We start from the raw sequence: 72,089 nt of genomic DNA, 5'->3' as shown, positions 1-72,089 counted from the left end.
ATCTATCCTATCTGCACACCTGATTACTCTGTGTGTGTGTGTGTGTGTGTGTGTGTGTGTGTGTGTGTGTGTGTGTGTGCGTGTGTGTGTGTGTGTGTGTATGTGTGCGGGTGTGTGTCTGTATGTGTGTGTGTGTGTGTGTGTGTGTGTGTGTGTGTGTGTGTCTGTGTGTGTGTGTGCGCGTGTGTGTGTGTGTGTGTGTGTGTGTGTGTGTGTGTGTGTGTGTGTGTGTAAGATCACCCTTCAAGCTCCTGAGCTCCAGGGCAAGCTGTCCCAGCCCAACCATATAACACAAAAAACAACACCCTAGCCCAGTACCGTAGTGTTCATTCTTCACTTCACACTTTCCAGCTTCATCCCCTCCATCCTATAGATTAGCAACTGCAACTACACACAAAGCTCTATAACCAAGACTTTGCCAGTGACATGCATAGTTGTTACATGATGATCAGCAGGTGGGGGATAAGATGGCAACCAGGGGAGAGGACAGCATAGATCTCAAGGGAATGGTCAGCCTGCGACCCAGGGGACCGGAGGACGTGCGTCTCAAGGGAATGGTCAGTCGGTGACCAAGGGGACTGGAGAAAGCAACTCCAGTTCCCTTGTCCAGTCTCCAGCCCCTCGTGTGACAAAGCAAGTGGAGAATGTGTGATCCAGCAGACTGGACCATGTGTAATCCCGTTGCTGGTCTTTGTGTGACACAGACTACTGGACAGTTAGTGACCGAGGGAGATTTTAGCTTGTGGAAGATAATCACAGTGATATTTCCCAGTATCACCGGACACCGGTGCATTATGATCCCGTGGTCATCCGTGCATTCAGCTGCTGTGATTGGTATTACTGTCCCGATCGTGCTATTTTACTGGGAGTAAATGTGTCCAGTCACCGGCTTATCGGGATGGGCACCTGACAGGATATACGAGTCACATTAACCAGCTCAGTTCCACTCCCAATCTGGTCAGCCAGAGTCTCTGCTCCATTGCAGTCTGAATCAGTTTTGCTCAGATCTAAATCACACTTGTATGACCTGAAATTCATCACTTATTTCATGTGGAAAATTGAAACTAGTATGGAACGTATTGAAGAGGATTTTACCAGGCGGATCATCAAGGGAAGATGATCGGGACAAGGGAAGCAAGGTACCAGCGCAGGGTCAGATTGAGAGCGGTGTCCCAATGGAATCCGGTCCGGCCGCAGAGAAGGAGGAGAAAATTCAGCCCAGAGACAGTGACGTCAGGGACACTGATCCGGACCCTGGAACCGGCGCAAGTGAGGCGACTATCTGTCAGCCCAGAGACAGTGACGTCAGAGACACTGATCCGGACCCTGGAACCGGCACAAGTGAGGCGACTGCCTGTCAGCTCGGAAGCTCATTGAACACAGGACTGCCAAGTCCCAAAGAAGGATCGGGTGAGTGAAATATGAGGGTGACGTGCTCACAGAGTGCGGCAGGGTGGAGGGTAAACAGGGTGGAGCCCTGTTGGAGGGTTGGTCAGAGGAGAGGGAAAATGTGTGGGTGTGGTACATGTGGTGCACTGGGTAGCTGTTACCCCACTACAGGAAATGTACTACCTGCTCTGAGGATTTCCAGGATGTGAATTGGAGGAAATGCAGCTGTCCAGATGAGGAGAGTGTTTCCGGGATGTGTATCAGGGGAAATGTATTCGCTAGGATGGAGAGAGTATCTCTGGGAAGCAAATATTACCAACCATCCCAACATTTATGCCCATCCAAATTTAAACAGGTGAATGGGTCGGATGGGGGATGGACTGGTTTATATTAAATGTGGTCCTTCTATTACGTAATGCCTAGAACATTGTTGGGTAGGCTTTAAGGCAAGTATTAGATTCAAGTCAAGTCAAGTCACTTTTATATTGCCATTTCGACCATTACTGTTGATACAGTACATAGTAAAAATGAGTCGTTTTTCAGGACCACGGTGTTACATGACACGTTACAAAAACTAGACTGAACTACGTAAAAAAAACAACAGAGGAAAAGAAGAAAAACACACAACAACTACACTAAACTACACACCTATCTGGGACTGCATAAAGTTCACAAAACAGTGCAGACATTACAATAAATAATATACGTGACAATAGGGCAGTAAGGTGTCATGCCAGGCTCTGGGTATTGAGGAGTCTGACAGCTTGGGGGAAGAAACTGTTACATAGTCTGGCCGTGAGATCCCGAATGCTTCGGTGCATTTTCCCAGTTGGAAGGAGGGAGAAGAGATTGTATGAGGGGTGCAAGGATCCTTTGTAATGCTGCTGGCTTTACGGATGCAGTGTGTAGTGTAAATATCCATGATGGCGGGAAGAGAGACCCCGATGGTCTTCTCAGCTGACCTCACTATACGCTGCAGGGTGTTGCGATCTAAAATAGTGCAATTTCTGAACCAGGCAGTGGTGCAGCTGCTCAGGATGCTCTCAATACAACCACCTTAGAATGTGATGAGGATGGGGGGTGTTGGAGATGGACTTTTCTCAGCCTTCGCAGAAAGTGGAGACACTGCTGGGCTTTCTTTGCTATGGAGCTGGTGTTGAGGGACCAGGTGAGATTCTCCGTGAGATGAACAAGAAATTTGTTTTGTTCACATTCAGAGCCAGACTGCTGGCTCTGCACCAGTCCGTTTGCTGCTCCTCCTCTCTGTAAGCTGACTCGTCGTTCTTGCTGTGTCTTGCAGCACAGTCGTGGGTCAGCAGAGTGAACAGCAGTGGTCTGTGCACACAGCCGTAGGGGGACTCCGTGCTCAGTGTGATGGTGTTGGAGATGGAGAATTAATCCAATTTTGTATCTGGAGGCAGGTTCGAGACACGGTTTTTTTTTTGTTGAGTTGGGTGAGAGCGGTGGAGACGAGGGATATCTGAGTTCAAGCCCACATTTTCCTTTTTATATTCACAGAGCCAGAGTTTACAATCTCCGACCTCCTGGCACAGGGGGAGGAATATCGACTGTACCAGCTGACAAAGTTCTACAGGGACAGACTCAAACAAGCAATTGAAGAAAAGGTTGAGAGACTGGGTTGGATGTTGACAAAGGAGGGACATTTCAGTAGAGAAGAAAATGAGGTGAGTGTAGTTCGTGTATTGTCACTGATCTGCTGGTATCAGAGGGAATAGTGATCAACATTAATCTCCTGCACGTTTTAGGAGATCGACTTGGGAATGGAGACTTTGATCTCTGACTTGTCTCTCGCAGATCTGGTTTCAGTTTTTAAGGTGGGGAGCACTGGGAACTGCAGGTTTAGCATCACCTTTTCTTGTATCACCTGCTGTATTTATCAGTGTGAAGTAAGAACAGTGGCTGCATATCTGGACTTCCAAAAGGCATTCGGTCTGAAACATTTCAAATCTTGGCTGAACCGTCGGGGAGCTTCACCTCATCTCATTAATCCAGGATGAGCATTAAACTGTCAACTGGGCCAACCGGCTTCACTGCGGTACCTGAGGGAGGGAAACCAGCTAACCATAGCTTGTCTTGGCTCCGTGAGTTCCCAAACAATGTGTGGCTGACTTGTCATAGTCACAGCAAAGTACAGTACAGAAACAGGCCTTTTGGCCCATCTATTCCATGCCAGACTACAGAATCTACTTATTCCCATTGACCTGCACCGGGCCATGGCGCTCTATACGCTCTTTACGCAAGCATCTATTCAGAATTCTCTTAACCACTTGCACTACTTGCCCTGCTAGCTAGTTTTGCACTCTCACCACCCTCTGAGTAAACCGGTTTCACCTTTGTACCCTTTGAACTTCTCACCTTTCACCCTTTAGTGATAACCTCTTGTTGTAGTACCTCTTTACCTCAGTACAAAATGCCTGCTTGCATTTATCCGATCTATATCCCAATGTAATTGTGTACACTTCTATCAAATCTCTGCTCAATCTTTCATGTTCCAACGAATAAAGTCCTAATCAGTTCACTCTTTTCTTATAATTTAGGTCTTCCAGTCCAGGTAACATCCTTGTAATGTTTTTTTTTCTGTACTCTTTCAAACTTATTTCCATCTGTCCTGCAGTTAGGTGTGCAGAACTGCACATAATATCCAAATGAGGCCTCTCGAGCGTCTTATATAACATCATATCGTACACGATATTTTCATTTACCAAGGTTAATGCACTAACAAACTTTCTTTCAGAGCCTAGCAACATTTGCTGCCACTTTCAATGGCTTATGCACCTTTCCCGATCACTTTGTTCTACCGGTCTCTCTGTAAGATCTACCTTGATCGGTCCATCCAAAGTGCAACATCTTGCACCTGTCTGCATTAAATTGCATCGGCCCCTTTTAAGTCCATTCTGCAGTTGGTCCAGACCTCACTGCAATCTCGTGTAATCTTCCTCTTTGTCCACTGCTCCTTCCCAATGTTGGAGTTATCAGCAAATGTGCTGATGCTCTTAACCATAATTTCATCCAGATCATTGATATAGATGACAAACAACAACAGGCACAGCACCGATCCCCGTGACACTGCACGAGATACAGGCGCCAAACAGAAATGCAACAGTCTATAGTGACACTCCGGATTCTTTCCAAAAAGTTAGTGTCTAATCCAGTTTACTACTTTATCTTGAATGCTAAGCAACTGAATCTTCTAGACCGACCTCCTATACGGGACCTTGTAAAAAACCGTGCTGAAGTCCATGTAGACAACATCCACAACCTTCCCTTCATCAACTTTCCTGGTAACTTCCACGAAATACTCCGAGATTGATTGGATGTGAAAGATCACGCACAAAGCTGATATCTCATGACCACAAACATCAATAGTTTGATCTGAAAGGGCGGAAGAAAGCACAAAACATAGAATAAATCTGGTGACTTGCTGATATCCCATGATCCCAAAAAATCAACAGGTTGTCCTGAAAGGGAAGAAGATCAATAGGATTTCCTGAAAGGGAAAGGGCAAACAAAAAGAACTGCTAACTTGCTGAATATCTGACTAAAGAGAGACAGGGACACACCATTTCAGGTCACTCTCTTTGGAGCTCAAAAACAATGATTGTCTTGTCCTAGATCTGACCTATTCAGCCATGAGTGGTATTAGAAAATCAAATGTGTTACACCCGTGAGTAGCTCTGTTCTCGTTGGGATTCATTGGCTCTGTCTGTAATGAATCACACAGGCATTATCCAAAGGCAAGAGATAATCTGTAAATCTGATGCTGATCTATAAATTCATCATATAACCATATAACAATCACAGCACGGAAACAGGCCATCTCGGCCCTCCTAGTCCGTGCCGAACTCTTAATCTCACCTCGTCCCACCTACCCGCACTCAGCCCATAACCCTCCACTCCTTTCCTGTCCATATACCTATCCAACTTTACCTTAAATGACACAACTGAACTGGCCTCTACTACTTCTACAGGAAGCTCATTCCACACAGCTATCACTCTGAGTAAAGAAATACCCCCTTGTTTCCCTTAAATTTCTGCCCCCTAACTCTCAAATCATGTCCTCTCGTTTGAATCTCCCCTACTCTCAATGGAAACAGCCTATTCACGTCAACTCTATCTATCCCTCTCAAAATTTTAAATACCTCGATCAAATCCCCCCCCCAACCTTCTACGCTCCAATGAATAGAGACCTAACTTGTTCAACCTTTCTCTGTAACTTAAGTGCTGAAACCCAGGTAACATCCTAGTAAATCGTCTCTGCACTCTCTCTAATTTATTGATATCTTTCCTATAATTCGGTGACCAGAACTGCAGACAATATTCTAAAATTAGCCTTACCAATGCCTTGTACAATTTTAAAATTACATCCCAACTTCTGTACTCAATGCTTTGATTTATAAAGGCTAGCGTTCCAAAAGCCTTCTTGACCACCATATCTACATGAGACTCCACCTTCAGGGAACTATGCACTGTTATTCCTAGATCTCTCTGTTCCTCTGCATTCCTCAATGCCCTACCATTTACCCTGTATGTTCTATTTGGATTATTCCTGCCAAAATGTAGAACCTCACACTTCTCAGCATTAAACTCCATCTGCCAACGTTCAGCCCATTCTTCTAACCGGCATAAATCTCCCTGCAAGCTTTGAAAACCTACCTCATTATCCACAACACCTCCTACCATAGTATCATCGGCATACTTACTAATCCAATTTACCACCCCATCATCCAGATCATTTATGTATATTACAAACCACATTGGGCCCAAAACAGATCCCTGCTAGTCACCGGCCTCCATCCCGATAAACAATTATCCACCACTACTCTCTGGCATCTCCCAACTAGCCACTGTTGAATCCATTTTATTACTCAGCATTAGTACCTAACGACTGAACCTTCTTAACCAACCTTCCATGTGGAACTTTGTCAAAGGCTTTGCTGAAGTCCATATAGACTACATCCACTGCCATACCCTCGTCAACATTCCTCGTAACGTCTTCAAAAATAAGGCTTGTCAAACATGACCTTCCACGCACAAATCCATGCTGGCTACTCCTAATCAGATCCTGTCTATCCAGATAATTATTAATACTATCTCTAAGAATACTTTCCATTAATTTACCCACCACTGATGTCAAACTGACAGGTCTATAATTGCTAGGCTTACTTCTAGAACCCTTTTTAAACAATGGAACCACATGAGCAATACGCCAATCCTCCGGCACAATCCACGTTTCTAATGACATCTTAAAGATCTCAGTCAGAGCTCCTGCTATCTCTACACTTCCCTCAAGGTCCTGGGGAATATCCTGTCAGGACCCAGAGATTTATCCACTTTTAAATTTCTTAAAAGCGCCAGTACTTCCACCTCTTTAATTGTCATAGGTTCCATAACTTCCTTACTTGTTTCCCACACCTTACACAATTCAATATCCTTCTCCTTAGTGAATACCGAAGAGAAGAAATCGTTCAAAATCTCTCCCATCTCTCTCGGCTCCACACATAACTGACCACTCTGATTCTCTAAGGGGCCAATTTCATTCCTCACTATCCTCTTGCTTTTAGTATAACTGTAGAAACCTTTCGGATTTACTGTCACCTTATTTGCCAAACCAACCTTGTATCTTCTTTTAGCTTTTCTAATCTCTTTCTTAAGATTCCTTTTACATTCTTTATATTCCTCGAGCAATTCCTTTACTCCATGCTGCCTATATCTATTGTAGACATCCCTCTTTTTCCGAACCAAATTTCTAATATCGCTTGAAAACCATGGTGCTTTCAAACCTTTAACCTTTCCTTTCAACCTAACAGGAACATAAAGATTCTGTACCCTCATAATTACACACTTAAATGACATCCATTTCTCTATTACATCCTTCCCATAAAACAACTTGACCCAATCCACTCTCTCTAAATCCCTTCGCATCTCCTCAAAGTTAGCCTTTCTCCAATCAAAAATCTCAACTCTAGGTCCTGTCCTGTCCTTCTCCATAATTATATTGAAGCTAATGCTATTGTGATCACTGGACCTGAAGTGCTCCCCAACACATACATCTGTCAGCTGACCTATCGCATTCCCTAACAGGAGATCCAACACTGCCCCATCTCTAGTCGGTAATTCTATGTATTGTTGCAAACAACTATCCTGCACACATTTCACAAACTCTAAACCATCCAGCCCTTTAACAGAATGAGCTTCCCAATCTACGTGTGGAAATTTAAAATCTCCCACAATCACCACCTTGTGTTTACTACAAATATCTGCAATCTCCTTACACATTTGCTCTTCCAATTCACGCTCCCCCTTAGGTCCTATAATACACTCCTATCAGTGTTACTACACCTTTCCCATTCCTCAATTCCACCCAAATAGTCTCCCTAGAAGAGCTCTCTAATCTATCCATCCAAAGCACCGCCATAAGATTTTCTCGGACAAGCAATGCAACACCTCCTCCTCTGGCCCCTCCTACTCTATCACACCTGAAGCAACTAAATCCAGGAATATCATCTGGAGACGTCTGCTTTACTGGTTAAATCTCTTTCACAACGGTAACTCATCAGACCTGGTAGCAGTGAAACTGAAGGATTATTTTACAGTGCAGTGGACCATCAGGGAATTATGATGATTTATTTCAGTACAGCACAGTACGGGCACTTTGGCCCTCAATGTTGTGCTTCCCCTTAAACCCTGCCTCTCTTATTTCTCAGAACAATGTCCTAAGCCCATCCATATTCTGTTACCTTAATTCCATCATCGGTGTATGTTGCTTGAAGACTAGTCAACGTTTTGTTCATAATTCCTGAGTTAATCAGGAAACCCATGCCTGCATTCAGGAAGTCATTACCATTTTACGGTATGAGCGCCAGGCAGTAACCACCTCCATTATAAGATAGCCGCACTGATACTGAATCTTCTTTTGTCTTTACACATCATGAGACCATAAGGCATCAGAGCACAATTGGCCATTAGGCCCATCGATTCTGCTCCGCCATGACATCATGGGTGATGTACTATCCCTCTCAACCCCATTCTCCTGCCTTCTCCCAGTGAACTTTGCTGACCAGACTAGTCAAGAAGATACCAGCCTCTGTTTTAAATATACTCAATGACCTGGTCTCCGCAGCTGTCAGTTCCAATGGATTCTGCAGTTTCAGTACTCCTCGGCTAAATATGATCATCATTTCTGTTCCAAATGGACGTCCCTCTAATCTGAGGCTGTTTCGTCTGGTTCTAGACACCCCCACGTAAAACAACATCTCCACATCCTCTCAATGTCTTTCGATATTCCACAGGTTACAATTAGATTCCCCCTCATCCTCCCACCCTCCATCTATTACAGGTGCATCCAGGATCCATTCCCATCAAAATCTGGTTTAATATCACTGGTTCTGTTCATTTAGATTCCTCTCTGGACTTTTCACAATGCCATCACAAACTTTCTCTGATCAGGGGATCAAAATATGCGAGTGTGGTCTGGCCAGTGCTTGTTCTTATATTCTGATCCTCTCGAAATGAATGCTAGCATTGTATTTGCCTTTCCTAACACCAACTCAAACTGCACGGAATCCTGCACCGGGTCTCCAGAGACTCTTTACAAATCCAATTTCTGAATTTTCTCCCAGATTCAGAAAAAGTCTACGTCTTCATTATTTCTGCTTAAGTATATGGCCACGTACCTCACTACTACATTCCAATTGCCACTGATGTGTCCATTTCTTCATAGGTCCATGCCTCCCGCGAAATCCCTGCTTCCTCAACACTTCCCCTCCCTCCCCATATCTTCGTAATGCCTACAATAACGGCCATAAAGCCTACAAATCATTGACATAACGGAAAAAGAAACTGTCCCAAAACCAACCACTGCAGAACACCACTGGTCACCAACATTCGACCAGAGAAAGCCCTATTTGTTCCCATTCTGTGCTTCCTGGCAGTCAGACAAATCTGACTGGAGAAAATCTTGGATCCTCTATCCATGCCAGTGTCTTTCTTGTCCTACTGTGGGCCTGGTATTGTTAACCGGCGTCATGTGGGACACCTGGTCAAAGGTCCTCGGGAAGTCCAAGTAAACAACTTGCACTGACTCTCTGTTGTCGACCCAGCAGGCTGTTCTCTCAAAAAATCCAACAGTTCTGTCAGGCAGGATTCCCTTCCATGGATGTTGGCCTTTTTCTTATCATGTGCATCCAAATACCCCGAAACCTTATCCTCGATTATCGACTGCTGACATCTTCCCAAACGCTGATCAGACTAACTGGCCTATAGTTTGAAATGATCAGTCCTCCGGAACCATTCCAAAATCTAGTGATTATTGAGTGATCATTACTAATGTCTCCACAATCTCTTCGGCCTCCTCTTTCAGAAGCAATCCGGTGAGTTGATCTGGACTCATCTATCTTCACAACTTTCAGCTTACCAAACGCCTTCTCCGCAATAATTGCAAATACACTCATTTCTGCCACCTGACATTCTCAAATACCTGGCACGTTCCAGTGTTTTTACAGTGAGGACTGACGCAAAATGCCGACCAATATCTTCCGGCATTTCCTTGTCCCCTGACAGTACCTCTCCACTGTCATTTTCCGGTGGTCCAATAGCCACTCTCCTCTCTTTCAATCTTCATATATTAGACGGACGTTTTGGTAAGCTATTTTACATCATTCTCTAGCCTGCCTTCCTATTTCATATTTTCTCTATTTACGGCTTTTGAACTGTCTTCTGTTGATTTGTAAAAACATCCCAGTCCTCCAGCTTTCTGCTATATTTTGTAATATTCTGTACCCTCTCCTTTGCTTTTGTGCTGCTTTGACTACCTCGTCAGCCACGGTTGATCATCCTCCGTTTAGAATAATTCTTCATCTTTGTGAGCATTTGTCCTCCGAGAAACTTCAGCCATTCCTGCTCTGCCGTTGTCCCTGTTAGTGTCATTTTCGAATGAATTATTGCTCAGCTCCTCTCTCATGCCGAGGTAATTCCTTTATTCTACTGTAGCACTGATACCTCTAACTTTACCTTCTCCCTTTAAAACTGCTGGCAGAATTCTGCTATTTTATGATCAGTGCCTCTGAAGGGTTTATTTAGCTGAAGCTCCCTGATCAAATCTGGTTCAATACACAACACAGAATCCAGATCCGCCTTTCCTATAGTGGGCTCAACCACAGGCTTCTCTCAAAAGCCATCTCATAGGCATACTATAAATTCCCTCACTTGGGATTCAGCACCGACCTGATTTTCCAAAGCTACCTGGATATTGAAACTCCCCGTGACAATTTTAGCATTGACTATTTTCCATGCCTCTCCTCTCCCCCGTTGTAATTTGTAGCCCACATCCTGGCTACTGTTAACATGCCTGTATATAATTTCCATCAGGGTCATTGTACCTACGCAGTTTCTTAACATCCTCATCGTCTAATCCGACATCACCTCTTTCTCAGGACTTTTCATTTTTATTGACAGCAGCTTCGACCCAACACTTTCACGTACCTGCGTATCCTTTTGATTCAATATTTATCCTTGGATTTAAGCACCCAACTATAAACATTTGTCAGCCACGATTCAGTGATGCCCGCCATCCACTTGTTTTTGCTCTCTCTCTCTCCCCTCTCTTCCGTTCTTGTTGTCACATCTTGTTGATGTAATGCTGCACATTGACAGATCAAGGAAATTAATCACATTGCATCTCCTGCAGGGTGTCAGTAAATCCTTATTCTTACACACTATTGATTTAGAATTTCCTTCAGTTACTGTTTCTCTGTTAATGACTGAACCCAGAGAGGATGAGGCAGCAGCCCAGTGACTGCATCTGTTCTGGAGCTACTGGTGCCATGAACAGATACTTTCCTGCACATTCTCCATGTCTGTCTCTCTGCTCCACAATAAGTCCATTGTTTCCTTTTCTAGAACGTCACTGAGCTGTCAGAGAAGGGAAACCGGGCAGAGAGTTCCAGACTCTTCCTCAGTCTGGTGAATGGCAAAGGCTCCCGGGCCCGGAGGGCGATGTGGGAATCCTTTCTGATGTGGAGGACTGAGTTACCGAAGTTGGACAGAATACTGAGGGAAATACAGGAACTCGGTATGTTAAAACCACGCTCTGAACACAAAGGCACATTGAGATAAACATTTTAGTTATTTTAATTATTTTAGCTCTGTTTCCATGGATTTTTTTTCATATTTAAACAGGTCCTGATCCACAAGAATACATGAACATCGGCCAAGGTTTATCTGAATTACCCACACAGCTGATAGGTGAGTGATCAAATGCACAGTTCAAACCACAGCTCAAGTGTTAGTCTGTGACTTGGCAAAGCCTGGGAATCAAAATTCGCCGTTAATCGTTCTCTGATCTCTGGATTTAAGTAACAATTCATAGAATCTCTCTTTGCAACCTGAATATTCTACAATATATTTTTCTATTAATCCAGCTGTTGGTTCTGCTGAAGCCTTCACTCCAGGTCCTAACGCTCTGGGAATCCCAACACACCCCAGGCAGGCTCCTGATGCACTGTATGACCCAGTCCAGGTGACTTTTCTATCTTCAGAACTTTCATCTTTCAAGCCCCTTTTCCTCTGTAATAGCACTACACGCAATTCTGTTCACTGACGTTCTTTACCTTTTGGAATTCTGCCAATGACTTGCACAGAGTTTGTCTGGCATTTCCTTTTCACCCGTTACTGCAACTACAACAGCAGTTTCTACTGGTCCGATATCCACCCTCTCCCTTTTTTCACTCTTTATATATCCGGGAAAGAAAAAAAATATATATACTTTGGTATCCTTTCTTATATTATTGACCATTTCCTTGTATTTCCTGCACATTCATGTATAACTAGGAGCATCTATCACACAGTTACCTCTGACATGACCCTAGTCACTAGACTCTAGACACTAGAATACTACAGCACAGTACAGGCTCTTCCGCCCTGGATGATGTGCTGACCCATGTATTCCTTTAAAAAGAGTACTAAACCCACACTAGCCCTTGACCCTCTATTTTAATTTCATCCATGTGCCTGTCCAAGAGGCTATTAAATACCCGTAATGTTTTAGCCTCCACCACCATCCCTGGCAAGTTGTTCCAGGCACCCACAACCCTCTGTAAAAAACTTACCCATGATGTCTCCCCTAAACATCCCTCCCTTAACTTTGTACATATGCCCTCTAGAGTTTGCTATTGGTGCCCTGGGAAACAGGTTCCAGCAATCCACCCCATCTATGCCTCTCATAATTTTTTAGACCTCTATCAAGTGCCCTCTCATCCTTCTACGCTCCAAAGAGAAAAGTCCCAGCTCTGCTAACCTTGCTTCACACGACTTGTCCTCCAAACCAGGCAACATCCTGATAAATCTCCTCTGCACCCTCTCCATAGCTTCCACATCCTTCCTATAATGAGGTGACCAGAACTGAACACAATACTCTAAGTGCGGTCTCACCAGAGTTTTGTAGATTTGCAACTTGTCCTCTCTACTCTTGAACTCAATCCCTCTATTAATTAAGCCTAGCATCCCAAAGGAGTTTTTAACTATCCTATCAACCTGTGCAGTGACCTTAAGGGATGTATGGATTTGAAACCCAAGGTCCCTCTGTTCATCCACACTCTTAAGTAACCAATGATTAAACTTGTACTCAGCATTCTGATTTGTCCTTCCAAAATGCATCACCTCACACTTATCCGGATTGAACCCCATCTGCCACTTTTCTGCCCAAATCTGCACCCTGTCTATATCCTCTTGTAGCCTTCGACAACCTACAGCTCCATCCACAACTCCTCCAATCTTCATGTCATCCACAAATTTACTCACCCATTCTTCCACCTCTACATCCAGGTCATTTATAAAAATCACAAATAGCAGGGGTCCCAGGACAGATCCCTACGGCACTCCACTAGTCACTGACCTCCAGGCAGAATACATTCATTCCACTACTAACCTCTGCTTTCTTCCTGTAAGCCAATTATTTATCCAAACAGCCAAGGTTCCACTTATCCCGTGCCTCATGATTTTCTGGATGAGTCTCTCGTGAGGGACCTTGTCAAATGCCTTGCTAAAATCCATGGAGAACACATCTACTACCGTACCTTCATCAATTGCTTTTTGTTACCTCTTCAAAAAACTCAATTAGCCTCGTGAGGCACGACCTTCCCTTCACAAAGCCATGTTGACCTGGACAGTAAATTCCAGGCACCCAGAACTCTGTTAAAAAACTCCCCACAATTGCTGTAAATTTACACCACCTCACCTTAACCAAATGCCCTCTGGTATTAGACACCAGTCATATGTACAAAAATGAACAAAATACAGGCTGTCGACCCAAACCCTTATCTCTCAAACTTGTACACCTCAGTCAGATCTCTATTGTAACTCCAGAATAAACAAACCAGGTTTATCAAACCTCTACTTGTAGCACATGTCACCGAATCCAGGCAACATCCTGGTGAACCTGTTCTGCACCCTCTGCAATCCTTCCAAGAGCTGAACAATCAGAAGTGAACACAATACTCCAGATGCTCCCTAAAACCATAAGACCTAGTAGCAGAATTAAGCCATTCGGCTCAGTGAATTTGCTCTTCAATTCCTCTCTACCCCATTATCCCAGTAAACGTTGACGCTCTTCCTAATCAGGAACATATCAACCTGCATTTTAAATATATCCAATGAAGTGTCTTCCTCAGCCGTCTATGACAATAATTTCAGAGATTCACCACCCGCCAGCCAAGACATTTCTCCCAGTTTGTCCCCGGCAGCCAGGACAATTCTCCACAGTTCTCAAGCATGTTAATATTCTGTATGAGCCTCCCTTGTGGGACTTTGTCAAACACTCTCACAATATACAAGTAGACAATATCCATGTGTAACTGCATCCATCACCTTTGTCACTGCCTGGAGGAACTCAATCAAGCTGGCAAGACACAAACCCGAACCAAAGCCTTGCTGCTGAACCCCAAACCACCTCATACATCCTCTCTGTCATACTCCCATGGGGGAGAACATATAAAAGGCTGAAGGTATGTACCACCAGCCTCAACGACAGCTTTATTCTGCATTTATAAGACTACTAAATGGTCACCTACTATAATATTATTGGCTCTTAATAATAATAAGACAATTTTATATCTAAAATTATAGCATCTTACGTCTTGTAACTAATAACAACTCAGATAACAACTTAGATAACCACAATATACTCACAGGAGAGCAGACAGAATACAGCAATTCTAAACAGATTATCTAATTCTATTTCAAACCCTGTGGAAAGCAGAAAACTTTCAGTGCTACATTGTCAATCAGAAAAAAAATCACATCTGATTCTGTTCCTCGTGTGTTTAAGAGAAGTTCCAAATATATATACATTCATACAATGCTTGTGAAATTTCTAGAAATGATGAAGCATTCGCGTAAAATAATCGTCCTAGTAACAACCAGAGAGGAACAACGACCACTATCAAAATAAATGGAGGGATTTTCCAGAACGACTCACTAAGCCCACTATGGTTTTGTCTCGCTTTAAGCCCACTCATAACTTACTGAAACAGATAAAAATCAGGTATCTAATCAGAAAAAAATACGAATTATACCTTGACACAGCTATACATTGATGATTTGAAATTATTTGCTCGCATCAGTAAAGCTGAAATAAACAATTCAAATAATGGAACTAATTTCCATATATACAAGCATGAACTTCAGACTAGGAAAGTACAGAACATGATTAAACATAAAGAAAGGTGCAATAGAACCGGTAGAATATCAAACAGAGCACCGGGATGCAATGCAACAGAATATGAAACGGATATTTAGGATATCAATAAGCAAAGAAAATAGATCATCGTGTGATAAAGGAAAACCTTCCAACAAAATTTACTTCAAGGCTGAAGAAAATCTGCATTTACTGCAAGGCTGAACAAACTTTGAATTTACATCAAGGATCAAGAAAATCTGCCAAACAGAGCTGAACAGTAAAAATATAACGAAGGTAGTAAACACTCACTGTGCCCATTTTGATGTGTAATTTTGGTAAATTATCCTGGTCTGAAACCGATCTGGAAAATATACAAAAAAATAAGAACTTAAGTAGCAATTTCTGGAAAACACCATGTGCACTGGAGCGCACTCAGATTGATATGAAGGAGGACAGTATGAGGATGATGAATAACAGATCTAAAAAAATGAGACAACCAGCCAGATAAAAATTTTCAGGATCAGGGTTAATATCATGGACACATGTCGTGAAAGTTGTTTTTCTGCGCCATCAGCACGATTACAGTAAAGTGTGTGCAGTGAGTCTATATTTATGTACACAATTGTGGAAATAGAATTGTATCAGCGTGAATTAATCAGTCTGATGGCCTGGTGGAAGAAGCTGTCCCGGAGCCTGTTGGTCCTGGCTATTAAGCTGTGGTACCATTTCCCGAATGGTAGCAGCTGGAACAGTTTGTGCCTGGTGAGACTTGGGTCCAGAATGATCCTTCGGGCCCTTTTTACCCCGTCCGAAATGACCTTAGTAGTAGGAGGTTCACATCTACAGATGCACTGGGCTGTCCGCACCACTCTCTGCAGAGTACTGCAATTGAGAGAAGTACAGTTCCCATATCAGGCAGTGATGCAGCCAGTCAGGATACACAAAATGGTGCCCCTATAGAAAATCGTTTGCATTTAGGGGCCCATCCCAACGTCCTCAACCATCTCACCGAACTGTTTTTCTGTTTTTTTTTTGTTCATACGAAAGAATATGCCAGGCAGGATGTCGGAATGCTCCTCTTGCAGGATGTGGGAAGTCAGGGAGACCTCCAGTGTTCCTGACAATGATCCCTGCAAGAAGTGCATCCAGCTGCAGCTCCTAACATAGCGCTTTAGGGAACTGGAGCAGGAGCTGGATGACCTCCGGATCATTCGGGAGACTGAGCAGGTTATAGATAGTAGCTTCCAGGAGGTAGTTACACCTAAGGAACAGGGCACAGGTAATTGGATTACCGTCAGTTGAGTGAAGGGGGAAGGGCAGTTAATGCAGGGTTCTTTTGTGGCCATTCCACTCCAAAATAGGTATACCAATTTGGATACCGTTGGGGGGCGTGGGGAGGATGGCTTACCTGGGACAAGCTGCGGCAGCCGGATCTCTGGCACTGAGTCTGGTTCTGCAGTGCAGAACGGAGGGAGGAGGAAGAGGAGAGCGGTAGTGATAGGGGATTCCAGAGTCAGGGGTACAGACAGGAGATACTGCGGTTGTGACAGAGACTCCCGGATGGTTTGTTGCCTCCAGGGTGCCATGGTCAGGGATATCTCTGATCGCGTGCATAGCATTCTGAGGTGGGAGGGTGATCAGCCAGATGTCGTGGTACACATTGGTACCAATGACATAGGTAGAAAGAGTCAGGATGTCCTGAAGAGTGAGGACAGAGAGCTTGGTAGGAAATTGAAAAACAGGAGATAGAGGGTAGTAATCTTCGGATTGCTGCCTGGATCACGTGCCAGTGAGGGTAAGAGTGCGATGCTCTGGCAGATGAACACGTGGCTGAGAAACTGGTGTAGGGGGCAGGGTTTCAGATTTCTAGATCATCGGGACCTCTTCAGGGGCAGGTGGGACCTGTACAAGAGAGACGGGTTACACATGAACTACAAGGACACCAATATACTTGCAGGGAGGTTTGCTAGTTTTATTGGGGAGGGTTTAAACTAGATGGGAACTAGAGTGCCAGAGTCGATAGTGGAACGGGGGTAAAAATAAATGATGTTGGTAGTTCATGCAAAGTCACAAATAGCAAGGTTGTGTGTGTTGGTAATAATCTTCTGAGGTGTGTCTATTTCAAAGCGTGGAGTATTGTGGGAAAGCAGACGAGCTGAGGGCCTGGATTGACACATGGAATTATGACATCATAGCCATTACTGAAACTTGGCTACAGGAGGGGCAGGACTGGCAGCTCAATGTTCCAGGGTTCCGATGTTTCAGACGTGATAGAGACAGAGGGATGAAGGGTGGGTGGTGGGAAAATATTACAGCAGTGATTCAGCAGGACAGATTAGATGGCTTGTCTACTGAGGCCATATGGGTGGAGTTGAGAAACAGGAAGGTATGACCACATTAATAGGGTTGTATTATGGGCTACCCAATAGTCAGAGAGAATTGGAGGAGCAAATCTGCAGAGAGATAACAGACAACTGCAGGAGACAGAAATTTTAATTTTCCACACAAGTATTGGGACTCCCATACTGTTAAACGTCTAGATGGGTTAGAGTTTGTAAAATGTGTTCAGGAACGTTTTCTAAAACAATATATAGATGTACCAACGAGGGAAGATGCAATATTAGATCTCCTATTAGGAAATGGGTTAGGGCAGGTGACGGAAGTGTGCGTAGGGGAGCACATTCGTTCCAGTGATCATAACGTCATTAGTTTCAACTTGATCATGGATAAAGATAGATCTGGTCCTCGGCTTGACGTTCTAAACCTGAAAAGGGCCAAATTTGAAGAAATGAGAAGGGATCTAAAAATCGTAGATTGGGACAGGTTGTGATTGTGATTGGTAAGTGGGAGACCTTCAAAGGAGAAATTTTGAGAGTGCAGAGTTTGTATGTTCCTGTCAGGGTTGAAGACAAAATGAATAAGAATAAGGAGCCTTGGCTATCGAGGGATATTGGAACTCTGATAAAGAAGAAGAGAGATGTATAACATGTATAGGCAACAGGGAGGAAATAAGATGCTTGAGGAGTATAAAAAGAGTAAGAAAATACTTAAAAAAGAAATCAGGAGGGCTAAAAGAGGACATGAGGTTTCTTTGGCAGTCAGGGTGAACGATAATTTTAAGAACTACAGGTATGTTAAGAGCAAAAGGATAATAAGACATAAAATTGATCCTCTTGAAGATCAGAGTGGTCGGCTATGTATGGAACCAAAAGAAATGGGAGAGATGTTAAATGGGTTTTTTGCATCTGTATTTACTAAGGAAAATGGAATGGAGTCTATGGAAACAAGGCAAACAAGTAGGGAGGTTATGGAACTTATACAGATTAAATAAGAGGAGGTGCTTGCGGCAAATCAGAGTAGATAAATCCGCATGACCTGATGTCGATATCCACGGATCGAGTGCCAGAGGATTGGAGGATAGCTCATGTAGTTCCGTTGTTTAAAAAAGGCTCAAAAAGTAAGCCGTGAAATTATAGGCTGCTAAGTTTGACATCGGTAGTAGGTAAATTAATGGAAGGAATACTAAGAGATAGGGTCTCCAGGTATTTGGATAGACAGGGACTTATTAGAAAAAGTCAGTATGGCCTTGTGCGTGGTAGATCATGGTTAACCAATCTATTAGAGTTTTTCGAGGAAGTTACCAGGAAAGTGGATGAAGGGAAGGCAGTGGATGTTGTATACATGGACTTCAGTAAAGCCTTTGATAAGGTCCCGCATGGGAGGTTAGTTAGGAAGATTCAGTCGCTAGATATACATGGAGAGGTAGTAAATTGGATTAAACATTGGCTCAATGGAAGAAGCCAGAGAGTGGTAGTGGTGGATTGCTACTCTGAGTGGAGGCCTGAGACTAGTGATGTGCCATGGGGATCAGTGCTTGGTCCAGTTATTTGTCATCTATCTCAATGATCTGGATGAGAATGTGGCAAATTGGATCAGCAAATTTGCTGATGATACAAAGATTGGAGGTGTAGTGGACGATGAGGAAGGTTTTCAAAGCTTGCAGAGGGATTTGGACCAGTTGGAGGAATTGACGGGAAAACCGCAGATGGAGTTTAATGCGGACAAGTGTGAGGTATTGCACTTCGGAAGCTCAAACCAAGTTAGAACATACAAGGTAAATGGTAGGACACTGAGGAGGGCAGTAGAACAGAGGGATCTGGGAGTATAGATACATAATTCCCTAAAAGTGGCGTCACAAGTAGATAGGGTCATAAAGAGAGCTTTATAAATCATAAAACATAAATCAAAGTACTGAGTATAAGAGTTGGAATGTAATGGTGAGGTTGTATAAGACATTGGTGAGACCGAATGTGGAGTAATGTATGCAGTTTTGGTCACCTAATTACAGGAAAGATATTAATAATGTTGAAAGAGTGCGGAGAAGGTTTACAAAGATGTTGCCGGGACTTGAGAAACAGAGTTACAGGGAAAGTTTGAATAGGTTAGGACTTTATTCCCTGGCATGTAGGAGAATGGGAGGTGATTTGATAGAGGTGTATAAAATTATGATGGGTACAGATAGAGAGAATACAAGCTGACTTTTTCCACTGAGGCTAGGGGAGAAAAGAAATCAGAGGTCATGGGTTAAGGGTGAAAGGGGAAACATTTAAAGGGAACATTAAGGGGGGAGCTGCTTCACACAGAGAGTGGTGGGAGTGTGGAATGAGCTGTCAGATGGAGTGGTGAATACGGGATCACTTTGACATTTAAGGAAAACCTGGACAGGTATATGGATGAGAGGGGTCTGGAGAGATATCGTCCAGGTGCAGGTCAGTGGGACTAGGCAGAAAAATGGTTCGGCACAGCCAAGAAGGACCAAAATGCCTGTTTCTGTGCTGTAATGTTCTATGGTTCTATCTGAGGTGAAAGAGGTGCTGTTGTGCCCTTTTTCACCACACAATTGATGTGTACAGACCACGTGAGGTCCTCAGTGATGTGAATGCCGAGGAACTTGAAGCTGTTCACTCTCTCAAACCCAGATCCATTGATGTCAATAGGGGTTGGCCCGTCTCCATTCCTCTTGTCTTTGAAACATTGCATCCAGCTCCTTTGTTTTTGCGACATTGAGGGAGAAGTTGTTTTCTTGTCAACACTGTGTCGGGGTGATGACTTCTTCTGTCTAGGCTGCCTCGTTATTATTTGAGATTTGGCCAATAAATATAGTATCCTCAGCAAATTTAATTAGCAGATTGGAGCTGTGGGTAGCGACACAGTCATGCGCATACAGAGAGTAAAGGAGGGAGCTTAGGACACAGCCCTGAGGGGCTCCTGTGTTGAGGGTCAGAGGGGCAGAGGTGAGGGAGCCCACTCTTACCACTTGCCGGTGATCTGACAGGAAGTCCAGGACCCAGCTGCACAAGGCAGGGTGAAGGCCGAGGTCTCTGAGCTTCTTGTCAAGCCTGGAGGGAATGATGGTATTGAATGCTGAACTGTAGTCTAATAACATCATTCTCACACAAGCATCCCTCTTCTCCAGAAGTTTAAGGAGGTGTGCAGAGCAGTGGCTGTTGTGTCATCTGTTGATCGGTTGTGTCGGTAGGTGAATTGTAGGAGGTCCAGTGTGGGTGGTAACAAGCTGCAGATGTAGTCCATGACCAGTCTCTCAAAGCATTTGCTTATTATTGAGGTGAGTGCGACAGGACGCCAGACGTTCAGATATGTTGCCTTAGTCGTTTTAGGTACAGGAACAATGGTGGATGATTTGAAGCAGGAGGGAACTCTACACTAGGAGAGGGTGAGATTAAAAATATCCGTAAATACACCTGCCAGTTGTGCCGCGCGCATCCTGAGTACCCGCAGGCTCATTGGTAATGTAAGCAGTCGGTCACACGGCAAGTGCTGTTCACACGGAACTGTTGATACAAATTTTGTGGTTTGGGAAGTCCTGACCGATTTCTGAAGGAAATCATCTCCCCTCTGTGACAATAACACACAACCGGGGGATGTTGTTATTACACAGCTGTGATAATAACAGCCGGGAACTCCCTTGGCAGCCGGAAAGGTTTACACAGCAGCACCAGGTACTCCAGATCCGGGGAACAAAAGGGTTTGAGGGCATGGACATTCCGGGGTTCCACCAAGCATTAATGATCATGAAACATACCTTAAATCCTGTTCTCTTCCCAAATAGGGTGTGTGTGTGTGTGTGTGTGTGTGTGTGTGTGTGTGTGTGTGTGTGTGTGTGTGTGTGTGTGTGTGTGAGTGTGTGTGTGTGTGTGTGTGAGGGGGCGGGGGGTGGTACTGGATGACGACACGATTGTTGGTGACGGTAGGGGCCAATTCCGAATCTGTGGACTCGGGAGCAGTTGGGACAGAGGGACAGCTGGGATGTACGCGCTTGGGTAGTTGGAATCTTCTTGCATCCCCTCTTCTTTTCAGCAGTAGCTCTTCTGGGTTCCTCAAAATTCTTGGCTTTTCCGTGGATCAGCGGCTGCCACTCGTTGACCTCCATATTTGCCTGAGAGAGCCTCTGCTTAATTTGGCCCTTGTACCTCCTGCGCGGGGCACCACGATCTCTCTTGCCCTGAGAGAGTTCTCCGTAGTGTACTGCTTTCGGTAACCTGGAGTTGTCCATGCGAGACTTGTGGCCTGTCAGACGGTGGATCTGGCTGAGCAGCGAAGTGGCTTTAGGACCTGGAAGTTGAACATATATAGCTGTGCATGTCTGTGTGATTATATGAAATATTCAACTAAATAAGTAGTGCAGAAATAGAAATTTAAAAAGAGATTAGTGAGGCAGTATCAATGAGTTCAATGTCCATTCGGAAGCTGCATGGTAGAGGAGAAGTTGCTCCTGAATCGTTGAGTTTGCGCCTTACTCCGTTCCTCATGAACCAGACGGTGATGCAGCCAATTACAATGCTCTGCAATGATCTATTTGGATCGCATGCAGAAAAGTTTTCCAGTTTACAGTGGTGCATGTCACAATAATAAACCAATTTACCGATTCATTGTCAATAATACATCGCCCCTCGGTTGCTTAAGATTGTTATAACCGGGGGGGAGGGGGGGGGTGACAGTGCGGATGAGCTGCCACGACCTATTAAATGCTCCCAGTGGCGAGTAGCCTCTGTCCAGCTCTTGGCCTTCACGTGCGGTTTAGCCACTAATCCCGGTGGAAGCGTTTCTTCTGACAGGAGAAGGGGCAGAGGTGGGTTACTGGTGCCTTACAACCAGTCGCTTTGGGCAGATGGGGCTTGGCGGCTGTGATTGGCAGCTCACCCAGGAACAAGAAAACTCTGATCTCAAAACTCCACTGCCTTGTAACTGTAACCCCTCATGGGGAAGAATTTGGGAGTAAACCCAGTGGGAAAAGCCTGGAGCTGTAGTCCCTGAGTCAGTGTTAAATGGTGTTCAACGCAGACTGGCATCTCCTGCGACACCTCTGGTGCCAAGCTGTGTCAGTCTATGTCGTTCCTTTGTGCACATCAGATGCATGGAGAGAGGGAGCTTGCTACTTCGGCAGAAGCTTCCTCTCCATATCGGAGTGTCCCGGCTTGCAGGGGCAGGACATCCATGGTCAACTCTGACAGATGGAGGCCTCATTAGACAGAGCCCCACACCCCCACAGCAAGACTGATGAGTAGCAGTTGCCAAGACTTCACCACCCTTTCCCACAGACACGACGTACATCACTGAGACAGACCCTTGTGGCTTCTTCCATTAACACAGATTCCATCTTTCCACCAATCCTCCATCACTGCGATTGAAAACTACCCATTTTCATTCCTGTCATTCCGATGGGTTATCGATCCACAACTTCACTGTGATTCTCCCCCAGACGCTGTCCGACTTGAGTACTTCCCGCGTATTCTGCTCCTGTTTTGATGCAAGAGCAGTGGACACCTGTGACCCCCAGTGTGCAGCCTTGCACAGTGTCCTGCTCTCCATAGTTCCACACCAGATCAACATTAACATCGTCTGTTAATGAGTCAAACAATGCTTTAAATATAGTGAAATGTTGTTGTAACGGGAGGTGCAGTCAGGAATGCAATAGGATATTCAAGATTCAAAAACTTTATTGTCGTTCCAATCGTACATGAGCTCTGCAGGGTAGAATGAGACAGCGGTTCCCAGGAGCAGTGCAATCATAACATAACAAACACAACACTAAATAATAAACACAACAATAAATAATAAAACACAACAGCCACATATCGCTTTAAATCAAGTTATAAGTGTCCGGTGCAAGTTAAAAGTGTCCAAAGCAGAGTCAGATAGAGCAGCTATTTAGCAGTCTGACTGCCTGTGGGAGGAAGCTGTTTAGTAGCCTTGTGGTTTTAGTTTTGATGCTCCTGTAACGTTTACCTGATGGCTGAAGAACAAACAGTTCATGGAGAGGGTGTGAGGGTTTTTTAATGATGTCCTGTGTCTTCTGGAGGCATCGACTCTGAAAGAGGTCTTGGAAGAAGGTGGGGAGACCCCAATAACCTTCTCTGCTCCCCTAACCACCCCCTGCAAGGCTTTTTTGTCGGCAGCACTGCAGCTGGAGTACCAGGCTGTGATGCTAAAGGTCAGCACACTCTCAACCACGCCTCTGTAGAATGTAGTTAAGATGTTAGTGGGGAGTGATGCTTGTTTAAGCATCCTCAGAAAGTGCAATCAGGGGAATGTTCACCTTCACAAATAACTAGAACCAGAACATGAGGATTGGACATTTTCAGGGACATCCATTGCTGTCAATTCCGTGTCTGCGAACAGAATTTTACTTTCTGTCCTAATATCTATGGAAGCATTGAATTGATTCATGTAATCTCAAACACTGAATGCTGAAATACCGTTATAAAGTTCTTTGTCAGATGAGCCATTTAACGTTTTGAATATGTTCTCTGTTCCCATGGAAGATGTTCAACAGAAACACAAGGAGACTCTGCGGACACGAACTGAAACACTGAGAGTGAACACGATCCTGATGACAGAGAAGGTGAAGGTTTTCCAGCTGGCTGATCGTTACGCTGAGCTCACGGTCATTTCTACTGTTCGAGATCGGACACTGGTGGAACATGAGCTGCTGGCAAGAGGCAGACACCATGAGGATTATAGAGAGAAACAACTCCGCAGACAGCTGGAAAAAATCCGGACTGATCAGTTATTCCAGAGCAGCTTTTCCCGGAGTAAATCCAAGTCTGGGAGTTCAGCAGCAGTGGCCGGAGTCCCGGGGATCGGGAAAACAACGATGGTACAAAAGATTGTTTATGACTGGACCATGGGGAAAATATACCAACAGTTCCAGTTTGTCTTCAGTTTCAAATTCCGAGATTTAAACAGTATTGACTGTCGAATAAACCTGAAGGAACTGATTCTGGATCAGTATCCTTACTTTGGGAATATCCTGAGAGAAGTCTTGAAGAACCCAGAGGGATTGCTGTTTATATTCGATGGTTTAGATGAATTCAAACACAAAATCGATTTTGCGGACAGTCGGAGAGATACAGAACCAAAGCACCAGTGCCCAGATCCCGAGTGGTGGTGTGAAGTGTCGGACATTGTGTACAGTTTAATCCAGGGCAAGCTGCTCCCAGGGTGTTCAGTTCTGGTGACCACTCGCCCCACTGCATTACATTTATTGGAAAAGGCGAATATCAGTGTCCGGGCTGAAATCCTGGGATTTGTTGGTGAGGAACGGAAGGAATATTTCATCAGACATTTTGAAGATCAGACGGTGGCCGAAGCTGTTTTCAATTATGTGAAGGAGAACGAGATCCTGTACACCATGAGCTACAACCCCTCCTACTGCTGGATCCTCGCTCTGGCACTAGGCCCCTTCTTCACACAAAGAGTCAGGGACCCACAGCGAGTTCCCAAGACCATCACCCAACTGTACTCCTACTATATTTACAACATCCTGAAAAACCACGGCCGTGAGATTGAGAGACCCCGTGATGTGTTACTCAGGGTTGGTCAGATGGCCTTCAGAGGAGTGTCCGGGAAGAAGATTGTGTTTACAGATGGAGATTTGATCAAGTACAATCTTCAGCCTTCCCAGTTCCTGTCCGGGTTCCTGATGGAGCTTTTGGAGAGAGAGGATTCTGCCCAGAGCGTGGTGTACACATTCCCACACCTCACCATCCAAGAGTTTGTAGCTGCAGTCGCACAATTCCTGAATCCACATCCCGGGGATATCCTGAAATTCCTCACTGAAGCCCACAACACGACAGATGGGCGATTTGAGATATTTCTCCGTTTTGTTGCTGGTCTCTCCTCTCCAATGACAGCTCGGGGCCTGGTGGAGTTTCTGGGTCCATTTCCTCATGAAACAACCTGCCGGGTGATTGACTGGGTGAAGGAGGAGGTTAAACGTCAGATTGGAAACACAGGGATAACAGCTGGTAAAAGGAGCCTCCTGAACACATTGCACTACCTGTTTGAGTCTCAGAATCGTGGACTGGCTCAGGAAACACTGGGATCTGTGGAAACACTTTCATTCAGTGGAATGACATTGACCCCGATTGACTGTGCGGTCCTGTCTCATGCCATCGGACTCTGTGATACAATAAAACACCTCGACCTGGGGAACTGCCGCATTGAGTGTGAGGGAATCCAGCGGCTGGGACCCGGGCTGCACAAGTGCCAGGAGTTGAGGTAACTTGATTTATCTCTCACTCGGAACTGTGAAACTGTTCTATTGTGTCATTTCAATGTAAAGAGATTTGGGTTAAACTGTGATAAATCAGATTGTGAAGAATTGTGACAAATGCCCAGGGGATCGGTCAGCAATTCCCCAAGGACAGGAGGGTTCTGTGGTTCCTTGTGAAGGGATGTTGGAGACTTCATCAGATCAGTGAACAACGACCATTGGTTTAATGGTAGTAAATCACAGGAATGGCCGTGTTTCCTGCAGCCTGTGACACGTCCATTGACAATGTTCCTTCTCACTGTTACTGACACCCAGACCAACACTGACTGCAGGAGGTGGGTCAAAGATTCACACCCCCTTCCCGGTGAGGGACAAGAGGCCGTCTGCAGACTGTCCCAGTGAGAAGGAAAGAAATACCATTGTGAGATTGCCCTCCCCTGCCCTTTCCTGTTTGTGACTTTGCTCACTACCAGATACACAGAGAGCGAGGCCGCATCTCCTCTGGGTCTCTGTTCAGACCCAACACACGCGTACAAAAATTCCCCTTCCTCCTTTCGGATCTCTCTTCCAATCCCCCTTCCTCCTGTGGGATATCTCTGCCTCATCCCCCTTCCTCCTCTCAGATCTCTTTTCCCCATCCCCCATCCTCCTATGGGTTCTCTCTTCCCCATCCCCTTTCCACCTCTAGGTTCTCTCTTCCCCATCCCCTTCCCATTCCCATTTCATCCTGTGGGATCTATCTTCCACATCCCCCTTCCTCCTGTCAGATCTCTCTTCCCCATCCCCCTTCCTCCTGAAGGTTCTCTCTTCCCCATTCCCTTCCCTCCAGTGGTATCCCTTCTCATTCCGCTTTCCTCCTGTGGGATCTATCTTCCCCATCCCCTTACCTCCTGTCGGATCTCTCTACCCCATCCCCCTTCCTCCTGTGGGATCTCACTTCCACATCCGCCTTCCGCTTGTGGGATCTCACTTCTCCATCCCCCTTCCTCCTGTGGGATCCCTCTCCCCCATCCCCCTTCCTCCTGTGGGATCTCTCTTCCCATCCCCCTTCTTCCTGTGGCAACTGACCTCCCCATATTCCTTCATAGAATCGTAAAATCATAGAACACAACAGCATAGAAAACAAGCCATTCGGCCCTTCTGCTCTGTGCCATAACTTTATTCCGCTAGTCCCATTGACCTGCACCCAGTCCATCGCCCTCCAGACCTCTCCCATCCATGCATCTATCAGATTTATTCTTAAAACCTAACAGTGTGTCCCCATTTTCCACATCAGATGGCAGCTCGTTCCGCATTCTCCCAACTCTCTGAGTGAGGACTTTCCCCCTAAACCTTTCCCCTTTCACCCTGAAGCAAAGTCCTTTTGTAATTTATCTCTCCTAATCTGTGTGGAAAGAGCCCATTCGCATCTACCCTGTCTATTCCCCTCGTAATTGTGTAGACTTCTATCAAATCTCCCCTCATTCTTCTGCGCTCGAAGGAATAAAGTCTTAACCTGTTCAATCCTTCCTTCTAACTCAACTCCTGAAGAGCCGGCAGCATCCTCGCAGATGTTTTCTGCACACTTTCAGTCTTACCGATATCGGTCCTATAGTTCAGTGACCAGAATTGCACACAATACTCCAAATTTGGCTTCACCAATGTCTTGTACAACCTCACCATAACTTTCCAACTCCTATACTCAACTTTGATTTATGAATACCCGGATGCCAAAAGCATTCTTTACAACCCTGTCTCCCAGTGACGCCACTTTCAGGGAATTATGTATCTGAACTCCCAGATCCCTTTCTTCCTGCGCATTCCTCAGTGCCCTACCCTTTACTGTCTATGTCCTACCTTGATTTGTCCTTACAAAATGGAACACCTCACACTTGTCTGCATTCATTTCCATCTGCCATTTTCTGGCCCATGTTGCCAGTTGGTCCAGATCCCTCTGCAAGCTTTGAAAGCCTTCCTCGCTGTCCGCAACGCCTCCAATCTTAGTGTCATCAGCAAACTGGCTGATCCAATTTATCACACTATCATCTAGATCATTGATATAGACAACAAACAACAATGGTCCCAGCACAGATCCCTGAGACACACCACTAGTCACAGGCCTCCAGTCTGAGAAGCAATCATCCACTACCACTCTCTGTCTTCTCCCACACAGCCAATTTGGAATCCAATCTACAACCTTTCCATGGATACCTACTGTCTGAACCTTCTGAACTAACCTCCCATGTGGGATCTTGTCAAAAGCCTTATTAAAGTTCATGTAGACAACATCCACAGCCATTCCTTCATGTGCATTCTTGGTAACCTCCTCGAAAAACACTACAGGATTCATTAAACACGATCTGCCATGAACAAAGCCATGCTGACTATCCTTAATCAGCCCTTGGTTATCCAACTCCTTGTAAATCCGATCTCTCAGAACACCTTCCAATAATTTACCTAACACCGATGTTAGGCTCACTGGCCTGTACTTACCTGGTGCACTTTTGGAGACTTTTTCAAACAACGGAACGACATGAGCTACCCTCCTATCCTCCGGCACCGCTCTTGTGGCGAAGGACATTTTAATTATTTCTGCCAGGACCCCTGCAATTTCTACACTAGTCTGTCTCAAGGTCCGAGAAAATATCATGTCAGGCCTGGGGGATTTATTTACCTTTATTTGCTGTAAGGCAGTACGCACCTCCTCCTCTTTAATCTCTATATGTTCCATAAAACATAGAATAGTACAGCACATTACAGGCCCTTCGGCCCACAATGTTGTGCCGACCCTCAAAACCTGCCTGCCATATAACCCCCCCTCCTTAAATTCCTCCGTATGCCTGTCTAGTTGTCTCTTAATCTTCACTAGTGTATCTGCCTCCACCACTGACTCAGGCAGTGCATTTCACTCCCAACCACTCTCTGAGTGAAAAACCTTCCTCTAATATCCTCTTTGAACTTCCCTCCCCTTACCCTAAAGCCATGTGCTCTTGTACTGAGCAGTGGTGCCCTGGAGAAGAAGCGCTGGCTGTCCACTCTGTCTATTCCTCTTAATATCTTGCACACCTCAATCATGTCTCCTCTCATCCTCCTTCTCTACAAAGAGTAAACCCTGGCTCCCTTAATCTCTGATCATAATCCATACTCTCTAAACCAGGCAGCATCCTGATAAATGTCCTCAGTACCCTTTCCAATGCTTCCACATCCTTCCTATAGCGAGGTGACCAGAACTGGACACAGTACTCCAAGTGTGGCCTAACTGGAGTTTTATAGAGCTGCATCATTACATCACGTCTCTAAAACTCTATCCCTTGACTTATGAAAGCTAACACCCCATAAACTTTTTTAACTACCCGATCTACCTGTGAGGCAACTTTCAGGGATCTGTGGACATGTATCCCCTGATCTCTCTGCTCCTCCACTCTACCAACTATCCTGCCATTTACTTTGTACTTTGCCTTGGAGTTTGTCCTTCAGAAGTGTACCACCTCACACTTCTCTGGGTTGAACTCCATCTGCCACTTCTCAGCCCACTTCTGCATCCTATCAATGTCTCTCTGCAATCTTCGACAATCGTCTACACTGTCTACAACACCACCAACCTTTGTGTTGTCTGCAAACTTGCCAACCCACCCTTCTACCCCCACATCCATGTCGTTAATAAAAATCACAAAAAGAAGAGGTCCCAGAACAGATCCTTGCGGGACTCCACTAGCCACAACCCTCCAATCTGATTGTTCTACCTCCACCATGACCATCTGCCTTCTGCAGGCAAGCCAATTCTGAATCAACCTGGCCAAACTTCCTTGGATCACATGCCTTCTGACTTTCTGAATAAGCCTACCGTGTGGAACCTTGTCAAATGCTTACTAAAATCCTTATAGATCACATCCACTGCACTACCCTCATCTATAAGCCTGGTCACCTCCTCAAAAAACTCTATCAGGCTTGTTAGGCACGATCTGCCCTTCACAAAGCCATGCTGACTGTCCCTGATCAGACCATGATTCTCTGAATGCCCATAGATCCTATCTCTAAGAATCCTTTTCAACAGCTTTCCCACCACAGATGTAAGGCTCACTGATCTATAATTACCTGGACTATCCATACTACCTTTTTTGAACAAGGGGACAGCATTCGCCTCCCTCCAATCCTCCCGTACCATTCCCCTGGACAACGAGAACATAAAGATCCTAGCCAGAGGTACAGCAATCTCTTCCCTTGCCTCATGGAGCAGCCTGGGGAATATTCCAGCAGGCCCCGGGGACTTATCCGTCCTAATGTATTTTAACAACTCCAACACCTCCTCTCCTTTAATATCAACATGCTCCAGAACATCAACCTCACTCATATTGTCCTCACCGTCATCAAGTTCCCTTTCATTGGTGAATACCGAAGCGAAGTATTCATTGAGAACCTCACTCACTTCCACAGCCTCCAGGCACATCTTCCCACTTTTATCTCTAATCGGTCCTACCATCATTCCTGTCATCCTATTGTTCCTCACATAATTGAAGAATGCCTCGGGGTTTTCCTTTACCCTACTCGCCAAGGCCTTCTCATGCCCCCTTCTTGCTCTTAACAGCCCCTTCTTAAACTCCTTTCTTGCTACCCTATATTCCTCAATAGACCCATCTGATCCTTGCATCCTAAACCTCGTGTACGCTGCCTTCTTCCACCTGACTAGATTTTCCACTTCACTTGTAACCCATGGTTTCTTCACCCTACCATTCGTTATCTTCCTCAGCTGGACAAATTAATCCCTAACATCCTGCAAGAGATCCTTAAACATCGACCACATGTTCAGAGTACATTTCCCTGCAAAACCATCATCCCAATTCACACCCGCAAGTTCTAGTCTTATAGCCTCATAATTTGCCCTTCCCCAATTAAAAATTGTCCTGTCCTCTCTGATTCTATCCTTTTTCATGATAATGCTAAAGGCCAGGGAGCGGTGGTCACTGTCCCCCAGATGCTCACCCACTGACAGATCTCTGACCTGACCCGGTTCGTTACCTAATACTAGATCTGGTATGGCATTCCCCCTCGTCGGCTTGTCAACATACTGAGACAGGAATCCATCTAGGACACACTTAACAAACTCTGCCCCATCTAAACCCTTGGAACTAATCAAGTGCCAATCAATATTAGGGAAGTAAAAGTCACCCATGATAACAACCCTGTTATTTTTGCACCTTTCCAAAATCTGCCTCCCAATCTGCTCCTCGGTATCTCTGCTGCAACCTGGGGGCCTGTAGAGTACCCTGGTAGAGTAACTGCTTGCTTCCTGTACCTGACTTCCACCCATACTGACTCAAAAGAGGATCCTGCTATATTACCCACCCTTTCTGTAGCTGTAATAGTATTCCTGACCAGTAATGACACCCGTCCTGCCCTTTTCCCCCCTCTCTATCCCTTTGAAAGCACTGAAATCCAGGAATATTGAGAATCCATTCCTGTCCTGGTGCCGCCAAGTCTCCGTAATGGCCACTACATCATAATTCCATATAAGTATCCAAGCTCTCAGTTCATCACCTTTGTTCCTGATTCTTCTTGCATTGAAGTACATGCACTTTAGCCCTTCAACCTTACTGCATTTATACCCTTTATTCTGCTGCCCTTTCCTCAAAACCTCTCTCTGTGTCAGATCTGGCTTTACTCCATGCACTTTTTTCACTGCTCTATCGCTCTGGGTCCCATCCCCCTTGCAAATTAGTTTAAACCCTCCCGAACCATGCTAGCAAACCTACCAGCAAGGATATTGCTCCCCCTAGAGTTCAGGTGCAACAGGTCCCACCTTCCCCAGAAGAGATCCCAGTTGTCCAAAAATCTAAAACCCCGTCCCCTGCAGCAACTCCTCAGCCACGCATTCAACTGCCATCTCCTCCAATTCTTACCATCACTATCACGTAGTACTGGCAACAATCCTGAGAACACCACCCTTGAGGTCCTCTTCTTCGGCCTTCTGCCTAGTTCCCGAAACTCACACTTCAGGACCTCATCCCTCTTCCTGCCTATGTCGTTGGTACCAATATGTATCACGACTTCTGGCTGCTTTCCCTCTCGTACCAGGATGTCATGCACCCTGTCAGAGACAACCCGGACCCTGGTACCCGGGAGGCAACAAACCACGCGGGTTTCCTTCTCACGTCCACAAAATCTCCTCTCTGCTCCCCTGACTATAGAGTCTCCAATGACGACAGCTCTCCTCCACTCCGTCCCACCCTTCTACACCACAGGGTCAGACTCAGTGCCACAGGCCCTGCCACCGTGGCTCACACCTGGTCGGTCGTCCTCACCAACAGCATCCAGGACGGTAAACTTATTATTCAGGGGAATGGCTACAGGGGTGCTCTGCACTACCTGTCTACTCTCCTTCGCTTTCCCCCCTCCGACTGTCACCCAACGACCTGCTTCCTGCAGCCTAGGTGTGACTACCTCCCTGTAGCTCTCATCTATGGCAGCCTCATTCTCCCTCATGAGTCGAAGGTCATCCAGCTGCTGCTCCAGATTCCTCACACGGTCTTCCAGATCGCCCAGCCGCAAGCACTTCTGGCAGATGTGACTCTGCAGAAGAGGGGAGTTCCCCCAAGACTACCTCATCTCACAGGAGAGGCACATCACCGTCTCAGCAGGCATTGTAAAGACCTGTCAAAGCCTCAAATCTCCACTCACTCACTGGCCGCTTTCCACGGGCCGCTCAGCTTGAGCTACCCCTCTATTTATTTGTTCGAGCTTTTCAAACTGCTTGGTCAATCAGCTGCTTTCTGCTGAGTCTGAGCTATTCAAATCTTGGTTGTCTTGATTTGCACAGTCCAATTGCCAAAACTGCCAGAATCACTCAAGTCAAAGCCTCATATTTCCACTCCTTCACTGGCCCACTCACTCACTGGCCGCGTTCCATGACACTACTGTTTGTTTCCTTTAATTCCATATCCACTATGCCAGTTTTCTAAGTAGACACTGACGCAAAAAACTGTTTAAGATCTTCCCCATCTCGTGATGCTCCACACATAGACAACCACTCTGATCTTCTAGGGGACCAATTTTGTCCTTTACTATCCTTTTACTCTTAATATACTTGTAGAAACCCTTCGGGTTTACCTTCACATTATCTGCCAACACAAACTCATGTCTTCTTTTTGCCTTCCTGATTTCCTTCTTTAGTATTCCCTTACATTCTCTATACTCTTCAAGTATCTCATTTGTTCCTTGTTGCCTGTACCTGCTAAACACGCACTTAACCAGATCGCCAATATCCCTTGAAAAACAAGGTTCCCTATCCCTGTTAACTTTGCCTTTAATCCTGGCAGGAACATGCAAACTCAGGATGCAAGCGCAGTTCAGTAACTCCACTTACTGAATACATCACTGCCAGAAAACAACTTATCCCAATCCACTCTTCCCAGATCCTCTCTCATTTCCACCAAATTGGCCCTTCTCCAATTCAGAACCTTAACTGGTGGACCAGTCCTATCCTTATCCATAATTATCTTGAAACTAATGACATTATGGTCACTGGACCCAAAATGTTCGCTGACACATACTTCTGTCACCTGACCTGTCTGATTCCCTAATCGATCAGGTACTGCACCCTCTCTTGTTGGTACCTCAATGTATTGATTTAGAAAACTTTCCTGAACACATTTGACAAACTCCACGCCATCTAACCCTTTCACAGAGTGGGAGTCCAGGTCAATATGTGGGAAGTTAAAATCCCCTACGATTACAAATTTCTGTTTCTTACATTGGTGTGCTAACTCTCAACAGACTTGCTCCTCCGATTGGGCCGTATATAATAATACCTATTACTGTGGTCACAGCTTTCCCGTTCCTCAGCTCCACCCATACGGCCTCTGTAGACGAGCCCTCCGGGCTGTCCCGTCTGCACACAGCTGTGAGATTCCCCTGACTAGTAATGCCACTCCTCCCCCTTTCATCCCTCCCCCTCTATCACGTCTGAAACAACATAACCTCGGAACATGAAGCTGCCAGTCCTGCCCCTCCTGCAAACCAAGTCTTACTAATAGCAATAATGTCGAGATCATCATGTGTCAATCCACGCCCTAAACTCATCTGCCTTACACACAATAATCCTTGCATTGAAATAGATGCACCTGAGAACATTTCTATCACGTACCAACCATCGAAACAGGCAGTCCTCGCATGACCATTATCCTCCTCCACATCACTATCTGCTCTAAATCTCTGCCCCATCCCCCTGCAACCTTGTTTAAAACCCCCAGAGCAGAACTTGCTAGCCTACCAATAAGGATGTTAGTTCCCCTCCAGTTCAGGTGCAAACTGCCCAATTCGAACTGGTCTCACCTCCACTGGAAAAAGCCCAATTGTCCAGAAACATGAACCCCTCCATCATGTACCATCCCCTCAGCCACGTATTTAGCTGCATTATTTCTAGCCTCACCATCACGTGGGACGGGTAGCAAACCACCTGTGGGATCTCACGTTCCCATCCCCCATTCATTCTCTGGGCTCTCTGTTTCCACTCCCCCTTTCTGCTGTTGGATCTCTCCTCAGCATCCCCCTTCCTCCTCTGGGATCTCTCTCCCACATACCCCTTCCGCCTGTGGGACCTCTCTCTCCCCCATCCCCCTTCCTCCTGTGGGATCTCTCTGCCCCATCCCCCTTCCTCCTGTGGGATCTCCCTCCCCAATCCCCCTTCCTTTTGTGGGATCTCTCTTCCACATCCCCCTTCCTCCTTTGGGATCTGTCTTTTCCTGAGGTATCCTGAGGTATCTCTCTTCTGCATCCTGCTTCCTGCTGTAGGACCTCTGTTCCCAATCCCCCTTCCTCTAGTGGGATCTCTCTTCCCGATCCCCCTTCCTTCCGAGGGATCTCTCTTTCCTATCCCCTTCCTCCTGTGAGTCCTCAGCTCCTTTGCCCCCTCTTCCTGTCGGATCTCACTTCCCCATGCTCCTTCCTCCTGTGGGATCTCTCTCCCCCATCCCCCTTCCTCCTGTGGGATCTCTCTCCCCCATCCCCCTTCCGCCTGTGGGATCTCTCTCCCCCATCCCCCTTCCGCCTGTGGGAACTCTCTCCCCCATCCCCCTTCCTCCTGTGGGATCTCTCTCCCCCATCCCCCTTCCTCCTGTGGGATCTCTCTTCCCATCCCCTTCCTCCTGTGGGATCTCTCTCCCCCATCCCCCTTCCTCCTGTGGGATCTCTCTTCCCATCCCCTTCCTCCTGTGGGATCTCTCTCCCCCATCCCCCTTCCGCCTGTGGGAACTCTCTCCCCTATCCCCCTTCCTCCTGTGGGATCTCTCTGCCCCATCCCCCTTCCTCCTGTGGGATCTCTCTCCCCCATCCCCCTTCCTCCTGTGGGATCTCCCTTCCCATCCCCATCCTCCTGTGGGATCTCTCTCCCCCATCCCCCTTCCTCCTGTGGGATCTCTCTCCCCCATTCCCTTTCCACCTGTGGGATCTCTCTCCCACATACCCCTTCCGCCTGTGGGACCTCTCTCTCCCCCATCCCCCTTCCTCCTGTGGGATCTCTCTGCCCCATCCCCCTTCCTCCTGTGGGATCTCTCTCCCCCATCCCCCTTCCTTCTGTAGTATCTCTCTTCCCCATCCTCCTTCCTCCTGTGGGATCTCTCTCCCACATCCCCCTTCCTTCTGCAGTATCTCTCTTCCCCATCCCCCTTCCTCCTGTGGGATCTCTCTTCCCATTCCCCCACCTAAGGGATCACTCTGCCACATCCCCCTTCCTACCGTGGGATCTCTCTTCCCCGTTCCCCTTCCCTCCCGTGGGCTCCCTCCCACTTCCCACTGGCGGGCTCTCCCTCCCCGGTCCCCCCTCCCTCCCGGGGGATCTCCCTCCCCCGTCCCCCTTCCTCCTGTGTGATCTCCCACCCTCCTCTCCCTTCCTCATGTGGGATCCACCTCCCGCGCCCCTCCCCCCCCCCGTGGGATCCCCCTCCCCCGCCTCGCTTCCTCCTGTGGGATACCACACCCCCGTCCCTCTTCCCCCCTGTGGGATCTCTCTCCCTCGTGCCACTTCCCTCCTGGGGGCTCACCCTCCCCCGTATCCATTCCCTCCGGTGGGATCTCACTCCCCCGTACCCCTTCCCTCCTATGGGCTCTCTCTCCCCGGTCACCCGTCCCTCCTGTGAGATCTTCCTAACCCGTCCCCCTTCCCAACTGTGGGATCTCGGCCGTCCCTCTTCCCACCTGGGGGATCTCCCTCCCCGGTACCCTTTCCCTCCTGTGGGATCTCGCACCCACATTCCCCCTTCCCTCCTGTGGGATCTCCCTACCAAAGTCCCCCTTCTCTCCTGTGGGATCTCTCTGCCACATTCCCCATTCCTACCGTGGGATCTCTCATCCCCGTCCCAAATCCTCCTGTGGGATCTCTCTGCCCCATCTCCCTTCTGGGATCTCTCTTCCCCGTCCCCCTTCTTCCAGTGGGATCTCTCTGCCCCGTACCCATTCCCCCTTGTGGGATCCCCCTCCTCCTTCCCCTTCCCAATTTTGGGATCCCCGTCCCCCTTGCCCCCTGTGGGATCTCCCTTCCGTGTCCCCCTTCACCCCTGTGGAATCCCTCTCCACCGTCCCGCTTCCCCCTGTGGGATCCTGCTCCCCTGTCCACCTTCCCTCCTGTGGGTTCTCCCTCCCGCCTCCCCCTTCGCCCCTGTGGGATCCCTCCCCACCGCCGCCCATCCCCCTGTGGGATCTGACCCCCGTGTCCCACTTCCTCATGTGGGATCTCCCTCCCAGGTCCCCCTTCCACCTGTGGGATCTCTCTGCCCCGTCCCCCGTCCACCTGTGGGATCTCCCACCCCCGATCAACTTCACCCCTGTGGGATCACTCTCCCTCGTCCCCTTTCCTCCAGTGGGATCTCTCTCCCCCTTCCCACCTGCGTGCTCTCCGTCCCCCGTCCACCTTACCCGCTGTGGGTTCCCTCTCCCCCGTCCCCCTTCCCCCTGTGGGATCACTCTCCCCCATCCCCATCCCCGTGTGGGATCTGACTCCAGTGTCCCCCTTCCTCCTGTGGAATCGCCCTCCCACGTCCCCCTTCCTCCTGTGGGATCTCCATCCCCCGTCCCCCTTCCGACTGTGAGATCTTCCTCCCCCATCCCCCTTCCTCCTGTGAGATCTCCCTCCGGCCTCCCCCTTCTCTCCTGTGGGATCTCACTGCCACATCCCCCTTCCTCCTGTGGGATCTCTCTTCCTCGTCCCCATCTTCCTGTGGGATCTCTCTGCCCCGTCCCCCTTCCTCCTGTGGGATCACTCTGCCCCGTCCTCCTTCCCTCCTGTGGGATCTCCCTCCCGTGTCCCTCTTCACCCTTGTGGAATCCCTCTCCACCGTCCCCATTCCCCTTGTGGGATCTTGCCTCCCCCGTCCCCCTTCCCCCATGTCGGTTCTCCCTCCCGCCTCCCACTTCCCCCCTGTGGGATCCCTCTCCACCGTCCCCCTTCACCGTGTGGGATCTGATTCCCGTGTCCCCCTTCCTACTGTGGGATCTCCCTCCCCCGTCCCCCTTCCTCCTGTGGGATCTCTCTCCCTCGTCCCACTTCCTCCTGTGGGATCTCTCTCCCCCTTCCCACCTGCGTGCTCTCCGTCCCCCGTCCACCTTACCCCCTGTGGGATCCCTCTCCCCCATCCCCCTTCCTCCTGTGGGATCTGCCTCCCCTGACCCCTTTCTCCTGTTATATCTCTCTGCCACATCCCCCTTCCTACCGTGGGATCTCTCTTCCCCATCACCCATCCTCCTGTGGGATCTCTCTGCCCAGTCCCCCTTCCCCCCTGTGGATCCCCCTCCCCCGTCCACCTTCCCCCGTGGGATAACCCTCCCCTTTTCCCCTTTCCCATTTTGTGATCCCCGTCCCCAATCACCCCTGTGGAATCCATCTCTACTGTCCCCCTTCCCCCTGTGGGATTTTGCTCCCCCGTCCCACTTCCCCCCTCTGTGTTCTCCCCCCCACCTCCCCCTTCCCCCCCGTGGGATCTCGCTCCCGTGTCCCCCTTCACCCCTGTGGAATCCCTCTCCACCGTCCCCCTACCCCCTGTGCGATCCTGCTCCCCCATCCCTCTTCCTCCCTGTGGGTTCTCCCTCCCGACTCCCCCTTCCCCCTTGTGGGATCACTCTCCCCCATCCCCATCCCCATGTGGGATCTGATTCCCGTGTCCCCCTTCCTCCTGTGGGATCTCCCTCCCCCGTCCCCCTTCCTCCCGTGGGATCTCTCTGCCCCGTCCCCCTTCCTCCTGTGGGATCCCCCTCCCCCGTCCCCCTTCCTCCTGTGGGATCGAACTCCCACGTCCCCCTTCCTCCTGTGGGATCTCCATCCCCCGTCCCCCTTCCTCCTGTGGGATCTCCATCCCCCTTCCCCCTTCCGACTGTGAGATCTTCCTCCCCCATCCCCCTTCCTCCTGTGGGATCTCCCTCCCGCCTCCCCCTTCCCCCCTGTGGGATCCCTCTCCACCGTCCCCCATCCCAGTGTGGGATCTGACTCCCGTGTCCCTCTTCCTCCTGTGGGAATGCCGTCCGACGTCCCCCTTACTCCTGTGGGATCTCCCTCCCCCGTCCCCCTTCCAACTGTGAGATATTCCTCCCCCGTCCCCCTTCCCCCCTGTGGGATCCCTCTCCCTCGTCCCCCTTCCTCCTGTGGGATCTCTCTCCCCCTTCCCACCTGTGGGCTCTCCGTCCCCCGTCCACCTTCCCCCCTGTGGCTCCCTCTCCCCCGTCCTCCTTGCCCCTGTGGGATCTCTCGTCCCCGTCCCCCAACCTCCTGTGGGATCTCTCTGCCCCGTCACCCTTCCCCCGTGTGGGATCCCCCTCCCCAGTCCACCTTCCCCCCTTTGGAATCCCCCTCCCCTTGCCCCATCCCCATTTTGGGATCCCGTCCCCCATCCCCCCTGTGGGATCTAACTCCCGTGTCCCCCTTCACCCGTGTGGAATCCCTCTCCACCGTCCCCCATCCCAGTGTGGGATCTGACCCCCGTGTCCCCCTTCATCATGTGGGATCTTGCTCCCACGTCCCCCTTCCTCCTGTGGGATCCCTCTCCCCCATCCCCCTTCCTCCTGTGGGATCTCTCTCCCCCATTCCCTTTCCACCTGTGGGATCTCTCTCCCACATACCCCTTCCGCCTGTGGGACCTCTCTCTCCCCCATCCCCCTTCCTCCTGTGGGATCTCTCTGCCCCATCCCCCTTCCTCCTGTGGGATCTCTCCCCCCTTCCTTCTGTAGTATCTCTCTTCCCCATCCTCCTTCCTCCTGTGGGATCTCTCTCCCACATCCCCCTTCCTCCTGTGGGATCTCTCTTCCCATTCCCCCACCTAAGGGATCACTCTGCCACATCCCCCTTCCTACCGTGGGATCTCTCTTCCCCGTTCCCCTTCCCTCCCGTGGGCTCCCTCCCACTACCCACTGGCGGGCTCTCCCTCCCCGGTCCCCCTTCCCTCCCGGGGGATCTCCCTCCCCCGTCCCCCTTCCTCCTGTGTGATCTCCCACCCTCCTCTCCCTTCCTCATGTGGGATCCACCTCCCGCGCCCCTCCCCCCCCCGTGGGATCCCCCTCCGCCGCCTCGCTTCCTCCTGTGGGATACCACACCCCCGTCCCTCTTCCCCCCTGTGGGATCTCTCTCCCTCGTGCCACTTCCCTCCTGGGGGCTCACCCTCCCCCGTATCCATTCCCTCCGGTGGGATCTCACACCCCCGTACCCCTTCCCTCCTATGGGCTCTCTCTCCCCGGTCACCCGTCCCTCCTGTGGGATCTTCCTAACCCGTCCCCCTTCCCAACTGTGGGATCTCGGCCGTCCCTCTTCCCACCTGGGGGATCTCCCTCCCCGGTACCCTATCCCTCCTGTGGGATCTCGCACCCACATTCCCCCTTCCCTCCTGTGGGATCTCCCTACCAAAGTCCCCCTTCTCTCCTGTGGGATCTCTCTGCCACATTCCCCATTCCTACCGTGGGATCTCTCATCCCCGTCCCAAATCCTCCTGTGGGATCTCTCTGCCCCATCTCCCTTCTGGGATCTCTCTTCCCCGTCCCCCTTCTTCCAGTGGGATCTCTCTGCCCCGTACCCATTCCCCCTTGTGGGATCCCCCTCCTCCTTCCCCTTCCCAATTTTGGGATCCCCGTCCCCCTTGCCCCCTGTGGGATCTCCCTTCCGTGTCCCCCTTCACCCCTGTGGAATCCCTCTCCACCGTCCCGCTTCCCCCTGTGGGATCCTGCTCCCCTGTCCACCTTCCCTCCTGTGGGTTCTCCCTCCCGCCTCCCCCTTCGCCCCTGTGGGATCCCTCCCCACCGCCGCCCATCCCCCTGTGGGATCTGACCCCCGTGTCCCACTTCCTCATGTGGGATCTCCCTCCCACGTCCCCCTTCCTCCTGTGGGATCTCTCTGCCCCGTCCCCCGTCCACCTGTGGGATCTCCCACCCCCGATCAACTTCACCCCTGTGGGATCACTCTCCCTCGTCCCCTTTCCTCCAGTGGGATCTCTCTCCCCCTTCCCACCTGCGTGCTCTCCGTCCCCCGTCCACCTTACCCGCTGTGGGTTCCCTCTCCCCCGTCCCCCTTCCCCCTGTGGGATCACTCTCCCCCATCCCCATCCCCGTGTGGGATCTGACTCCAGTGTCCCCCTTCCTCCTGTGGAATCGCCCTCCCACGTCCCCCTTCCTCCTGTGGGATCTCCATCCCCCGTCCCCCTTCCGACTGTGAGATCTTCCTCCCCCATCCCCCTTCCTCCTGTGGGATCTCCCTCCGGCCTCCCCCTTCTCTCCTGTGGGATCTCACTGCCACATCCCCCTTCCTCCTGTGGGATCTCTCTTCCTCGTCCCCATCTTCCTGTGGGATCTCTCTGCCCCGTCCCCCTTCCTCCTGTGGGATCACTCTGCCCCGTCCTCCTTCCCTCCTGTGGGATCTCCCTCCCGTGTCCCTCTTCACCCTTGTGGAATCCCTCTCCCCCGTCCCCCTTCCTCCTGTGGGATCTGCCTCCCCTGACCCCTTTCTCCTGTTATATCTCTCTGCCACATCCCCCTTCCTACCGTGGGATCTCTCTTCCCCATCACCCATCCTCCTGTGGGATCTCTCTGCCCAGTCCCCCTTCCCCCCTGTGGATCCCCCTCCCCCGTCCACCTTCCCCCCGTGGGATAACCCTCCCCTTTTCCCCTTTCCCATTTTGTGATCCCCGTCCCCAATCACCCCTGTGGAATCTATCTCTACAGTCCCCCTTCCCCCTGTGGGATTTTGCTCCCCCGTCCCACTTCCCCCCTCTGTGTTCTCCCCCCCACCTCCCCCTTCCCCCCCGTGGGATCTCGCTCCCGTGTCCCCCTTCACCCCTGTGGAATCCCTCTCCACCGTCCCCCTACCCCCTGTGCGATCCTGCTCCCCCATCCCTCTTCCTCCCTGTGGGTTCTCCCTCCCGACTCCCCCTTCCCCCCTGTGGGATCACTCTCCCCCATCCCCATCCCCATGTGGGATCTGATTCCCGTGTCCCCCTTCCTCCTGTGGGATCTCCCTCCCCCGTCCCCCTTCCTCCCGTGGGATCTCTCTGCCCCGTCCCCCTTCCTCCTGTGGGATCGCCCTCCCACATCCCCCTTCCTCCTGTGGGATCTCCATCCCCCGTCCCCCTTCCTCCTGTGGGATCTCCATCCCCCTTCCCCCTTCCGACTGTGAGATCTTCCTCCCCCATCCCCCTTCCTCCTGTGGGATCTCCCTCCCGCCTCCCCCTTCCCCCCTGTGGGATCCCTCTCCACCGTCCCCCATCCCAGTGTGGGATCTGACTCCCGTGTCCCTCTTCCTCCTGTGGGAATGCCCTCCGACGTCCCCCTTACTCCTGTGGGATCTCCCTCCCCCGTCCCCCTTCCAACTGTGAGATATTCCTCCCCCGTCCCCCTTCCCCCCTGTGGGATCCCTCTCCCTCGTCCCCCTTCCTCCTTTGGGATCTCTCTCCCCCTTCCCACCTGCGGGCTCTCCGTCCCCCGTCCACCTTCCCCCCTGTGGCTCCCTCTCCCCCGTCCTCCTTGCCCCTGTGGGATCTCTCGTCCCCGTCCCCCAACCTCCTGTGGGATCTCTCTGCACCGTCACCCTTCCCCCGTGTGGGATCCCCCTCCCCAGTCCACCTTCCCCCCTTTGGAATTCCCCTCCCCTTGCCCCATCCCCATTTTGGGATCCCGTCCCCCATCCCCCCTGTGGGATCTAACTCCCGTGTCCCCCTGCACCCGTGTGGAATCCCTCTCCACCGTCCCCCATCCCAGTGTGGGATCTGACCCCCGTGTCCCCCTTCATCCTGTGGGAGCTTGCTCCCACGTCCCCCTTCCTCCTGTGGGATCCCTCTCCCCCATCCCCCTTCCTCCTGTGGGATCTCTCTCCCCCATCCCCCTTCCTCCTGTGGGATCTCTCTGCCCCATCCCCCTTCCTCCTGTGGGATCTCTCTCCCCCATCCCCCTTCCTTCTGTAGTATCTCTCTTCCCCATCCTCCTTCCTCCTGTGGGATCTCTCTCCCACATCCCCCTTCCTTCTGCAGTATCTCTCTTCCCCATCCCCCTTCCTCCTGTGGGATCTCTCTTCCCATTCCCCCACCTAAGGGATCACTCTGCCACATCCCCCTTCCTACCGTGGGATCTCTCTTCCCCGTTCCCCTTCCCTCCCGTGGGCTCCCTCCCACTTCCCACTGGCGGGCTCTCCCTCCCCGGTCCCCCTTCCCTCCCGGGGGATCTCCCTACCCCGTCCCCCTTCCTCCTGTGTGATCTCCCACCCTCCTCTCCCTTCCTCATGTGGGATCCACCTCCCGCGCCCCTCCCCCCCCCCCCGTGGGATCCCCCTCCCCCGCCTCGCTTCCTCCTGTGGGATACCACACCCCCGTCCCTCTTCCCCCCTGTGGGATCTCTCTGCCCCGTCCCCCTTCCTCCTGTGGGATCACTCTGCCCCGTCCTCCTTCCCTCCTGTGGGATCTCCCTCCCGTGTCCCTCTTCACCCTTGTGGAATCCCTCTCCACCGTCCCCATTCCCCTTGTGGGATCTTGCCTCCCCCGTCCCCCTTCCCCCATGTCGGTTCTCCCTCCCGCCTCCCACTTCCCCCCTGTGGGATCCCTCTCCACCGTCCCCCTTCACCGTGTGGGATCTGATTCCCGTGTCCCCCTTCCTACTGTGGGATCTCCCTCCCCCGTCCCCCTTCCTCCTGTGGGATCTCTCTCCCTCGTCCCACTTCCTCCTGTGGGATCTCTCTCCCCCTTCCCACCTGCGTGCTCTCCGTCCCCCGTCCACCTTACCCCCTGTGGGATCCCTCTCCCCCGTCCCCCTTCCTCCTGTGGGATCTGCCTCCCCTGACCCCTTTCTCCTGTTATATCTCTCTGCCACATCCCCCTTCCTACCGTGGGATCTCTCTTCCCCATCACCCATCCTCCTGTGGGATCTCTCTGCCCAGTCCCCCTTCCCCCCTGTGGATCTCCCTCCCCCGTCCCCCTTCCTCCTGTGGTATCTCCCTGCCCCGTCCCCCTTCCTCCTGTGGTATCTCCCTCCCCCGTCCCCCTTCCTCCTGTGGGATCTCTCTGCCCCGTCCCCATTCCTCCTGTGGTATCTCCCTCCCCCATCCCCCTTCCTCCTGTGGGATCTCCCTCCCCCATCCCCCTTCCTCCTGTGGAATCTCCCTCCCCCATCCCCCTTCCTCCTGTGGGATCTCTCTGCCCCGTCCCCCTTCCTCCTGTGGTATCTCCCCTCCCCCGTCCCCCTTCCTCCTGTGGAATCTCCCTCCCCCATCCCCCTTCCTCCTGTGGGATATCCCTCCCCCGTCCCCCTTCCTCCTGTGGGATCTCCCTCCCCCGTCCCCCTTCCTCCTGTGGGATCTCCCTCCCCAGTCCCCCTTCCTCCTGTGGTATCTCCCTCCCCCGTCCCCCTTCCTCCTGTGGTATCTCCCCTCCCCCGTCCCCTTCCTCCTGTGGGATCTCCCTCCCCAGTCCCCCTTCTCCTGTGGATCCCCCTCCCCCGTCCCCCTTCCTCCTGTGGGATCTCCCTCCCCCGTCCCCCTTCCTCCTGTGGGATCCCCTCCCCCTTCCTCCTGTGGTATCTCCCTCCCCCATCCCCCCTGTGGGATCTCCCCTCCCCCCCGTCCGCCTTCCTCCTGTGGTATCTCCCTCCCCCGTCCCCTTCCTCCTGTGGTATCTCCCTCCCCCATCCCCCTTTCTCTTGTGGGATCTCCCTCCCCCGTCCCCCTTCCTGTGGGATCTCCCTCCCCCATCGCCCTTCCTCCTGTGGTATCTCTCTGCCCCGTCCCCCTTCCTCCTGTGGTATCTCCCTCCCCCATCCCCCTTCCTCCTGTGGGATCTCCTTCCCCGTCCCCCTTCCTCATGTGGTATCTCCCTCCCACATCCCCCTTCCTCCTGTGGGATCTCCCTCCCCCATCCCCCTTCCTCCTGTGGGATCTCCCCTCCCCAGTCCCCCCTTCCTCCTGTAGTATCTCCCTCCCCCGTCCCCCTTCCTCCTGTGGTATCTCCCTCCCCCGTCCCCCTTCCTCCAGTGGAATCTCTCTGCCCCGTCCCCCTTCCTCCTGTGGGATCTCCCTCCCCTATCCCGCTTTCTCCTGTGGTATCCCTCTCCCCCGTCCCCCTTCCTCCTGTGGGGTCTCTCTTACCTGTCCCCGCTTCCTCCTGTGGGATACCCCTCCCCGTCCCCCTTCCTCCTGTGGGATACCCCTCCTCCGTCCCCCTTCCTCCTGTGGGATCTCTCTTCCCTGTACCCCTTACTCCTGTGGGATCTCCCTCCCTCATCCCCCTTTCTCCTGTGGTATCTCCCTCCACCGTCCCCATTCCTCCTGTGGGATCTCTCTCCCCCGTCCCCCTTCCTCCTGTTGGATCTCTGTCCCCCGTCCCCCTTCCTCCTGTGGTATCTCCCCTCCCCCGTCCCCCTTCCCCCCTGTGGGATCTCCCCCATCCCCCCTTCCTCCTCTGGGATCTCCCTCCCCCGTCCCCCTTCCTCCTGTGGTATCTCCCTCCCCCATCCCCCTTCCTCCTGTGGGATCCCCCTCCCCCATCCCCCTTCCTCCTGTGGGATCTCTCTCCCTCATCCCCCTTCCTCCTGTGGGATCTCCCTCCCCCGTCCCCCTTCCTCCTGTTGGATCTCCCTCCCCCGTCCCCCTTCCTCCTGTTGGATCCCTCTCCCCCGTCCCCCTTCCTCCTGTGGGATCTCCCTCCCCCCGTCCCCCTTCCTCCTGTGGGATCTCCCTCCCCCGTCCCCCTTCCTCCTGTTGGATCCCTCTCCCCCGTCCCCCTTCCTCCTGTGGGATCTCCTCTCCCCCGTCCCCCTTCCTCCTGTGGTATCCCCCTCCCCCGACCCCCTTCCTCCTGTGGGATCTCCCTCCCCCTTCCCCCTTCCTCCTGTTGGATCCCTCTCCCCCGTCCCCCTTCCTCCTGTGGGATCTCCTCTCCCCCGTCCCCCTTCCTCCTGTGGTATCCCCCTCCCCCGACCCCCTTCCCTCCTGTGGGATCTCCCTCCCCCATCCCCCTTCCTCCTGTGGTATCTCCCTCCCCCGTCCCCCTTTCCTTCTGTGGGATCCCCCTCCCCCATCCCCCTTCCTCCTGTGGTATCTCCCCTCCCCCGTCCCCATTCCTCCTGTGGGATCTCCCTCCCCCGTCCCCCCTTCCTCCTGTGGGATCTCCCTCCCCCGTCCCCCTTCCTCCTGTGGTATCTCCCCTCCCCCGTCCCCCTTCCTCCTGTGGTACCTCCCCTCCCCCCGTCCCCCTTCCTCCTGTGGTACCTCCCCTCCCCCATCTCCCTTCCTCCTGTGTGATCTCCCTCCCCCGACCCCCTTCCTCCTGTAGGATCTCTCTTACCCGTCCCCCTTCCTCCTGTGGGATCCCCCTCCCCCGTCCCCCTTCCTCCTGTGGGATCTCCCTCCCCCGACCCCCTTCCTCCTGTGGGATCTCCCTCCCCCGTCCCCCTTCCTCCTGTGCTATCTCCCCTCCCCCATCCCTCTTCCTCCTGTGGGATCTCCCTCCCCCCATCCCCCTTCCTCGTGTGGGATCTCCCTCCCCCGTCCCCCTTCCCCATGTGGTATCTCCCTCCCCCATCCCCCTTCCTCGTGTGGGATCTCCCTCCCCCGTCCCCCTTCCCCCTGTGGTATCTCCCTCCCCGTCCCCCTTCCCCCTGTGGTATCTCCCTCCCCCGTCCCCCTTCCCCTGTGGTATCTCCCCTCCCCCGTCCACCTTCCTCCTGTGGGATCTCCCTCCCCCATCCCCCTTCCTCCTGTGGGATCTCCCTCCCCCGTCCCCCTTCCTCCTGTGGTATCTCCCTCCCCCATCCCCCTTCCTCCTGTGGGATCCACCTCCCCCGTCCCCCATCCTCCTGTGGGATCTCTCTCCCCCGTCCCCCTTCCTCCTTTGGGATCTCCCTCCCCCATCCCCCTTCCTCCTGTGGGATCTCCCTCCCCCATCCCCCTTCCTCCTGTGGGATCTCCCTCCCCCTTCCTCCTGTGGGATCTCCCTCCCCCATCCCCCTTCCTCCTGTGGGATCTCCCTCCCCCGTCCCCCTTCCTCCTGTGGTATCTCCCTCCCCCATCCCCCTTCCTCCTGTGGGATCCCCCTCCCCCGTCCCCCATCCTCCTGTGGGATCTCTCTCCCCCGTCCCCCTTCCTCCTGTGGGATCTCCCTCCCCCGTCCCCCTTCCTCCTGTGGGATCTCCCTCCCCCGTCCCCCTTCCTCCTGTGGGATCTCCCTCCCCCGTCCCCCTTCCTCCTGTGGGATCTCCCTCCCCCGTCCCCCTTCCTCCTGTGGGATCTCCCCTCTCCCGTCCCCCTTCCTCCTGTGGGATCTCCCTCCCCCGTCCCCCTTCCTCCTGTGGGATCTCCCTCCCCCGTCCCCCTTCCTCCTGTGGGATCTCCCCTCTCCCGTCCCCCTTCCTCCTGTGGGATCTCCCTCCCCCGTCCCACTTCCTCCTGTGGGATCTCCCTCCCCCGTCCCACTTCCTTGTATGGGATCTCTCTCCCCCGTCCCCCTTCCTCCTGTGGGATCTCTCTGCCCCATCCCCCTTCCTCCTGTGGGATCTCCCTCCCCCGTCCCCCTTCCTCCCGTGGTATCTCCCTCCCCCGTCCCCCTTCCTCCTGTGGTATCTCCCTCCCCCGTCCCCCTTCCTCCTGTGGGATCTCTCTTACCCGTCCCCCTTCCTCCTGTGGGATCCCCCTCCCCCGTCCCCCTTCCTCCTGTGGGATCTCCCTCCCCCATCCCCCTTCCTCCTGTGGGATCTCCCTCCCCCGTCCCCCTTCCTCCTGTGGGATATCTCTTACCCGTCCCCCTTCCTCCTGTGGTATCTCCCTCCCCCGTCCCCCTTCCTCCTGTGGGATCTCTCTTACCCGTCCCCCTTCCTCCTGTGGTATCTCCCTCCCCCATCCCCCTTCTTCCTGTGGTATCTCCCTCCCCCATCCCCCTTCCTTCTGTGGGATCCGCCTCCCCCGTCCCCCTTCCTCCTGTGGGATCTCCCTCCCCCGTCCCCCTTCCTCCTGTGGGATCTCCCTCCCCCGTCCCCCTTCCTCCTGTGGGATCCCCCTCCCCCGTCCCCCTTCCTCCTGTGGTATCTCCCCTCCCCGGTCCCCCTTCCTCCTGTGGGATCTCTCTCCCCCGTCCCCCTTCCTCCTGTGGGATCTCTCTCCCCCGTCCCCCTTCCTCCTGTGGGATCACCCCTCCCGCGTCCCCCTTCCTCCTGTGGGATCCCCCTCCCCCGTCCCCCTTCCTCCTGTGGTATCTCTCTCCCCCGTCCCCCTTCCTCCTGTGGGATCCCCCTCCCCCGTCCCCCTTCCTCCTGTGGTATCTCTCTCCCCCGTCCCCCTTCCTCCTGTGGTATCTCCCTCCCATATCCCCCTTCCTCCTGTGGGATCCCTCACCCTCGTCCCCCTTCCTCCTGTGGGATCCCTCTCCCTCGTCCCCCTTCCCCCCTGTGGGATCCCGCTCCCCCGCCCCCTTCCTCCTGTGGTATCTCCCTCCCCCGTCCCCCTTCCTCCTGTGGGATCTCCCTCCCCCATCCCACTTCCTCCTGTGGTATCTCCCTCCCCCGTCCCCCTTCCTCCTGTGGTATCTCTCTCCCCCATCCCCCTTCCTCCTGTGGTATCTCCCTCCCCCATCCCCCTTCCTCCTGTGGGATCTCTCTCCCCCTTCCCACCTGCGGGCTCACCGTCCCCCTTCCACCTTCCCCCCTGTGGGATCCCCCTCCCCCGTCCCCCTTCCTCCGGTGGTATCTCCCTTCCCCATCCCCCTTCCTCCTCTGGTATGTCCCTCCCCCGTCCCCCTTCCTCCTGTGGTATCTCCCTCCCCCGTCCCCCTTCCTCCTGTGGTATCTCCCTCCCCCGTCCCCCTTCCTCCTGTGGTATCTCCCTCCCCCGTCCCCCTTCCTCCTGTGGTATCTCCCTCCCCCGTCCCCATTCCTCCTGTGGTATCTCCCTCCCCCGTTCCCCTTCCTCCTGTGGGATCACCCCTCCCGCGTCCCCCTTCCTCCTGTGGTATCTCTCTTCCCAGTCCCCCTTCCTCCTGTGGGATCTCTCTTCCTCGTCCCCCTTCCTCGTGTGGGATCTCTCTGACCCATCTCCCTTCCTCCTGTGGTATCTCCCTCCCCCATCCCCCTTCCTCCTGTGGGATCTCCCTCCCCCATCCCCCTTCCTCCTGTGGTATCTCTCTTCCCAGTCCCCCTTCCTCCTGTGGTATCTCCCCTCCCCCGTCCCCCTTCCTCCTGTGGGATCTCTCTCCCCCATCCCCCTTCCTCCTGTGGGATTTCTCTTCCTCATCCCCCTTCCTCCTGTGGTATCTCCCTCCCCCGTCCCCCTTCCTCCTGTGGTATCTCCCCTCCCCCGTCCCCCTTCCCCCATGTGGTATCTCCCCTCCCCCGTCCCCGTTCCTCCTGTGGTATCTCCCTCCCCCGTCCCCCTTCCTCCTGTGGGATCTCCCTCCCCCGTCCCCCTTCCTCCTGTGGGATCTCCCTCCCCCATCCCCCTTCATCCTGTGGGATCTCCCTCCCCGTCCCCCTTCCTCCTGTGGTATCTCCCTCCTCCGTCCCCCTTCCTCCTGTGGTATCTCCCTCCCCCGTCCCCCTTCCTCCTGTGGGATCTCTCTTACCCGTCCCCCTTCCTCCTGTGGGATCTCCATCCCCCGTCCCCCTTCCTCCTGTGGGATCTCCCTCCTCCGTCCCCCTTCCTCGTGTGGGATCTCCCTCCCCCATCCCCCTTCCTCCTGTGGGATCTACCTCCCCAGTCCCCCGTCCTCCTGTGGGATCTCCCTTCCCCCATCCCCCTTCCTCCTGTGGTATCTCTCCCCGTCCCCCTTCCTCCTGTGGGATCACCCCTCCCCCATCCCCCTTCCTCCAGTGGGATTTCTCTCCCTCATCCCCCTCCTCTACTGGGATCTTTCTTCCACATCCGCTTCCTTCTGTGTCTTTCCATCCTTTACCTTAGGTGATGTCTCTTCCTCCATCTCCCATCGACATTTCCCGATTCTCAAATCTTCCTCACTGTATGACTTTCTCCCCTTCACCCCTGCCCTTTCCGACTGTCTCACGTCAGGAACACTTTTCTATCCATTAGGGAATGAGAGAGAATATGTGGAGTTTACAGGGTCACACCGACAGACGAAATTACTGACATTCGGTGAATTCATTGGAGCTGGGCAGTGAGGGACATTGACAGTGATGGGATCTACGATCAGTGAATTACTGAAGGGTTTAATGTTTCCTGAAATATCCGGGTGAGAGAAATGCCCTCAGACGGACGATTTTAATCACAATGTTCATCAATTTGTCTGTTTGTGTTTAGACTGAACAATAATAAACTGGGGGATTCAGGAGTGAAACTGGTGTCTGCGGCTCTGAGGAACCCGGAGTGTAAAATACAGAGACTGGGGTAAGTACCAGACTGTGGGAGATTGTGTTTACAGTCACTGGGTGTCTGACACTGAACATTAATGTGATCAGTAATTGTGTTACTGATAAACACTGGGGATTTGTACCGTCTCCTGTCTCTCTGTGTCCTTCACCCTCACTCTCTCTCATCTCCAGGCTGTGGGATGTCGGTCTCACAGATTCTGGTGTCGAGGATCTCGTCTCCGCTCTCAGTACAAACCCATCACTGACGGATCTGGACCTGGGATCAAACTCTCTGACAGACCGATCTGTCCCCGCTCTCCGCCGCCTCATACTGACCCTCCCGAGTCTGAAGTGGATCCGGTGAGTGTTTGTGTTAATGTTCAATGTGATAAAATGTCAGCGGATCCGCGGGTTTTCTGGTGATATTTGTCTGTGAGTGTTGTTGAAACATTAACCCCGGTCCCCTGTTACTGACACTGTTGTGTGATCTGTTTATTCCATCTTTATTCTCCCATCTGTTTCAGGCTGTGGTGGAATCGGTTCAGTGAGACCGGGATGAAGGAACTGAGATCTCTACAGGAACCCAGACCCGGACTGATGGTGGATCTGTGAACATCTGAATGTGGTGAATCGGTTCAGTGAGACCGGGAGGAAGGAACTGAGATCTCTACAGGAACCCAGACCCGGACTGATGGTGGATCTGTGAACATCTGAATGTGGTGAATCGGTTCAGTGAGACCGGGGGGAAGGAACTGAGATCTCTACAGGAACCCAGACCCGGACTGATGGTGGATCTGAGGACATTTAGCCTTTAACCTTGATCTTACCAGGAACCCAGACCCGGACTGATGGTGGATCTGAATGTGTGAACATCCCCGCCCGCGGGATGGGGACATTTGGCCGACTCCCCGCCCTCCCCTTTAACTCCCGCCCTTACCTTTAACGGCCGCGCGCCGGGGCTGATTCCCAACGGTTTTAACGGAACCGGCACGGGCCTCGCGCTGTGTGCGTCGCTCGCAGCGGTCCCGCAGTGACGTGTTTCCGCCTGTTGTCCGGCGGGGCAGCTTCCGCCGGAAGTGCGTGTTGGAGACTCCCCACGTGACTCCCCGGGGAATTACCCGGACAGGAAGAGCCCGGGGTCCGGGGCTCAGTCTGGGACACCGGTGTCCCGGGGTGGGGGGGGATGGTCCCGGGAGAGAATCCTTTTGCCCCCTTTGCTGAGGACGGTGCATTCGGCAGCCTGGCCGATATAATGATGTTAAATGGACAAATCCCTCGGCAGTGACCCTGGATCTGCAGCGATCCCGGACACGGCCCTGAAGTGTGATTTTATAATCAGTTTTATAATTTTATAATCAGTTCCCCGATGCAGAGTGACGGTGAGAAACGGGACTGGTTATTATTCAACCGGTCACCCCTTGTCGCTGGTCAGTTAATTGTGTGTGACTGTCAGCAGATTATTTATTCCCGCACGTTAGCAGCTCACACATTGTTTCATTGATATTTCTCATAAAAAATCAATAAACCAATGTATCTTCCTGTCTTGTGTCGGACTCGAGTTTTATTTGAAGTTTCTATTGCCCTCCACACCCTGTGCACTGCAACAGTGGGTCGGAGCTCCTCACACTGACACAGTAGCGTCTCAGCTCCAGGCTGAGGGAGGTTCGACAAGCAGAGTCTTGGAGCCCCGGATCTCATCTCCACCAAAGCCCATTTCTGGCAAATTGACCCCCGCAGTTAAAATCGACGTGAATCCACTGAGGTCCCGAGTAAGAGACTGAAGGGGGTGGAAAACCGGCGTCAGACACAGAGTGAATCTCCCTCCACACCGTCCCGTCACACACTCCCGGGGTCAGACACAGAGTGAATCACCCTCCTCACCGTCCCATCACACATTCCCGGTGTCAGACACAGAGTGAATCTCCCTCCACACCGTCCCGTCACACACTCCCGGGGTCAGACACAGAGTGAATCTCCCTCCACACCGTCCCATCACACACTCCCGGGGTCAGACACAGAGTGAATCTCCCTCCACACCGTCCCATCACACACTCCCGGGGTCAGACACAGAGTGAATCTCCCTCCACACCGTCCCATCACACACTCCCGGGGTCAGACACAGAGTGAATCTCCCTCCACACCGTCCCGTCACACACTCCCGGGGTCAGACACAGAGTGAATCACCCTCCTCACCGTCCCATCACACACTCCCGGGGTCTGACACAGAGTGAATCTCCCTCCACACTCTCCCGGGGTCAGACTCAGAGTGAATCTCCCTCCACACCGTCCCATCACACACTCCCGGGGTCAGACACAGAGTGAAGCTCCCTCCACACCGTCCCATCACACACTCCCGGGGTCAGACACAGAGTGGATCTCCCTCCACACCGTCCCATCACACTCTCCCGGGGTCAGACAGAGTGAATCTCCCTCCACACCGTCCCATCACACACTCCCGGGGTCAGACACAGAGTGAATCTCCCTCCACACCGTCCCAACACACACTCCCGGGGTCAGACACAGAGTGAATCTCCCTCCACACCGTCCCAACACACACTCCCGGGGTCAGACACAGAGTGAATCTCCCTCCACACCGACCCATCACACACTCCCGGGGTCAGACAAAGTGAATCTCCCTCCGCACGGTCACATCACACACTCCCGGGGTCAGACACACAGTGAATCTCCCTCCACACCGTCCCATCACACACTCCCGGCGTCAGACACAGAGTGAAGCTCCCTCCACAACGTCCGATCACACACTCCCGGGGTCAGAAACAGAGTGAATCTCCCTCCACACCGTCCCATCACACACTCCCTATGTCAGACACAGAGCGAAGCTCCCTCCACTCCGTCCCATCACACACTCCCAATGTCAGACACAGAGCGAAGCTCCCTTCACTCCATCCCATAACACTCTCCCGGGGTCAGACACAGACTGCATCACCCTCCTCACTGTCCCTCCACACACTCCCGGGGTCAGACACAGAGCGAAGCTCCCTCCACACTGTCCCATCACACACTCCCGGGGTCAGACACAGAGTGAATCTCCCTCCACACCGTCCCATCACACACTCCCGGGGTCAGACACAGAGTGAAGCTCCGTCCACACCGTCCCATCACACACTCCCGGGGTCAGACACAGAGTGGATCTCCCTCCACACCGTCCCATCACACTCTCCCGGGGTCAGACAGAGTGAATCTCCCTCCACACCGTCCCATCACACACTCCCGGGGTCAGACACAGAGTGAATCTCCCTCCACACCGTCCCAACACACACTCCCGGGGTCAGACACAGAGTGAATCTCCCTCCAAACCGTCCCATCACACACTCCCAGGGTCAGACACAGAGCGAAACTCCCTCCACACCGTCCCATCACACACTCCCGGGGTCAGACACAGAGTGAATCTCCCTCCACACCGTCCCATCACACACTCCCGGGTCAGACACAAAGTGAATCTCCCACCACACCGTCCCATCACACACTCCCGGGTTAAGACACAGAGTGAATCTCCCTCCACACCGTCCCATCACACACTCCCGGGGTCAGACACAGAGTGAATCTCCCTCCTTACCGTCCCATCGCACACTCCCGGGGTAGGACACAGAGTGAATCTCCCTCCACACCGACCCATCACACACTCCCGGGGTCAGACAAAGTGAATCTCCCTCCGCACGGTCACATCACACACTCCCGGGGTCAGACACACAGTGAATCTCCCTCCACACCGTCCCATCACACACTCCCGGGGTCAGAAACAGAGTGAATCTCCCTCCACACCGTCCCATCACACACTCCCTATGTCAGACACAGAGCGAAGCTCCCTCCACTCCGTCCCATCACACACTCCCGGGGTCAGACACAGAGTGAAGCTCCCTCCTCACCGTCCCATCACACACTCCCGGGGTCAGAGACAGAGTGAATCTCCCTCCTCACCGTCCCATCACACACTCCCGGGGTCAGACACAGAGTAAAGCTCCCTCATCACCGTCCCATCACACACTCCCGGGGTCAGACACAGAGTGAATCTCACTCCGCACAGTCCGTTCACACACTCCCGGGGTCAGACACAGAGTGAATCTCACTCCGCACAGTCCGTTCACACACTCCCGGGGTCAGACACAGAGCGAATCTCCCTCCACACCGTCCCATCACACACTCCCGGGGTCAGACACAGAGCGAATCTCCCTCCGCACCGTCCGTTCACACACTCCCGGAGTCAGACACAAAGTGAATGTCCCTCCTAAACGTCCCATCACACACTCTCTGGTTCAGACACAGAGCGAAGCTCCCTCCACACTGTCCCATCACACACTCCCGGGGTCAGACACAGAGTGAATCTCTCTATGTACCGTCCCATCACACACTCCCGGGGTCAGACACAGACGGAATCTCCCTCCACACCGTCCCATCACACACTCCCGGGGTCAGACACAGAGTGAATCTCCCTCCACACCGTCCCATCACACACTCCCGGTGTCAGACACAGTGAATCTCCCTCCGCACCGTCCCATTACACTCTCCCGGGGTCGGACACAGAGTGAATCTCCCTCCACACCGTCCCATCACACACTCCCGGTGTCAGACACAGTGAATCTCCCTCCGCACCGTCCCATTACACTCTCCCGGGGTCGGACACAGAGTGAATCTCCCTCCACACCGTCCCATCACACACTCCCGGAGTCAGACACAAAGTGAATGTCCCTCCTAAACGTCCCATCACACACTCTCTGGTTCAGACACAGAGCGAAGCTCCCTCCACACTGTCCCATCACACACTCCCGGGGTCAGACACAGAGTGAATCTCTCTATGTACCGTCCCATCACACACTCCCGGGGTCAGACACAGACGGAATCTCCCTCCACACCGTCCCATCACACACTCCCGGGGTCAGACACAGAGTGAATCTCCCTCCACACCGTCCCATCACACACTCCCGGTGTCAGACACAGTGAATCTCCCTCCGCACCGTCCCATTACACTCTCCCGGGGTCGGACACAGAGTGAATCTCCCTCCACACCGTCCCATCACACACTCCCGGGGTCAGACACAGAGTGAATCACCCTCCACACCGTCCCATCACACACTCCCGGGGTCAGACACAGAGTGAATCTCCCTCCACACCGTCCCATCACACACTCCCGGGGTCAGACACAGAGTGAATCTCCCTCCACACCGTCCCATCACACACTCCCGGGGTCAGACACAGAGCGAAGCTCCCTCCTCACCGTCCCATCACACACTCCCGGGATCAGACACAGAGTGAATCTCCCTCCTTACCGTCCCATCACACACTCCCGGGGTCAGACACAGAGTGAATCTCCCTCCACACCGTCCCATCACACACTCCCGGGGTCAGACACAGAGTGGATCTCCCTCCACACCGTCCCATCACACTCTCCCGGGGTCAGACACAGAGTGGATCTCCCTCCACACCGTCCCAACACACACTCCCGGGGTCAGACACAGAGTGAATCTCCCTCCAAACCGTCCCATCACACACTCCCAGGGTCAGACACAGAGCGAAACTCCCTCCACACCATCCCATCACACACTCCCGGGGTCAGACACAGAGTGAATCTCCCTCCACACCGTCCCATCACACTCTCCCGGGTCAGACACAGAGTGAATCTCCCACCACACCGTCCCATCACACACTCCCGGGTTCAGACACAGAGTGAATCTCCCTCCACACCGTCCCATCACACACTCCCGGGGTCAGACTCAGAGTGAATCTTCCTCCTTACCGTCCCATCGCACACTCCCGGGGTAGGACACAGAGTGAATCTCCCTCCACACCGACCCATCACACACTCCCGGGGTCAGACAAAGTGAATCTCCCTCCGCACGGTCACATCACACACTCCCGGGGTCAGACACGCAGTGAATCTCCCTCCACACCGTCCCATCACACACTCCCGGCGTCAGACACAGAGCGAAGCTCCCTCCACTCCGTCCCATAACACACTCCCGGGGTCAGACACAGACTGCATCACCCTCCACACTGTCCCATCACACACTCCCGGGGTCAGACACAGAGTGAATCTCCCTCCACACCGACCCGTCACACACTCCCGTGGTCAGACAGAGTGAATCTCCCTCCGCACGGTCACATCACACACTCCCTGGGTCAGACAAAGAGCAAATCTCACTCCACACCGTCCCATCACACACTCCCAATGTCAGACACAGAGCGAAGCTCCCTTCACTCCATCCCATAACACTCTCCCGGGATCAGACACAGACTGCATCACCCTCCACACTGTCCCTCCACACACTCCCGGGGTCAGACACAGAGTGAATCTCCATCCACACCATCCCATCACACGCTCCCGGGGTCAGACACAGAGTGAATCTCCCTCCTCACTGTCCCATCACACACTCCCGTGGTCAGACACAGAGTGAATCTCCATCCACACCGTCCCATCACGTTCTCCCGGAGTCAGACACAGAGTGAATCTCCCTACACACTGTCCCATCACACAATCCCGGTGTCAGACACAGAGGAAATCTCCCTCCACACCATCCCATCACGTACTCCCGGGGTCAGACACAGAGTGAATCTCCCTGCACACCGTCCCATCAAACACTCCCGGGGTCAGACACAGAGTGAATCTCCCTCCGCACCGTCCCATCACACACTCCCGGGGACAGACACAGAGTGAATCTCCCCCCACACCGTCCCATCACACACACCCGGAGTCAGACACAGAGTGAATGTCCCTCCTAAACGTCCCATCACACATTCCCTGGTTCAGACACAGAGCGAAGCTCCCTCCACACTGTCCCATCACACACTCCCGGGGTCAGACACAGAGTGAATCGCCCTCCGCACCGTCCCATGACACACTCCTGGGGTCAGACACAGAGTGAATCTCCCTCCGCACCGTCCCATCACACACTCCCGGGGTCAGACACAGAGTGAAGCTCCCTCCTCACCGTCCCATCACACACTCCCGGGGTCAGACACAGAGTGAATCTCCCTCCTTACCGTCCCATCACACACTCCCGGGGTCAGACACAGAGTGAATCTCACTCCACACCGTCCCATCACACACTCCCGGGGTCAGACACAGAGTGAATCGCCCTCCGCACCGTCCCATGACACACTCCTGGGGTCAGACACAGAGTGAATCTCCCTCCACACCGTCACATCACACACTCCCGGGGTCAGACACAGAGTGAAGCTCCCTCCTCACCGTCCCATCACACACTCCCGGGGTCAGACACAGAGTGAATCTCCCTCCTTACCGTCCCATCACACACTCCCGGGGTCAGACACAGAGTGAATCTCACTCCACACCGTCCCATCACACACTCCCGGGGTCAGACACAGAGTGAATCACCCTCCACACCGTCCCATCACACACTCCCGGGGTCAGACACAGAGTGAATCTCCCTCCTTACCGTCCCATCACACACTCCCGGGGTCAGACACAGAGTGAATCTCCCTCCACACTGTCCCATCACATACTCCCGGGGTCAGACACAGAGTGAATCTCCCTCCACACTGTCCCATCACACACTCCAGGGGTCAGACACAGAGTGAATCTCCCTCCACACTGTCCCATCACACACTCCCGGGGTCAGACACAGAGTGAATCTCACTCCGCACAGTCCGTTCACACACTCCCGGGGTCAGACACAGAGCGAATCTCCCTCCAGACCGTCCCATCACACACTCCCGGGGTCAGACACAGAGCGAATCTCCCTCCACACCGTCCCATCACACACTCCCGGGGTCAGACACAGAGTGTATCTCCCTCCGCACCGTCCGATCACACACTCCCGGGGTCAGACACAGAGTGAATCTCCCTCCACACCGTCCCATCACACACTCCCGGGGTCAGACACAGAGTGAAGCTCCGTCCACACCGTCCCATCACACACTCCCGGGGTCAGACACAGAGTGGATCTCCCTCCACACCGTCCCATCACACTCTCCCGGGGTCAGACAGAGTGAATCTCCCTCCACACCGTCCCATCACACACTCCCGGGGTCAGACACAGAGTGAATCTCCCTCCACACCGTCCCAACACACACTCCCGGGGTCAGACACAGAGTGAATCTCCCTCCAAACCGTCCCATCACATACTCCCAGGGTCAGACACAGAGCGAAACTCCCTCCACACCGTCCCATCACACACTCCCGGGGTCAGACACAGAGTGAATCTCCCTCCACACCGTCCCATCACACACTCCCGGGTCAGACACAAAGTGAATCTCCCACCACACCGTCCCATCACACACTCCCGGGTTCAGACACAGAGTGAATCTCCCTCCACACCGTCCCATCACACACTCCCGGGGTCAGACACAGAGTGAATCTCCCTCCTTACCGTCCCATCGCACACTCCCGGGGTAGGACACAGAGTGAATCTCCCTCCACACCGACCCATCACACACTCCCGGGGTCAGACAAAGTGAATCTCCCTCCGCACGGTCACATCACACACTCCCGGGGTCAGACACACAGTGAATCTCCCTCCACACCGTCCCATCACACACTCCCGGCGTCAGACACAGAGTGAAGCTCCCTCCACAACGTCCGATCACACACTCCCGGGGTCAGAAACAGAGTGAATCTCCCTCCACACCGTCCCATCACACACTCCCTATGTCAGACACAGAGCGAAGCTCCCTCCACTCCGTCCCATCACACACTCCCGGGGTCAGACACAGAGTGAAGCTCCCTCCTCACCGTCCCATCACACACTCCCGGGGTCAGAGACAGAGTGAATCTCCCTCCTCACCGTCCCATCACACACTCCCGGGGTCAGACACAGAGTAAAGCTCCCTCATCACCGTCCCATCACACACTCCCGGGGTCAGACACAGAGTGAATCTCACTCCGCACAGTCCGTTCACACACTCCCGGGGTCAGACACAGAGTGAATCTCACTCCGCACAGTCCGTTCACACACTCCCGGGGTCAGACACAGAGCGAATCTCCCTCCACACCGTCCCATCACACACTCCCGGGGTCAGACACAGAGCGAATCTCCCTCCGCACCGTCCGTTCACACACTCCCGGAGTCAGACACAAAGTGAATGTCCCTCCTAAACGTCCCATCACACACTCTCTGGTTCAGACACAGAGCGAAGCTCCCTCCACACTGTCCCATCACACACTCCCGGGGTCAGACACAGAGTGAATCTCTCTATGTACCGTCCCATCACACACTCCCGGGGTCAGACACAGACGGAATCTCCCTCCACACCGTCCCATCACACACTCCCGGGGTCAGACACAGAGTGAATCTCCCTCCACACCGTCCCATCACACACTCCCGGTGTCAGACACAGTGAATCTCGCTCCGCACCGTCCCATTACACTCTCCCGGGGTCGGACACAGAGTGAATCTCCCTCCACACCGTCCCATCACACACTCCCGGTGTCAGACACAGTGAATCTCCCTCCGCACCGTCCCATTACACTCTCCCGGGGTCGGACACAGAGTGAATCTCCCTCCACACCGTCCCATCACACACTCCCGGAGTCAGACACAAAGTGAATGTCCCTCCTAAACGTCCCATCACACACTCTCTGGTTCAGACACAGAGCGAAGCTCCCTCCACACTGTCCCATCACACACTCCCGGGGTCAGACACAGAGTGAATCTCTCTATGTACCGTCCCATCACACACTCCCGGGGTCAGACACAGACGGAATCTCCCTCCACACCGTCCCATCACACACTCCCGGGGTCAGACACAGAGTGAATCTCCCTCCACACCGTCCCATCACACACTCCCGGTGTCAGACACAGTGAATCTCCCTCCGCACCGTCCCATTACACTCTCCTGGGGTCGGACACAGAGTGAATCTCCCTCCACACCGTCCCATCACACACTCCCGGGGTCAGACACAGAGTGAATCACCCTCCACACCGTCCCATCACACACTCCCGGGGTCAGACACAGAGTGAATCTCCCTCCACACCGTCCCATCACACACTCCCGGGGTCAGACACAGAGTGAATCTCCCTCCACACCGTCCCATCACACACTCCCGGGGTCAGACACAGAGCGAAGCTCCCTCCTCACGGTCCCATCACACACTCCCGGGATCAGACAAAGAGTGAATCTCCCTCCTTACCGTCCCATCACACACTCCCGGGGTCAGACACAGAGTGAATCTCCCTCCACACCGTCCCATCACACACTCCCGGGGTCAGACACAGAGTGGATCTCCCTCCACACCGTCCCATCACACTCTCCCGGGGTCAGACACAGAGTGAATCTCCCTCCACACCGTCCCAACACACACTCCCGGGGTCAGACACAGAGTGAATCTCCCTCCAAACCGTCCCATCACACACTCCCAGGGTCAGACACAGAGCGAAACTCCCTCCACACCATCCCATCACACACTCCCGGGGTCAGACACAGAGTGAATCTCCCTCCACACCGTCCCATCACACTCTCCCGGGTCAGACACAGAGTGAATCTCCCACCACACCGTCCCATCACACACTCCCGGGTTCAGACACAGAGTGAATCTCCCTCCACACCGTCCCATCACACACTCCCGGGGTCAGACACAGAGTGAATCTCCCTCCTTACCGTCCCATCGCACACTCCCGGGGTAGGACACAGAGTGAATCTCCCTCCACACCGACCCATCACACACTCCCGGGGTCAGACAAAGTGAATCTCCCTCCGCACGGTCACATCACACACTCCCGGGGTCAGACACACAGTGAATCTCCCTCCACACCGTCCCATCACACACTCCCGGCGTCAGACACAGAGCGAAGCTCCCTCCACTCCGTCCCATAACACACTCCCGGGGTCAGACACACACTGCATCACCCTCCACACTGTCCCATCACACACTCCCGGGGTCAGACACAGAGTGAATCTCCCTCCACACCGACCCGTCACACACTCCCGTGGTCAGACAGAGTGAATCTCCCTCCGCACGGTCACATCACACACTCCCTGGGTCAGACAAAGAGCAAATCTCACTCCACACCGTCCCATCACACACTCCCAATGTCAGACACAGAGCGAAGCTCCCTTCACTCCATCCCATAACACTCTCCCGGGATCAGACACAGACTGCATCACCCTCCACACTGTCCCTCCACACACTCCCGGGGTCAGACACAGAGTGAATCTCCATCCACACCATCCCATCACACGCTCCCGGGGTCAGACACAGAGTGAATCTCCCTCCTCACTGTCCCATCAGACACTCCCGTGGTCAGACACAGAGTGAATCTCCATCCACACCGTCCCATCACGTTCTCCCGGAGTCAGACACAGAGTGAATCTCCCTACACACTGTCCCATCACACAATCCCGGTGTCAGACACAGAGGAAATCTCTCTCCACACCATCCCATCACGTACTCCCGGGGTCAGACACAGAGTGAATCTCCCTGCACACCGTCCCATCAAACACTCCCGGGGTCAGACACAGAGTGAATCTCCCTCCGCACCGTCCCATCACACAATCCCGGTGTCAGACACAGAGGAAATCTCTCTCCACACCATCCCATCACGTACTCCCGGGGTCAGACACAGAGTGAATCTCCCTGCACACCGTCCCATCAAACACTCCCGGCGTCAGACACAGAGCGAAGCTCCCTCCACTCCGTCCCATAACACACTCCCGGGGTCAGACACAGACTGCATCACCCTCCACACTGTCCCATCACACACTCCCGGGGTCAGACACAGAGTGAATCTCCCTCCACACCGACCCGTCACACACTCCCGTGGTCAGACAGAGTGAATCTCCCTCCGCACGGTCACATCACACACTCCCTGGGTCAGACAAAGAGCAAATCTCACTCCACACCGTCCCATCACACACTCCCAATGTCAGACACAGAGCGAAGCTCCCTTCACTCCATCCCATAACACTCTCCCGGGATCAGACACAGACTGCATCACCCTCCACACTGTCCCTCCACACACTCCCGGGGTCAGACACAGAGTGAATCTCCATCCACACCATCCCATCACACGCTCCCGGGGTCAGACACAGAGTGAATCTCCCTCCTCACTGTCCCATCAGACACTCCGTGGTCAGACACAGAGTGAATCTCCATCCACACCGTCCCATCACGTTCTCCCGGAGTCAGACACAGAGTGAATCTCCCTACACACTGTCCCATCACACAATCCCGGTGTCAGACACAGAGGAAATCTCTCTCCACACCATCCCATCACGTACTCCCGGGGTCAGACACAGAGTGAATCTCCCTGCACACCGTCCCATCAAACACTCCCGGGGTCAGACACAGAGTGAATCTCCCTCCGCACCGTCCCATCACACACTCCCGGGGACAGACACAGAGTGAATCTCCCCCCACACCGTCCCATCACACACACCCGGAGTCAGACACAGAGTGAATGTCCCTCCTAAACGTCCCATCACACATTCCCTGGTTCAGACACAGAGCGAAGCTCCCTCCACACTGTCCCATCACACACTCCCGGGGTCAGACACAGAGTGAATCGCCCTCCGCACCGTCCCATGACACACTCCTGGGGTCAGACACAGAGTGAATCTCCCTCCGCACCGTCCCATCACACACTCCCGGGGTCAGACACAGAGTGAAGCTCCCTCCTCACCGTCCCATCACACACTCCCGGGGTCAGACACAGAGTGAATCTCCCTCCTTACCGTCCCATCACACACTCCCGGGGTCAGACACAGAGTGAATCTCACTCCACACCGTCCCATCACACACTCCCGGGGTCAGACACAGAGTGAATTGCCCTCCGCACCGTCCCATGACACACTCCTGGGGTCAGACACAGAGTGAATCTCCCTCCACACCGTCACATCACACACTCCCGGGGTCAGACACAGAGTGAAGCTCCCTCCTCACCGTCCCATCACACACTCCGGGGTCAGACACAGAGTGAATCTCCCTCCTTACCGTCCCATCACACACTCCCGGGGTCAGACACAGAGTGAATCTCACTCCACACCGTCCCATCACACACTCCTGGGGTCAGACACAGAGTGAATCACCCTCCACACCGTCCCATCACACACTCCCGGGGTCAGACACAGAGTGAATCTCCCTCCTTACCGTCCCATCACACACTCCCGGGGTCAGACACAGAGTGAATCTCCCTCCACACCGTCCCATCACACACTCCCTGGTTCAGACACAGAGTGAATCTCCCTCCACACCGTCCCATCACACACTCCCGGGGTCAGACACAGAGTGAAGCTCCCTCCTCACCGTCCCATCACACACTCCCGGGGTCAGAGACAGAGTGAATCTCCCTCCTCACCGTCCCATCACACACTCCGGGGTCAGACACAGAGTGAAGCTCCCTCCAAACCGACCCATCACACACTCCCGGGGTCAGACACAGAGTGAATCTCCCTCCACACCGTCCCATCACACACTCCCGGGGTCAGACACAGAGTGAATCTCACTCCGCACATTCCGTTCACACACTCCCGGGGTCAGACACAGAGCGAATCTCCCTCCACACCGTCCCATCACACACTCCCGGGGTCAGACACAGAGCGAATCTCCCTCCGCACCGTCCGTTCACACACTCCCGGGGTCAGACACAAAGTGAATGTCCCTCCTAAACGTCCCATCACACACTCCCTGGTTCAGACACAGAGCGAAGCTCCCTCCACACTGTCCCATCACACACTCCCGGGGTCAGACACAGAGTGAATCTCTCTATGTACCGTCCCATCACACACTCCCGGGGTCAGACACAGCCGGAATCTCCCTCCACACCGTCCCATCACACACTCCCGGGGTCAGACACAGAGCGAAGCTCCCTCCACACTGTCCCATCACACACTCCCGGGGTCTGACACAGAGTGAATCTCTCTATGTACCGTCCCATCACACACTCCCGGGGTCAGACACAGACGGAATCTCCCTCCACACCGTCCCATCACACACTCCCGGGGTCAGACACAGAGTGAATCTCCCTCCACACCGTCCCATCACACACTCCCGGTGTCAGACACAGTGAATCTCCTCCGCACCGTCCCATCACACTCTCCCGGGGTCGGACACAGAGTGAATCTCCCTCCACACCGTCCCATCACACACTCCCGGGGTCAGACACAGAGTGAATCTCCCTCCACACCGTCCCATCACACACTCCCGGGGTCAGACACAGAGTGAATCTCCCTCCACACCGTCCCATCACACACTCCCGGGGTCAGACACAGAGTGAAGCTCCCTCCTCACCGTCCCATCACACACTCCCGGGGTCAGAGACAGAGTGAATCTCCCTCCTCACCGTCCCATCACACACTCCCGGGGTCAGACACAGAGTGAAGCTCCCTCCTCACCGTCCCATCACACACTCCCGGGGTCAGACACAGAGTGAATCTCACTCCGCACAGTCCGTTCACACACTCCCGGGGTCAGACACAGAGCGAATCTCCCTCCACACCGTCCCATCACACACTCCCGGGGTCAGACACAGAGCGAATCTCCCTCCACACCGTCCCATCACACACTCCCGGGGTCAGACACAGAGTGTATCTCCCTCCGCACCGTCCGTTCACACACTCCCGGAGTCAGACACAAAGTGAATGTCCCTCCTAAACGTCCCATCACACACTCCCTGGTTCAGACACAGAGCGAAGCTCCCTCCACACTATCCCATCACACACTCCCGGGGTCAGACACAGAGTGAATCTCTCTATGTACCGTCCCATCACACACTCCCGGGGTCAGACACAGACGGAATCTCCCTCCACACCGTCCCATCACACACTCCCGGGGTCAGACACAGAGTGAATCTCCCTCCACACCGTCCCATCACACACTCCGGTGTCAGACACAGTGAATCTCCCTCCGCACCGTCCCATCACACTCTCCGGGGGTCGGACACAGAGTGAATCTCCCTCCACACCGTCCCATCACACACTCCCGGGGTCGGACACAGAGTGAATCTCCCTCCACACCGTCCCATCACACACTCCCGGGGTCAGACACAGAGTGAATCTCCCTGCACACCGTCCCATCACACACTCCCGGGGTCAGACACAGAGTGAAGCTCCCGCCTCACCGTCCCATCACACACTCCCGGGGTCAGACACAGAGTGAATCTCCCTCCTTACCGTCCCATCACACACTCCCAGGGTCAGACACAGAGTGAAGCTCCCTCCACACCGTCCCATCACACACTCCCGGGGTCAGACACAGAGTGAATCTCACTCCGCACAGTCCGTTCACACACTCCCGGGGTCAGACACAGAGCGAATCTCCCTCCACACCGTCCCATCACACACTCCGGGGTCAGACACAGAGCGAATCTCCCTCCACACCGTCCCATCACACACTCCCGGGGTCAGACACAAAGTGTATCTCCCTCCGCACCGTCCGATCACACACTCCCGGGGTCAGACACAGAGTGAATCTCCCTCCACACCGTCCCTTCACACACTCCCGGGGTCAGACACAGAGTGAAGCTCCGTCCACACCGTCCCATCACACACTCCCGGGGTCAGACACAGAGTGGATCTCCCTCCACACCGTCCCATCACACTCTCCCGGGGTCAGACAGAGTGAATCTCCCTCCACACCGTCCCATCACACACTCCCGGGGTCAGACACAGAGTGAATCTCCCTCCACACCGTCCCAACACACACTCCCGGGGTCAGACACAGAGTGAATCTCCCTCCAAACCGTCCCATCACACACTCCCAGGGTCAGACACAGAGCGAAACTCCCTCCACACCGTCCCATCACACACTCCCGGGGTCAGACACAGAGTGAATCTCCCTCCACACCGTCCCATCACACACTCCCGGGTTCAGACACAGAGTGAATCTCCCTCCACACCGTCCCATCACACACTCCCGGGGTCAGACACAGAGTGAATCTCCCTCCTTACCGTCCCATCGCACACTCCCGGGGTAGGACACAGAGTGAATCTCCCTCCACACCGACCCATCACACACTCCCGGGGTCAGACAAAGTGAATCTCCCTCCGCACGGTCACATCACACACTCCCGGGGTCAGACACAAAGTGAATCTCCCTCCACACCGTCCCATCACACACTCCCGGCGTCAGACACAGAATGAAGCTCCCTCCACAACGTCCGATCACACACTCCCGGGGTCAGAAACAGAGTGAATCTCCCTCCACACCGTCCCATCTCACACTCCCTATGTCAGACACAGAGCGAAGCTCCCTCCACTCCGTCTCATCACACACTCCCGGGGTCAGACACAGATTGAAGCTCCCACCTCACCGTCCCATCACACACTCCCGGGGTCAGAGACAGAGTGAATCTCCCTCCTCACCGTCCCATCACACTCTCCCGGGGTCAGACACAGAGTAAAGCTCCCTCATCACCGTCCCATCACACACTCCCGGGGTCAGACACAGAGTGAATCTCGCTCCACACCGTCCCATCACACACTCCCGGGGTCAGACACAGAGTGAATCTCCCTCCACACCATCCCATCACACACTCCCGGGGTCAGACACAGAGTGAATCTCACTCCGCACAGTCCGTTCACACACTCCCGGGGTCAGACACAGAGCGAATCTCCCTCCACACCGTCCCATCACACACTCCCGGGGTCAGACACAGAGCGAATCTCCCTCCACACCGTCCCATCACACACTCCCGGGGTCAGACACAGAGCGAATCTCCCTCCACAGCGTCCCATCACACACTCCCGGGGTCAGACACAGAGTGAATCTCCCTCCGCACCGTCCGTTCACACACTCCCGGAGTCAGACACAAAGTGAATGTCCCTCCTAAACGTCCCATCACACACTCTCTGGTTCAGACACAGAGCGAAGCTCCCTCCACACTGTCCCATCACACACTCCCGGGGTCAGACACAGAGTGAATCTCTCTATGTACCGTCCCATCACACACTCCCGGGGTCAGTGACAGACGGAATCTCCCTCCACACCGTCCCATCACACACTCCCGGGGTCAGACACAGAGTGAATCTCCCTCCACACCGTCCCATCACACACTCCCGGTGTCAGACACAGTGAATCTCCCTCCGCACCGTCCCATTACACTCTCCCGGGGTCGGACACAGAGTGAATCTCCCTCCACACCGTCCCATCACACACTCCCGGGGTCAGACACAGAGTGAATCACCCTCCACACCGTCCCATCACACACTCCCGGGGTCAGACACAGAGTGAATCTCCCTCCACACCGTCCCATCACACACTCCCGGGGTCAGACACAGAGTGAATCTCCCTCCACACCGTCCCATCACACACTCCCGGGGTCAGACACAGAGTGAAGCTCCCTCCTCACCGTCCCATCACACACTCCCGGGATCAGACACAGAGTGAATCTCCCACCTTACCGTCCCATCACACACTCCCGGGGTCAGACACAGAGTGAATCTCCCTCCACACCGTCCCATCACACACTCCCGGGGTCAGACACAGAGTGGATCTCCCTCCACACCGTCCCATCACACTCTCCCGGGGTCAGACACAGAGTGAATCTCCCTCCACACCGTCCCAACACACACTCCCGGGGTCAGACACAGAGTGAATCTCCCTCCAAACCGTCCCATCACACACTCCCAGGGTCAGACACAGAGCGAAACTCCCTCCACACCATCCCATCACACACTCCCGGGGTCAGACACAGAGTGAATCTCCCTCCACACCGTCCCATCACACTCTCCCGGGTCAGACACAGAGTGAATCTCCCACCACACCGTCCCATCACACACTCCCGGGTTCAGACACAGAGTGAATCTCACTCCACACCGTCCCATCACACACTCCCGGGGTCAGACACAGAGTGAATCTCCCTCCTTACCGTCCCATCGCACACTCCCGGGGTAGGACACAGAGTGAATCTCCCTCCACACCGACCCATCACACACTCCCGGGGTCAGACAAAGTGAATCTCCCTCCGCACGGTCACATCACACACTCCCGGGGTCAGACACACAGTGAATCTCCCTCCACACCGTCCCATCACACACTCCCGGCGTCAGACACAGAGCGAAGCTCCCTCCACTCCGTCCCATAACACACTCCCGGGGTCAGACACAGACTGCATCACCCTCCACACTGTCCCATCACACACTCCCGGGGTCAGACACAGAGTGAATCTCCCTCCACACCGACCCGTCACACACTCCCGTGGTCAGACAGAGTGAATCTCCCTCCGCACGGTCACATCACACACTCCCTGGGTCAGACAAAGAGCAAATCTCACTCCACACCGTCCCATCACACACTCCCAATGTCAGACACAGAGCGAAGCTCCCTTCACTCCATCCCATAACACTCTCCCGGGATCAGACACAGACTGCATCACCCTCCACACTGTCCCTCCACACACTCCCGGGGTCAGACACAGAGTGAATCTCCATCCACACCATCCCATCACACGCTCCCGGGGTCAGACACAGAGTGAATCTCCCTCCTCACTGTCCCATCACACACTCCCGTGGTCAGACACAGAGTGAATCTCCATCCACACCGTCCCATCACGTTCTCCCGGAGTCAGACACAGAGTGAATCTCCCTACACACTGTCCCATCACACAATCCCGGTGTCAGACACAGAGGAAATCTCCCTCCACACCATCCCATCACGTACTCCCGGGGTCAGACACAGAGTGAATCTCCCTGCACACCGTCCCATCAAACACTCCCGGGGTCAGACACAGAGTGAATCTCCCTCCGCACCGTCCCATCACACACTCCCGGGGTCAGACACAGAGTGAATCGCCCTCCGCACCGTCCCATGACACACTCCTGGGGTCAGACACAGAGTGAATCTCCCTCCACACCGTCACATCACACACCCCCGGGGTCAGACACAGAGTGAAGCTCCCTCCTCACCGTCCCATCACACACTCCCGGGGTCAGACACAGAGTGAATCTCCCTCCTTACCGTCCCATCACACACTCCCGGGGTCAGACACAGAGTGAATCTCACTCCACACCGTCCCATCACACACTCCCGGGGTCAGACACAGAGTGAATCACCCTCCACACCGTCCCATCACACACTCCCGGGGTCAGACACAGAGTGAATCTCCATCCTTACCGTCCCATCACACACTCCCGGGGTCAGACACAGAGTGAATCTCCCTCCACACCGTCCCATCACACACTCCCGGGGTCAGACACAGAGTGAATCACCTTCCACACCGTCCCATCACACACTCCCGGGGTCAGACACAGAGTGAAGCTCCCTCCTCACCGTCCCATCACACACTCCCGGGGTCAGAGACAGAGTGAATCTCCCTCCTCACCGTCCCATCACACACTCCCGGGGTCAGACACAGAGTGAATCTCCCTCCACACCGTCCCATCACACACGCCCGGGGTCAGACACAGAGTGAATCTCCCTCCACACCGTCCCATCACACACTCCCGGGGTCAGACACAGAGTGAATCTCCCTCCACACCGTCCCATCACACACTCCCGGGGTCAGACACAGAGTGAAGCTCCCTCCTCACCGTCCCATCACACACTCCCGGGGTCAGACACAGAGTGAATCTCCCTCCTTACCGTCCCATCACACACTCCCGGGGTCAGACACAGAGTGAAGCTCCCTCCTCACCGTCCCATCACACACTCCAGGGGTCAGACACAGAGTGAATCTCCCTCCACACTGTCCCATCACACACTCCCGGGGTCAGACACAGAGCGAAGCTCCCTCCTCACCGTCCCATCACACACTCCCGGGATCAGACACAGAGTGAATCTCCCTCCTTACCGTCCCATCACACACTCCCGGGGTCAGACACAGAGTGAATCTCCCTCCACACCGTCCCATCACACACTCCCGGGGTCAGACACAGAGTGGATCTCCCTCCACACCGTCCCATCACACTCTCTCGGGGTCAGACACAGAGTGAATCTCCCTCCACACCGTCCCAACACACACTCCCGGGGTCAGACACAGAGTGAATCTCCCTCCAAACCGTCCCATCACACACTCCCAGGGTCAGACACAGAGCGAAACTCCCTCCACTCCATCCCATCACACACTCCCGGGGTCAGACACAGAGTGAATCTCCCTCCACACCGTCCCATCACACTCTCCCGGGTCAGACACAGAGTGAATCTCCCTCCACACCGTCCAATCACACACTCCCGGGGTCAGACACAGAGTGAATCTCCCTCCACACCGTCCCATCACACACTCCCGGTGTCAGACACAGAGTGAATCTCCCACCACACCGTCCCATCACACACTCCCGGGTTCAGACACAGAGTGAATCTCCCTCCACACCGTCCCATCACACACTCCCGGGGTCAGACACAGAGTGAATCTCCCTCCTTACCGTCCCATCGCACACTCCCGGGGTAGGACACAGAGTGAATCTCCCTCCACACCGACCCATCACACACTCCCGGGGTCAGACAAAGTGAATCTCCCTCCGCACGGTCACATCACACACTCCCGGGGTCAGACACACAGTGAATCTCCCTCCACACCGTCCCATCACACACTCCCGGCGTCAGACACAGAGCGAAGCTCCCTCCACTCCGTCCCATAACACACTCCCGGGGTCAGACACAGACTGCATCACCCTCCACACTGTCCCATCACACACTCCCGGGGTCAGACACAGAGTGAATCTCCCTCCACACCGACCCGTCACACACTCCCGTGGTCAGACAGAGTGAATCTCCCTCCGCACGGTCACATCACACACTCCCTGGGTCAGACAAAGAGCAAATCTCACTCCACACCGTCCCATCACACACTCCCAATGTCAGACACAGAGCGAAGCTCCCTTCACTCCATCCCATAACACTCTCCCGGGATCAGACACAGACTGCATCACCCTCCACACTGTCCCTCCACACACTCCCGGGGTCAGACACAGAGTGAATCTCCATCCACACCATCCCATCACACGCTCCCGGGGTCAGACACAGAGTGAATCTCCCTCCTCACTGTCCCATCACACACTCCCGTGGTCAGACACAGAGTGAATCTCCATCCACACCGTCCCATCACGTTCTCCCGGAGTCAGACACAGAGTGAATCTCCCTACACACTGTCCCATCACACAATCCCGGTGTCAGACACAGAGGAAATCTCCCTCCACACCATCCCATCACGTACTCCCGGGGTCAGACACAGAGTGAATCTCACTCCGCACAGTCCGTTCACACACTCCCGGGGTCAGACAAGGAGCGAATCTCCCTCCACACCGTCCCATCACACACTCCCGGGGTCAGACACAGATCGAAGCTCCCTCCTCACCGTCCCATCACACTCTCCCGGGATCAGACACAGAGTGAATCTCCCTCCTTACCGTCCCATCACACACTCCCGGGGTCAGACACAGAGTGAATCTCCCTCCACACCGTCCCATCACACACTCCCGGGGTCAGACACAGAGTGGATCTCCCTCCACACCGTCCCATCACACTCTCCCGGGGTCAGACACAGAGTGAATCTCCCTCCACACCGTCCCAACACACACTCCCGGGGTCAGACACAGAGTGAATCTCCCTCCAAACCGTCCCATCACACACTCCCAGGGTCAGACACAGAGCGAAACTCCCTCCACACCATCCCATCACACACTCCCGGGGTCAGACACAGAGTGAATCTCCCTCCACACCGTCCCATCACACTCTCCCGGGTCAGACACAGAGTGAATCTCCCTCCACACCGTCCAATCACACACTCCCGGGGTCAGACACAGAGTGAATCTCCCTCCACACCGTCCCATCACACACTCCCGGTGTCAGACACAGAGTGAATCTCCCACCACACCGTCCCATCACACACTCCCGGGTTCAGACACAGAGTGAATCTCCCTCCACACCGTCCCATCACACACTCCCGGGGTCAGACACAGAGTGAATCTCCCTCCTTACCGTCCCATCGCACACTCCCGGGGTAGGACACAGAGTGAATCTCCCTCCACACCGACCCATCACACACTCCCGGGGTCAGACAAAGTGAATCTCCCTCCGCACGGTCACATCACACACTCCCGGGGTCAGACACACAGTGAATCTCCCTCCACACCGTCCCATCACACACTCCCGGCGTCAGACACAGAGCGAAGCTCCCTCCACTCCGTCCCATAACACACTCCCGGGGTCAGACACAGACTGCATCACCCTCCACACTGTCCCATCACACACTCCCGGGGTCAGACACAGAGTGAATCTCCCTCCACACCGACCCGTCACACACTCCCGTGGTCAGACAGAGTGAATCTCCCTCCGCACGGTCACATCACACACTCCCTGGGTCAGACAAAGAGCAAATCTCACTCCACACCGTCCCATCACACACTCCCAATGTCAGACACAGAGCGAAGCTCCCTTCACTCCATCCCATAACACTCTCCCGGGATCAGACACAGACTGCATCACCCTCCACACTGTCCCTCCACACACTCCCGGGGTCAGACACAGAGTGAATCTCCATCCACACCATCCCATCACACGCTCCCGGGGTCAGACACAGAGTGAATCTCCCTCCTCACTGTCCCATCACACACTCCCGTGGTCAGACACAGAGTGAATCTCCATCCACACCGTCCCATCACGTTCTCCCGGAGTCAGACACAGAGTGAATCTCCCTACACACTGTCCCATCACACAATCCCGGTGTCAGACACAGAGGAAATCTCCCTCCACACCATCCCATCACGTACTCCCGGGGTCAGACACAGAGTGAATCTCCCTGCACACCGTCCCATCAA

The 72,089-nt window shown here is 53.4% G+C and overlaps 1 protein-coding gene across 1 annotated transcript; it reads left to right on the top strand.

Annotated features, from left to right (window-relative positions):
• The first annotated feature begins 24,291 nt into the window (after window positions 1-24,291).
• Window positions 24,292-51,180, top strand: LOC132388821 (protein NLRC3-like). The gene is made up of 4 exons (XM_059961242.1): window positions 24,292-25,663; window positions 49,378-49,464; window positions 49,620-49,787; window positions 49,952-51,180. Exons 1-4 carry the CDS (start codon window positions 24,795-24,797, stop codon window positions 50,037-50,039), a joined length of 1,212 nt encoding a protein of 403 aa, XP_059817225.1. The 5' UTR covers window positions 24,292-24,794; the 3' UTR covers window positions 50,040-51,180.
• Window positions 51,181-72,089: the final 20,909 nt, after the last annotated feature.

Source organism: Hypanus sabinus, unplaced genomic scaffold (genome assembly GCF_030144855.1).
Source record: "Hypanus sabinus isolate sHypSab1 unplaced genomic scaffold, sHypSab1.hap1 scaffold_418, whole genome shotgun sequence".
NCBI classification, from domain to species: Eukaryota; Metazoa; Chordata; class Chondrichthyes; order Myliobatiformes; family Dasyatidae; genus Hypanus; species Hypanus sabinus.
Note: the sequence above shows the minus strand (reverse complement) of the source record. Positions and strands in the feature narration are given on the sequence as shown.

Coding starts and splice junctions, on each gene's coding strand:
- LOC132388821 (XM_059961242.1), top strand. CDS start 24,795: ATGAGCTACAACCCCTCCTACTGCTGGATCCTCGCTCTGGCACTAGGC. Junction 49,465..49,619: donor TGTAAAATACAGAGACTGGG/GTAAGTACCAGA, acceptor TCTCATCTCCAG/GCTGTGGGATGTCGGTCTCA. Junction 49,788..49,951: donor CCGAGTCTGAAGTGGATCCG/GTGAGTGTTTGT, acceptor CATCTGTTTCAG/GCTGTGGTGGAATCGGTTCA.